Here is a 72,089-nt window from a genome sequence, read left to right on the forward strand (position 1 = left end):
TTCCCACCAGTCTGTGTGCCAGCCTAACCAGTCTGTTCCTGTATTCCCCTGTGTGGGTCAACAGCCGTGTCCGGGGTCTGTCCTGGAGTAGCACCTGGTCCCTCTGCTCGGTTCCTCCTGGGTGCACTGGCGTCGTATGCCGTCGTGCGACCCTGGTCGGATCGGGTGAATACCTAGTTACGCCCCTCCAGGCATTCACTCTCCGGCACGGTCCAGTGGAATCACACGCACACGCCGCTCAGCCCGGGCGTGTGCATTACACTGTCTAGTGTTGGTTTCCTGTTTTGACCTCGACTTGTTTTACTGACAACTTTTGCATGTTCTGACTTTGCACCTCCTCTGCCCTCTGACCACTCCTGCCAGCCTGCACCACCGGACAGCAGCTGACTCCTGGCCCCAGCCCAGGTGCCCCTGTGTAAGGCCAGATCCCTGTATAGGGATTAAAAGGTGAAGGCCAGGGCAACATATGGGATCTGGTAAACGGAGTGGCTTACCCTAAGCTCACATATGGGATCTGGTAAACGGAGTGGCTTACCCTAAGCTCGTCTATGGAAGCCATTTTTAGAGCTTCAGGCAACCACTGACAGAACATCATTAGAATGCCAAATTGCACAAAAATTATGCATATTAATTAAAATGTTTATTTTTATAGAAAAAAAAAAGATCTTAAATCTAAGAAGTTGAAGATATATTTTTACAGAAATTCAAAGTGTGAGAGAGAGGAAATCATTTATACACTGACATTTTTTGTGGTAAACCTCTTAGACAATTACCTAGTTACAGTACATAGCTACCTCATTACACAGCTAAAAAGGTTAAAAAAAGACAAAAGTTCAAGATGTCTTGACCAATTATACATTATAAATTGTAAGATTATTTCTATTCCATTTGATATGAACAAAGCATCTAGAGATTTTTTTTAAAGCTGTGACTGCTGCTAAAATACAATTTTTCCTAAATTTTAAGACAATTTGTTGTACAAGCCTCCTTAAATCATTTTTTTTTACTGTCTAAGGTCAAGGAGATTGCACAAAGGGGAAAGTAAAGTATAGAGTTGCTATGACGAATAGCGGGAAAGTAGTCAAGTTGCTTGACATGGGGCCACTAAATGAATGTATGATGGTCCGTTGGACAACTATCATGAGAACTTCAAGACCAAGAGTAAATCGGGAAACTGATGGGGGACCTGGATAGTTCCACAGAGGAGCTATTGGGGATTGTAAAATAGTTAGATTTTTTTTGTTGTTTTAGACTAAAGTAGTCCAACTCTTTAAATCCATGTTGAGAAGCTCAGAAGGTGACTTGCAGAACCTATTACTTCTGCTATTCAAGGTCCAGGATTGGCCATTTTAAAACCTTCATCCATTGTCTCCTGAGGGTGCCACCACCTCTGTTTTTATGTGATGGCCAAGAATCAAGCCGATAATTATCAATATGCAACCAGCCAGGTTAATCCTTATTATGTTCACGATGGTGTAGTCTCCTGATTTCTGTTGTCTGCCTGAAATGAATGAAAAAGAAAACAAAAATTGCTGTAACTTAAAATGGTTGCTACTTTAGGTACCAGTCTCCACAAGGAGAAACAGTCTTGGTATTCCTCTCATGCACTACACCACACTGTTGGCAAAAAAAACCAAAACAGTTGTCTGTGGGTAGAGAATTTCTTATTTTGAAATAGACTTTGCTCTAAATATTCAAAGTCATGAGGTAAGACCTGTAAAAGGGTCAGACATTAATTTATAGCAGGGGAGGGGAACCTCAGGCCCGAGGGCCATTAAAGGGGTATTCCCATCCCCAAGATCCTATCCCAGTATGTAGTAGGTGTAATAATAATATTAGCAAATACCTCCTATTAGAAATGTAGTATAGTTTTTCTGACTCACTAGGTCTCTTTCCTCATGTGCAGACATTGCAGGATCTTAGTTATCCATGGTTACGACCATTGATATAGTGACAGTTAGTTAGCTAGTTACTAGTGGTAGCAACCATGCATACCTAAGGTCCTGCAATGCCCTGCAAGTGAGGAAAGAGACATAGTGAATCAGAAAACTATACTATATTTCTAATTGAAGGTATTTGCTAATATTATTATTACACCTACTACATATTGGGATAGGATCTTGCAGATGGGAATAACCCTTTAATGACCCTCGATGATCTTTTATCCAGGCCCCCGGCAGATTCCTGGGGACCACCTTGCTTGGGCAGGCAGCTGTGTTTTGACGGCCATTGGCCTCTTAATTTCTTCTTGCTCTGTGAGCATACGCAGTGTTCAATACCAAAAGGAGAAATAGTAACCCCTGGATCATAGTGCCACATGTTTGATGGTACATATTTTTTTATTTTAGTAGGTTTCTACTAGAGTTTTGGTGCAAGACAGGGAAAATAGTCATAATTCCTGCAGCTCGAAAAAACTCACACAACTGAGCATGCTCCCTTGTGGCCTTTAAGTGAAGCTGTTACTGATGTTATCATGCTGGGTTTTAGCCATCACTTGTCTGCATCTCTATCCAGTGTGACCTGCATCTTTAGGGTATGTGCAAACGGAGTATACTTGCAAAGTTTTAAGAGCAGAAACTTTCCAAATCCTCCTCTAAATCTCAAAACTCTTTGAAAACTTTGAGTTTCTGCTCCAAAATGACAGGGTGTGTGTGGCGCCCCTGAGGGTTCGACCGCCACAGGGATGCTGCACTTCTCTAATGGAGTGTAGTGTTCCTCCTCTGAGGTAAGAACAGTGCGATGGTCAGGACCCCACCTCCACATCCAACACCACACTTCTCCACCAGAGGGGGCTAGAAGGCACTAGGTGCTGCCCCTACTGGCACTCGGGAGACTGGGGAACCAATAGATAGGGGAACCAATTAGTGGGTGAGGGTGGAGGATTCACAATTTAGTGACACAGTAAATTTCATATTTAATTCACAGCCATCTTGGTTCTGGGTTCTTTGATCGTGATCTCTCTCCATGAGCGTGGATCCTGTGTGGACCTGCAGAGGATGGAGGCACGGCCCTCGTACCCTGGCCTTGGGTCGAGGGGCAGGTTGAAGATAATGTATGTCTCAACCCGGTCAAGGACCATGACCAAGAAGGCCCGGAGCTTAGGAGTGTAGCTCCACCACAAATGGATCCCAGGGAGGATGCAGACGGAGTGATTTACGCCACCTGTCCTCGCCAACCTGATCTATTCAGAGGGATTCCGGCTGCAAGAGGGGTACCGGCCCCTGATACCTGACCTTGCTACTCCACGTCCTGGTCAGGGAAGCCCGGTAGGCCCAGAGGATCCCACCGGGTAACGGAAAGAGCGGAGCTGCCACCCGTACCCTTTTTCTGAGTGAAGTTTAGAGGGAGACCCGGCCTATCTACACACACAGACAGGAAAGGACACGGTCTGAAGTCTAGGAACACTCTGGTGCGGGGTCCTGATTTAACACTGGACTTACTCGGAAGTTGTCGGACCCTCGTCTTTGGTGACTGCAGATCTCCGTGAGGAGCAGGGAGACGCCTTCCTACTGCCATCTCCATCGTGAGTAAAAACCCTGGAAGTTAACCCCTATGGCCTCCGGACTCTTTATAATGCATTACACCGCACTACGCAGCACCAGAGCTCCTATACTACAACCCCCTCCATCCTATCCCTCTGCCCTGAGGCCCTGCTCCGCCTGTGGGGAGTAGTAACAACGACAGCTGCGATAACACCATGCCTCAGCGGACTGCAGCAGGGCTGGTGGCCTTCACCAGGTACCACAGATGGCGTAGTCGAGATCAGCCACTCAACCCGTATAAGCCCATACCATCTCTTTTTTTAGTGTGACGGCCCTGGGCACGGAGCGGGTCCGGGCCACGGCTGCACCCCATCTACATCACAGGACCCGGCTCCGAGTCCCCCATCTCCAGGGTAGGGCTTACAGAAGGCGAACATCGTCTGAGTCACACATGTGTAGATAGTCTTAGTCCCTCCTAAGGCTATGGAGTTTTTGAGGAGTTAAAAAACTATGAGTTATTCAGATTTATGTTTTTCTAGGTTTAGAGGCTCCAAAGATATTATGTGCAGTTTTCTCAAGCAGTGACACTTCGCTCTATAGCTTACAAGCTTCAATTTAAGCAAATTCATCTCCGCCATCTAGTGGTTGGAGTGTTTTATAATCTTTTACGCCTAGATCCGATATGAGTGTATAATAATGGTAGAGTACTGTATATGAATAATAATTCTTAGGAACAATCTGTAAAGTATAGCTTTACCTTTCTTGCAGTATTCCCAGGGGGTGACGGATTTGGAGGTGCTCGTCATGGGGTTCCATGCTGTACAAGTGTAGATGACTTCTGGGTCGGGGTTTTGCACATGTACAACGTTACTGGTCACATTTACATAACTTCCATCTGAGCTCCCCCATGTAATGGTCACATCTGATCCCCTCACCACGCAGCGGAAGGTCACGATACAAGTCTCATTCTTGGAAACCTTGTGCTCAATCTCAATATTATCATCTAATAGCATTCCTGGGGGAAAATATTAAAAGGAAATTTATTTTTCGGATATATAAGCCTCTCTTCTCATTTGATCATTTCAAAGAATTATAATTTTTAATTTAATTTAACTCTTTTAATATTTCTTCATAACTACGATCCTCTATGCCCCTCGTCAGCTTTGTTGCCCTTCTTTGTACTTTATTTTTAACTCCAGGCATCCTTTCAATGATCTGGTTCCCAGAACTGAACTTAGAAGCAGCAGATAGACATTGCATGAACACCAAGATCCTTCTATACCAGTGACTCTCCTAGTTTTACTCCCACAAGAACCATATGATGCCCATAGATTATTAGTGCTCAGATGCATACCTTTACAGCCATCCATACTGAACCTCATCTATAAAGTGGATGCCCAGACGCTCAGTTTGCTGGATGTTAATGCAGCACCCTCTAGTGATATAATAGGAAAGTATTCTATTTCTTTAAAACAGCTCAATGCCAGTAAGCTGCAGTAAAAGAAATTGTGGCCTCATCATAAAGAACTAATAAGATACCAGAAAACAGTCCAATAGTTTAATGCTACGTAAGATATAGAAAGTAATGTAGTGCTGTACCACAAAGCCGGTATTGGTTATCAAATACAATAACAATTGTGATCTGTTGTTTCCAAGTATATACAATGCCTTGAAAAAGTATTCATATCCTGAACGTTTCCCCATTTTTTCACGTTACACCCACAAACTTAAATGTATTTTATTGGGATTTTATGTGATACCAACACAAAGTAGCAAGTATTTGTGAAGTGTAAAATAAATTATACAGGGTTTTCTAATGATCTTAAAAATATACCGTAACTCTCAAATTTGTGATGTACAATTGTATTCAGCCCCCTGAGTCAATACTTTTTAGGACCACCTTTCGCTTTAATTACTGCTGCAGTATTTTTGGGGTCTGTCTCTCCAGCTTTGCACATCTAGAGGTGACATTCTTTGCACACTCTCTCTCGCTCCGAGAGATTGGATGGAGAAGTCTGTGAACAGCAAATATCAAGTCTTGCCACAGATTTTTATTGAAATTTGGGTTTGGGCTGTGACTGAGCCATTCACATACATGGATATGCTTTGATCTAAACCATCCATTGTAGCTCTGGCAAGATGTTTAGGATTGTTGTTGGAAGGTGAACCTACGCTCAAGTCTCAAATCTTTTGCAGCCTCTAACAGGTTTTCCTCCAGGATTGCCTTGTATTTAGCTCCATCCATTTTCCCATCAACTCTGACCAGATTCCCTGTCCCCACTGAAGAAAAGTCTCCCACAGTATGATGCTACTACCACCATGTTTGACGGTGGGGATGTTGTTTTCAGGGTGAGGTGCAGTGTCTGTTTTCCAGACACACACAGCGTTTTGCATTTATTCCCAAAAGTTCTAGTTTGGCCTCATCTGGCCAGAGCACCCTGTTCCACATGCTCGCTGTATCCCCTACATGACATGTGGAAGAAGGTGCTTTGGTCAGATGAGACTAAAGTAGAACTTTTGGGAATAAATGCAAAACGCTATATGTGACAAAAAACTAACACTGCACATCACCCTGAAAACGCAATCCCCACCGTCACACAGGATGGTGGCAGCATCATGCTGTGGGGAGGCTTTTCTTCAGCAGGGACAAGGAAGCTGGTCAGAGTTGATAGAAGATGGATGGAGCTAAATACAGAGCAATACTGGAAGAAAACCTCTCAGGGGCTGCAAGAGACTTGAGATTGGGGCATATGTTCACCTTCCAGCAGAACAACAACCCTAAACATACTTGAGGGTACAATTGAGGGTTTAGATCAAAGCATATTCATGTGTGTGAACGGCCCAGTCACAGTCCAGACCCAAATCCCATTGAGAATCTGTGGAAAGACTTGATAATTGCTGTTCACAGACGTCTCCATCCAAGCTCACTGAGTGATAGCGAGTGTGCAAAGAAGACGGGGCAAAAATGTCACCTCTAGATCTTCAAATCTGGTAGAGACATCCCCAAAAAGACTGCAGCAGTAACTGCAGCGAAAGGTGGTCCTACAAAGTAGTGTCTCGGGGGGGCCTGAATACAAATGCACATCAGAATTTCCAGATTTATATTTTAAAAATATTTAGTAAACCATATATCATTTCCTTTACACTTTACAAATACCTGCAACTTTTTGTTGGTATCACATAAAATTCAGATAAAATACATTTAATTTTGTAGGTGTAAGGTATCAAAATGTGGAAAAGTTCACGGGGTATAAATACTTTTTCAAGGCGGTGTTCTTATTGTACACTGTCCTTATGCAGACCTTTCATTTACCGTATATTCTGAGATCATAGATCAGTGCACAAAGTTTTTCTTTTCCGGAGGTGCCTTTCAGGGTGCTCGCTATATAGGTTCCTTGGTCTTCACTGGCCAAATTTTTCAATAGTAGTGATCCATTCTCCAAGCTGTACACTTTCCACTTGTATCGATTGTCTCGAATTTCTATATTTTTTCCAGGTTCAGTGGTGGCAAAATGATTTCCAGAAATTAACCAAGTGATATCTCCCACGACTCCAACTGGATCCACCTGAAGTATGATATCACTGCCCAAGGAACCGACAACATAATTCTTCTCTCCACAGGATCCTTCACATAATATACCTGCTAATTTGATAAAACGGGTTAAAAAGTGACTTAAAGAAATGAGCAAAAATATTTGTAGGAGCCTGGTTCAGTGTCAATGTTGGTACTCTGTGGCTAGTGTCCTTTACACATCTTCTGTGGGTACTTGAATCCCAACATCTTGGGCCACCCTGCAACATTATGATGTCGTGTGTGGGTGTCACATGACATCATGAAAGCACGGGGTCCTTATAAACGCCAGAGGTGTCCACGATGCTGGTGGTCTAGTGCCGGCAGAGTAAGTTGAAACGCAGTACCGACATGGATGCAGTACAAGTTTGGAAATGCTAAAAAAATAGTTGAAGCACATTCGACTATGTTTTTGGATTGTGAAACCACAACTACAACCACAAGATTTGCACTAAATGTACTTTGTTTTAAAGGAATGGGGTTCTGTGCTTGAATCCATCCACAGATACATCTACATGGATCTTGGAAGTCCTCCCTGCCTTGCATTGGAGTCCTCTCTGAACATGTGATGGTGGTGACCCATTCTTTTTTAGTATGATACTGATTAAGGTTAGTTCTTTAGATATATAATTATTAATTAGTAATGTCAATGACAGCTATGAGGGTCCAGTAATAGTTCATTGATGTAAGTCCACACCACCATAAATTCAAAAATTTCAAAAGCTGTGACAGCAAATGTCCAACTTAATGTTAAAGAAAAAAACCTTTAAGAAATAAAGAAATTTGAAATGAAACACAAGGGATAAGAACTCACATTTTAGGTAAATGGCCATTAATATTCCCAAAAGACAGAGCATCTTCTTTGGTCACGCTGTCCTGTTTATTATGACCGCAGTGAGCTGACGAGGAATTTCATACTGCTGCAGAGTAAACATCCATCCAAAGGGGAACTTTCTACTTTCTAGTTCCAAAAGTTTATATACAATGTGACCAGGCTGTGACTTTGGTACAATGTGTGCAGATCCTATACAAAAACCCGGAAGAACCTGGTCAAGATCAAAACATGGTGGCTTTCTGTCCACCAACAACTTAGATGGAATTCCATCTTACGTTCCTTTCCGGCATGCCATGTAGTGGCAATTCTTGTATATCTGTGAGTTGAAACCCAACTGATTTCCAAACAAAAGACCACCTATAAAAGTCAATGTCTCTACTGACAATTTCTGAGTGATAGGGGACCTCTTCTTGAGATAGAGTAGGAACCCTTATCCTATGGATATGCCATGAAAATCTGAGCTATACTTGATCATTCGGCCTAGAACTATTTTTCTAACCTGTGAGAACATGGAATGTCACACTGACATTCAAGATTCTCAACTCTTCTTCTTTTGCCTCACATCTAACCTCAGGGGAGAACCGGACATACCCATATACATGTTACAATACTGGCATAGTACTGCTGGAAACCAGTGGCCAAAGGAGCACGAGCTGGAACAGCAAGTGGTTATAGATGTACTTGCTGTGACAAAGTCACTTACAGAGTGCTGAAGGGGAGATATATTTCACTGAGGCTATTAGCTTCAGTGATATGAAACCTGGAAGTCTTCTCCTGCATGGTATATGCTGAGAGGGTTAATCAGCCATATTTAAATGGGCCAGTTTTTTTGTGAACGACTATAGAGCGGGTGGGAGGCCATTCACAATATCTCCACCCCAGTGTGTGGTCTGGGGTTTAAATACTCAGCCTGTTGAGGCATTCAGAGTTCAGTAAGTCTGAGAAGGATAACTCCAGATATGTTTATGTTGAGCTGACCTGAACCATATGGAGTTGCTAAACTCGGATAACACAAGGACTGTGTTTTGCATGACTAATTTGTTTTGTTGGTTTTCCTGTTTTGCCCAAAGGGCTGTGTTTATTTTTATAGACTCAATGTTGGTTTATGCCACATTTTAATAAACCAGCAAGAGATTTAAAGAGACAGCGTACCTGTATCTACCTCTGTGTGCAGCTGAGTGAGTGATTTACCACATTGAATATAACAAAGAAGTTGTAGGGAACAATCCGTAGATGAATGAGAACAGTGTGGGAAAGAATGTTAAGGAGCTGAGATTGCAACTAAGCAAATAGCTAGACACAATACTCAAGCAATGAGTGAGAAATTCATGTGGCTTTAAGAAGGCCCAAACAGGAAACAAGTTGGATTCCAAGGTTCAGAATCTGCCATCTTAGTAAAGGGCAATTGCAGAACACAACAGCAGCCTCCAGTGGTAAGGTGAACAATATCAGCCACTAGTGGTCAAACTGTAGAAAGACAACAGGAATTCTGACAACACAACAGGTGGACAATTGTTTCTGCAGAAATCGTAGGGTTTGGCTGACAGTCATATACTTTGTCTGGCCACCGTATGATAGACAACCATCCTTCTCTGACCCCTGTTCTTGACTCTTAAGACAGTTCCAATAGAAAGTATGTGTTTGACCGACACCACATTTTTTAGTGTAAAAAAAGACTGGGAAGTTATTTTTCAATCTGGAGGCAACCCTATTCATGAGGGTCTATCAGTTGATCCTCAGATATTATGGTGGTCCAGTTGAACCTTGTTGTCAAAATTATAGCAATTTTTTCGACAAAGATATATTTTTTAAATCAATTCAGTTGCCCTCATGGAACATAATTGGCCAGTTATCTAAAAACTAAACTTAAACAGAATATTTCTGCAGAATATTGGATACAATGGCTGTAGGACAGAAGGAAAGTTTTTGAGTACCATGGACCCACACGCTATTGATACAAAATCTTGCTAGTGGACATATTAGTTAGATTTAGTGATGAGCGAGCATACTCGCAAGTACTCAGTACTTGCCCGAGCATCTCAGTACTCGAGATGCTTGGAGATCACCGAGTACATGCGAGATGCTCGAGCGGATGCTCGGGTCCCCTCCCTGCATGTTTGTTGCTCTTTACAGAGCCAATGCACATGCAGGGATTGCCAGGCAGTCACTGTAATGCCGTAGCCATGTTGGTTGTGGCATTACAGTGATTGGCTGGCCGCACAGCGTCATCAGGTCTATATCAGACCTGGCACCGCCATGCTCGTCACAGTCACTCCAGAATCAGACAGTGTAGGGAGAGGTGCTGCTGAGCTAGGGAGAGATTCACTCGTTTATTAGTTAGTGTAGGTGTACCAAACTATATTAGAGACACATATCCATCTCAAGTAACAGTCCTTCTGAGGACTAATCCATCTGCAGAGATATCAGGCAGGCAGTGTATATAGGCAGGCAGGCAGGGTATATAGCAGACTGCAGTGCACATAGCACAAGAGGCTCCATTCCAGTTCTGCCTTCTGCTGCTGTTAGATATTTCTAGAAATAGGCCCAGGTCTCAGGGGCCAGGAATAATTTTTTTTTTATCTTAATCCTCATTATTTGCTTAAAAAGCAATCCAGAGAACACAGTTTTTCTGTGCCATTTGCTTGTTGGCACTGCAGAATACAGCCAGGTCCTTTTCATATTACAGCGCTAGAAATCCAGCTACTTAAAACCGTGTTTTCTCCCTCACACGGATCACATATATACGTTTTCAGAAAGTTCTGCCATTTCTGGCCTCCATTAAAAATTTGTTTCAGTGCATCAGCAAAGTTTTTGACACTGGTTTGCTGTTCAAAATAGTTACCTACAGGCCAGGTATTTAAAACTGTGGATCACATATAAGTTTGCTCCAAATTCAGCCATTTGTAGTGAGCGTGAAAGATATTGTCCTCCATTTAAAATGGGCAAGGCGCGTGGCAAGGGATGGGGAACTGGACGTGATGGTGATGGTGCACACAGAGGCCGAGGCTGAGGCCATGGGCAAGCCGAAATTATGCCACAACAAACACCCACATCTTCTCTCCCGACCTTCCTGTCCCAATTCCTAGGGGACCGCAGCACACCACTATTGAACCCAGAGCAGTGTCAAAAGGTTGTTGGTTGGATAGCGGATAATGCTTCCAGTCACTTAGCCACCACCACCACCCTGTCTTCCACAAGGTCAAGTCTCAGTAGCCGTGAGTCTGGACCGCATATTCCTCACCCTGATCCTCCTTCCTCCCACCATGCCGAGTGCCTAGAGACAACTGATCCCACACTTGGACACTCCGAAGAGCTGTTCACTTTTCCATTTATAGATTCGGTCCTCTCGCCCGGTCCACTTGAAGCAGGGCAAGAGGAGATCGCATGTAGCGATGCCCAAATATTTGAGCAGCCACGGTCACACGAAGGAGACGGTGGGAAAGTGTCACAAGAGGTGGACGATGATGAAACACAATTGCCAGAAAGTCAGGAGGAGGACCAGGGTGTGGAAGTGGAAGACGAGGTGATGGATGATATAGTAACTGATCCAACGTGGCAGGAGGACATGCACAGCGAGGACAGCAGCACACAGGGGGAGGGAGGCAGAGCAACTCAAGAGGCAGGAAGAAGCAGTGTGGTGGCTGCAGACAGAAGGCAGGCAACCATTCCCCGTAACACCAACACGAAGGAAGTTGCCAGTACAACTGTTAGGTCTTCCCTTGCCTGGTTGTTTTTTAAAGACTTTGCTGATAACCCCAAAAAGGCCATTTGCACCACCTGCCAGGTCAGCATCAACAGGGGTGGCAAAATTACCAGCCTGACCACCACCAGCATGATCAGGCACATGGCAGCAAAGCACCTGACTTTGTGGGCCGAATCCCAGGGTCCAGGAACAGTGTCTGCGGCTGGCACTGTGGCGCCCCTGCGGGTCCAGTTGCCACAGAGGTACTGCACCTCACCCAGAGGTGTGGTACCCCACTCCCAGGTAAGGAAGGAACACTACCCGGGACCCACACACCTGCATCCAGCACTACACCACTCCAGACCAGCAGACAGGGCAAGATGCACTTGGTCACGGCTGAGCCCTGTCCTTGGCTGGAGGGGGGGGACCAAAGGAGAGGGAACCATGTAGTGGATGTGGGTGGAGGAAGCAGCAAAGAGGAGCACCCTAGCAGAGGGTATAAGAAGAAGGGGAGCCTTCTAGAAGGGGTTCAGTCAGGGCTGTAAGCCCAGGAGGGAGGGTCTGCTTGTGACAGGTCCAGACAGGAGGGGGTACAGAGTAAGGGGCCCAGAAGAACTAAGAAGAGACGGAGGGGGTCTCAGGGGCACGGGAGCGCGGACGCTCTCCGTGGGATCTGCATCCACCTGACCGTCGTCGAGTGGAGGGACCAGGCAGCAGAAGGGGACCGGCCCCAGACTAGTGGAGAACAATCAGGCTCAGCTAGCCAACCGGAGGTCGCAGCATATTCTGTTGCAGCCGAAATCCACAATTACATCGCCGAAAAGGTGGCCACATAGGGTCCAGAGGACTGAGAGTAAGTCGCCCAACAAGGCCCGAGGCCACAGGCTTGGGATACTGATTGTGAGGCGCAGGGCAGGAGGGCGAGAGCCAGCGCAGGGAGACGGCCAGAGAGGCACATAAGAAGGGGATCCTGACTAAGTGTACCTGAACTGCCTGGGAGTTGGCTGGATCCCTTCCTTGGAGAACACAGGACAACGTGGGAGGTTATAACCGGCTGCAGCGGTAACCTGGAACTGCCTAAGAACTGTGAGTAAAGCCTGAAGACTGCACCCCACTGTGTCCTTGATTTATTGCTGCGTCACCGGCCCTGCACTACACTGTCCCTGCCAACAACATCTACCTCATCAAGTCCTATATACTGCCCTGGGGCTTAGCTCTGCCTGTGGAGAGCTGCACTATCTCTGCTGCGTCACCATCAGCCGCAGTGGATCTGCACCGCAGCGGCGGCCCCATATAGCCGCATACCACGGGTGGCGTCACGAACATTATCCCTAAATCTTTATTTCCCCAACTGACTGTTCTTTATTTGACCGTGACTACCCCAATACAGGACAGACCCGGCTACCGAGTACCCCACGGCCCAGGGAGCGCGTCAGCACCACTGCTTCTTCCGCTGTTGTGCATGCAAGCTAATCCTCTGTCCATGGTGCATGCGAAGATGCCTCCTGCCCTGCACCTGTCGTTGTGTGGCACCCCTGAGGGTTCGGTCGCCACAGGGGTACTGCACCTCAGGTGTGGTATCCCCTCTCCGAGGTAAGGAAGGAGCACCTCTCAGGGCTCAGCCATCCATCCAACACTACACCTCTCCCACCTGAGGGGGGCTTATATGCACCAGGGTGCTGCCCCAGCCGGGACAAGAGGAGATGGAGGGAACCAAAAGATAGGGGGAACCATGTAGTGGGTGAGGGTGGAGGACGCACTTTAGGTTACACCACAAAATTCATATTTAATAAACGGCCATCTTGGGCTTATGGTCTTTGATTGTGATCTTCATCACTGAACGTGGCTTTCTGTGTGAACCTGCAGCTGATTGAGGATACACGGTCCTCGTGCTCTGGCCTTGAGGCGAGGAGCGGGGTAGAGTTAACGGTTGTCTCTACCCGGTCAAGGTCCCTACCTAAGAAGGCCTGGAGGGGAGCAGAGGAGACAAGCTCCACAGGCAAAAGGATCCCAGGGGGATGCAGACGGAGCGGCATATGCCACCTGTCCTCACTATTCTGGCCTAGTCAGAGGGATTCCTGCTGCAAAGGGGGTACCGGCCCCCGATATCTGGCTTTGCTATTCCATGTCCTAGTCAGAAAAGCCCGGAGGCTTGGAGGATCCCACCGGGTAACGGACGGAGCGGAGTCGCCACCCGTACCCTTGTTCTGTGTATAGCCAGAGGGAGATCCAGCCTTGTAACACGCACCACATACGGACAGGAGAGGACCTAGTGGGAAAGTCTAGGAACACTCTGGTGCAAGGGGTCCTGATTGTTGCACCCGAACTACCCGGAGTGTGCTGAACCCCTTCCTGGTGGCCGCAGCGTGCCGCGAGGAGCAAGGAGAAGCCTTGCAGCTGACACCTAACAACGTGTGTAAAGCTTGGAAGACTGCATCCATTGCCTCCGGTCCCTTATTTCAGCGCGACACCACACCGCACCACCCACTACGACTCCCCTGATCCGTCTCCTCTGCCCTGAGGCCCTGCTCCGCCTGTGGGGAGTAGAACCATCTTCTGCTGCCACTACATCCCGCCTCAGAGGACTGCCGCAGCGCTGGTGGCGAATCACCAGGCACCACAGGTGGCGTAGTCATTTAATCCACTCAATTACCACTGTTCCTCCTAGCCCTTATTTTTGATTATGACAGCCCTGGACACGGGCCGGGCCTAGGCCACGACTGCATCCACCTTCCACCTCGAGGCCCGGTTCCGAGTACCCCCATCTCTCAGGGTGGGCTAGCGAGTACCGAAGTAGGCGTAACAGTTGCACACTCTCAAGTAGAAGCATCAGGAAGCACGTCCACGTCCTTGTCCCAGCACAGCGTTCAGTTGCCCATACCCCAGTCCCATGAACGCAAGCGCAAATACGCAGCCAACGCCCCATAGGCCAGACTACTAAATTCCCACATTTCGCGACTGCTTGCGCTAGAAATGTTGCCTTTTAGGCTCATGGAAACTAAAGCATTCCGCAACCTGATGGCGGCGACCGTCCCTCGGTACTCGGTCCCCAGCCGACACTATTTCTCCCGATGTGCCGTCCTCGCATTACACAAGCATGTGTTCCAAAACATTAGCCGTGCCCTCAACAACGCAGTTACCGGGAAAGTCCACCTAACCACGGACACGTGGGGACAAGTGCTTGTGGGCAGGGATGGTACATCTCTCTGACGGCACACTGGGTTAACATAGTGGAAGCTGGGACCCAGTCGGACCTTGGGACGGAACACGTCCTTCCAAGGTTTGTGGGCCCTAGGTCAATCAGGGTTGCCCCCCCAGTCTACAGCTTCTGCACCTCATCTTCCTCAGCCTCCTCCTCCTCTTCAGCCTCCATGTCCGAAATGACCACATCAGTCACAAGCTGGAAGCACTGCAGCACTGCCTCGGCCAAGCGGCAACAGGCTGTGCTGAAGATAATATGCTTAGGTGACAAATCGCACAATGCTGAAGAGTTGTGCACAGCTCTGAAAGAGCTCACACCACTGAACCTACAGCCAGGCATGGTCGTGTGTGACAATGGCCGGAACCTGGTGGCGACTCTGAGGCGAGGCGAGCTCACACACATACCATGCCTGGCTCATGTGCTTAACCTCGTGGTTCAGCGGTTTCTCAAATCCTACCCGGAGCTGCCGGATCTGCTTGTTAAAGTCCGCTGCCTGTGTGCCCATTTTAGAAAAAGTCACCTACAGCTTTCACCGCTCTTGCCGTGTTTCAGCAGCGTTTGCAGCTTCCGGCTTCCAGACTGGTGTGTGATGTCCCCACGCATTGGAACTCTACACTGCAGATGTTGGGAAAGATTTGTGAGCAGAAGAGGGCGGTTGTTGAGTACCAGCATCAACAAGGCCGTCGGTATTCAGTTCAGACTCCACACATAAGACCTCAGGAGTGGACATGGATGTCAGACATATGTACCATCCTCCAAAACTTTGAGGACTCCACCAAGATGGTGAGCGGCGATGACGCCATAATTAGCATCACCATCCCACTTCTTTGTCTCCTGAAACGCTCTCTGCTCACAATCAAAGAGGATTCATTGCAGGCGGAGCACAATGGGATGGAGCAAGGAACCATACAGGGTGATTACTCACAGTCCAGCCTCATCTCATCCCAACGTGGAATGGGTGACAATGAGGAAGAGGAGGAGGAAGAACAAGAGCTAGTTTCATACGCTATAGACGGTACTACCTGCACAACTGTCATGCCGTCTATTCAGCGTGGATGGCCTGAAGACAGAGAGGAGGAGGAGAGCATGGTCAGTCGTCCTGTTGGCATCTTGGCCTTTTATCAGTCTGACACGCATGGCTGAGTTTATGGTACGCTGCCTTTCCTGTGACCCTCGCGTTCTCAAAATTTTGGGTGACAGTCATTACTGATTGGTGACACTTCTAGACCCATGCTACAAGGAGAATATTATATCTCTTATTCCTGAGGTGGACAGGTCTACAAAAATGGGGCAGTACCAGAAGGCCCCTGTTGCGGAACTAGTAAAACAATTCCTATCTGAAAACACTGGCGGCAGAGATATCACAGTTCATTAGACAACCAAGGAGTACAGGTGCTAGAGACACAACTCCAATCCAGCAGAGGCAGGGGAACACTGTCAAAGTTCTGGGAGAATTTTCTCAGCCCCTGACATCGCACAGGCCCTGAGGCGTGGGGTACTCTCACAAGGAGTGCAAAGTTTGGGAAGATGCTGAGGGAGTACCTTGCCGACCGGAACAACGTCTTCCTTGATTTCTCTGTGCCATATAATTATTGGGTATCCAAGCTGGATACGTGGAATGAACTGTCTCTCTACGCCTTGGAGGTCCTGGCCTGCTCTGCCGCTAGCGTTTTATAAGAGCGGGTTTTTAGTACCGCTGGAGGAATTATAACTGATAAGCGCATCCGACTGTCAACTGAAAATGCTGACAGGCTGACTCTTATAAAAATGAACAAGGGCTGGATTGGGCCAGACTTCTCAACACCACCGAATGATAGCAGCGTAACATAAACTCAAATCCAGTATCTTTTTTTGGGAGGTGTATTCCTATGCACCTCTTCACACCCACACATGGGTGTACGCTTCCTGATTTTGGCTATTTGCTCTTGTCCTCCTCCTTCTCCTCATCCTCATCCTCCACCACCATATCACCAGGGTAACCATGGTCCATGATGCAACACCCACAGAATTTTTTTAAAGGGTGTTTATGATGCCCATAAAAAATTTTTTTTATACAGTATGTTCATGTATTCCCCCCAGGGGTAAATGTTTGTCAGCCCATATACTTAGTGTATGGGCATTACAAGTATAGGAGGCCCGCTCTTTTCTAATGGGAACATTTCTTTATGAGGCCCTTCTCAAGCGGCATTGGAGTGCCTCCAAATTTTTGGCAGCCCTTGCATTCACTGAATAGGCCAACACTATGGGAGACCCACTTCCTAATAATGGGAACATTTCTTCATGAGGTCCTCTACGTCTCTTCCAAGGGGCATTGGAGTGTCTCCCAATTTTTGGCAGCCCTTGCATTCTCTGAATAGGCCAACACTATGGGAGACCCACTTTCTAATAATGGGAACATTTTTTTATGAGGCCCTCTACATTTCTTCCAAGGGGCATTGGAGTGCCTCACAATTTTTGGCAGCCCTTGCATTCACTACATAGGCCAACACTATGGGAGACCCACTTCCTAAAAATGGGAACATTTTTTCATGAGGCCCTCTGCGTCTCTTCCAAGGGGCATTGGAGTGCCTCCCAATGTTTGGCAGCCCTTGCATTCCCTGCATAGGCCAACACTATGGGAGACCCACTTCCTAATAATGAGAACATTTCTTCATGAGGCCCTCTGCGTCTCTTCCAAGGGGCATTGGAGTGCCTCCCAATTTCTGGCAGCCCTTGCATTCCCTGCATAGGCCAACACTATGGGAGACCCACTTCCTAATAATGGGAACATTTTTTCATGAGGCCTTCTACGTGTCTTCCAAGGGGCATTGGAGTGCCTCCCAATTTTTGGCAACCCTTGCATTCACTGCATAGGCAAATACAATGGGAGACCCACTTCCTAATAATGGGAACTTTGTTTTCAGGAGGCCCTCTGACCTCCACATCTCTTCCAAGGGGCATTGGAGTGCCTCCAAATTTTTGGCAACCCTTGCATTCACTGCATACGCAAACACAATGGGAGACCCACTTCCTAATAATGGGAACATTGTTTTCAGGAGGCCCTCCTCTAAGTCTCTTCAAAGGGGTATTGAGGTGCGTCCAAATTTTCAAAGGGGTATTGGGGCGTGTCCAAATTTTGGCCAGCCCTGCCACTCACTGCATACGCAATAACAGTATAGGAGACCCACTCTTTAGTAATGGAAACAACAAAGCATAGCCGGCTGATCGCTCTCTAAGAATAGCGAGGGCCGACTGCTTGCACTTTAAGAATAGTAAAGGCCACCTGATGACCCCATAAAAATAGGCTTTGTGACTTTCAGAGTCCCTCCTTCATAAATGAAACAGGATGTGTTTGATGATGTGTCACACACCACATGACCAGATAAGGTTGTAAAATGTTAAAATGACATTTCCCGGTGAATGCATTTGTCACTGTTGAAAGCAATACAAAAGTGCAAAAATGCATCAAAAACGCTACGTGTGAACATAGCCCAAGGTGTGGAGGAGTATTTTTGGTTTTGGTTATTTATTTTGCCTTATATACAAGTCATTATCCTCTAAAAGATGTTCCCTAACATACAGTACAGACCAAAAGTTTGGACACACCTTCTCATTTAAAGATTTTTCTGTATTTTCATGACTATGAAAATTGTAAATTCACACTGAAGGCATCAAAACTATGAATTAACACATGTGGAATTATATACTTAACAAAAAAGTGTGAAGCAACTGAAAATATGTCTTATATTCTAGGTTCTTCAAAGTAGCCACCTTTTGGTTTGATGACTGCTTTGCACACTCTTGGCATTCTCTTGATGAGCTTCAAGAAAAATGGTCTTCCAACAGTCTTGAAGGAGTTCCCAGAGATGCTTAGCACTTGTTGGCCCTTTTGCCTTCACTCTGCGGTCCAGCTCACCCCAAACCATCTCGATTGGGTTCAGGTCTGGTGAGTGTGGAGGCCAGGTCATCTGGCGTAGCACCCCATCACTCTCCTTCTTGGTCAAATAGCCCTTACACAGCCTGGAGGTGTGTTTGGGGTCATTGTCCTGTTGAAAAATAAATGATAGTCCAACTAAACGCAAACCGGATGGAATAGCATGCCGCTGCAAGATGCTGTGGTAGCCATGCTGGTTCAGTATGCCTTCAATTTTGAATAAATCCCCAACAGTGTCACCAGCAAAGCACCCCCACACCATCACACCTCATCCTCCATGCTTCACGGTGGGAACCAGGCATGTAGAGTCCATCCGTTCACCTTTTCTGCGTCGCACAAAGACACGGTGGTTGGAACCAAAGATCTCAATTTTGGACTCATCAGACTAAAGCACAGATTTCCACTGGTCTAATGTCCATTAATTGTGTTCTTTAGCCCAAACAAGTCTCTTCTGCTTGTTGCCTGTCCTTAGCAGTGGTTTCCTAGCAGCTATTTTACCATGAAGGCCTGCTGCACAAAGTCTCCTCTTAACAGTTGTTATAGAGATGTGTCTGCTGCTAGAACTCTGTGTGGCATTGACCTGGTCTCTAATCTGAGCTGCTGTTAACCTGCGATTTCTGAGGCTGGTGACTCGGATAAACTTATCCTCAGAAGCAGAGGTGACTCTTGGTTTTCCTTTCCTGGGGCGGTCCTCATGTGAGCCAGTTTCTTTGTAGCTCTTGATGTTTTTGCAACTGCACTTGGGGACACTTTCAAAGTTTTCCCAATATTTTGGACTGACTGACCTTCATTTCTTAAAGTAATGATGGCCACTCGTTTTTCTTTACTTAGCTACTTTCTTGTCATAATACAAATTATAGCAGTCTATTCAGTAGGACTATCAGCTGTGTATCCACCAAACTTCTGCACAACACAACTGATGGTCCCAACCCCATTTATAAGGCAAGAAATCCCACTTATTAAACCTGACAGGGCACACCTGTGAAGTGAAAACCATTTCCGGCGACTACCTCTTGGAGCTCATCAAGAGAATGCCAAGAGTGTGCAAAGCAGTCATCAAAGCAAAAGGTGGCTACTTTGAAGAACCTAGAATATAAGATATATTTTCAGTTGTTTCACACTTTTTTGTTAAGTATATAATTCCACATGTGTTAATTCATAGTTTTGATGCCTTCAGTGTGAATGTACAATTTTCATAGTCATGAAAATACAGAAAAATCTTTAAATGAGGTGTGTCCAAACTTTTGGTCTGTACTGTATTTCCCAGGAAAATCCATTTTGGTTTAGTTTTTGTATGTTTTATTGTGATTCCGTAAAAGTGGCGTAATACTCTGACAACATTGTTGACAGCAGTGACCTGTGAGTCAGAAATGCTTCCAGGGGTCTTCCCCATGCTGTTCCCATGTCATTTGAGCACTGTTTCCATCGATTTGGGCAATTTTTAGGCCCTCTGCAGACCGCCGGGGGGAGCAGCCTGAAAATTGCTCGAGTTTCCCATAGACTTACATTGGGCTTGTTGCTCGAGTCGAGCACCCGAGTATTCCAGTGTGCTCGACCCGAGCAACGAGTACCCGAGCATTTTAGTGCTCGCTCATCACTAGTTAGATTCCTTTCCAAGATGTCATAGGGAGATAAACAAGCACATGAACCAGAAAAACAAACTAGGATGACCTCTCCTCCAGAAGGATGGGAGACACAAAGACTGCTGAATAGTGAATGAAGTTCTACAAGAGAAGAGAAAATAATGAATATATCTGGCGCCTGTTGTATGAAACTGGAAGGAAAATGTTATCCATGAACTTTTTTACTCACGTGCTTTAGCAAAAACATGTATCTTCACGTGTGCCATCATTCAGGTTTATACAGTATGTAGTGGTTGTGCTGGTTTAATGCCTCCTGTCCAAGGATATCGAATGAGTAAAGTGATCCAAATTATTATTATTATTATTTTTTATTATTATAGTGCCATTTATTCCATGGCGCTTTACATGTTATTCTAGTGGTCAGTGGTTTAAGATCCCTGGCCAAACAGGGCAATAGTTCAAAAGGATCGTCCCACCTTTAAATATTCCATCCAGTTTATAAATATATTAAAAAAAAAATATTTGTGTCTCTGTTATTTATATGGCAAAATGATCCAAAATGTTCTAGCTTCTTACACATCGTGGCATCACTTGGAGTTCAAACTGTATAGCAATGTGTATGTAACTTAGTGTTACACCCGTGCTGTTTTTTGCCCCCTCTGTGTCTGCTTCAGTTGGTGGATGACGCAGAGCATAGTAGCCGGTTTTACTCCTAAAACTCGTGGTTCTGCCCTGGAAGGTTGGGGGTTAATTTCAAGCTAGTTAGTGTTCCTCTCTGCTGTTAAATCTGGGAGGGCTGCGCTCTATTTAAACTCCTGAAAGTCAGCTTCCAGTGCTGTTATAGTGAATAAAAATTTGTCCGACCCTTCTTGCCATCACCGTACTCCACCAGTCAGCAGCTGACTCCATGGCTCCATCCCATGGGCCTTATTGTACGTCCAGATTCTTGTACAGGGGTTAAAGGGTGATGGTCAGGGCAACCCCTTGGTTCTGGTACATGGAGTCGGTTTCACAAAGCCTGACTGTGGAAGCCCTAATAATAGCTGCCAGGCAGTCACGATCAAGGCCCCTGTAATAGTATAACTTATGCATACCCTCCAAGCAATGTTGGATCAAATGCAAGGTCGGACACAGTTTGTCCAGTATCCTGCAGAGCAGTGTGAGCATCATGAAACTGCTCAAGCCCAGGTCTTGCAGCAACTACCTTGACTTTTTTTTAACCGAAGGTTAAACTTTCTAACCAAATATTTTCAGGTGACTACAAACTTTTTTTCTTTATCCCCTTCACGACCTTTGAAGTATCCATAAATCCAGGACGCCTGGTACTTAATGACCTTGGACATATGGATAAGTCACAGTGGTTTTGCGCGCAGAGGCTGAGCGCGTGCGATCGCCGCCGGATGTCAGCTGATTCTGACAGCTGACACCTGGCACTCAGTGCCAGGAGCAGTGCCCGCACCGCTCCCGGCAGTTTAACCCCCTAAATGCTGCGATCGTATCTTGTGTCTGCAGTGTTGACAATTATAAGGCATAGCAGTGCTCCTGCATTGCCATTCCTTATAACTGCGATCAGACTGCAGAAAGTGAAAGTCCCATAGTGGGACTAAGTAAAAAAACAGAGTTTTGTGCACCTTTGAAAAAAAGGACACAGCTAAACAGAGGCCAAACAGAGTCCAGAGTAACTCTGCTGCCTCATTATAGTGGATGGCTTCCTCTGGGGTTTCATCTGAATCACATCACTCCAAGATTTAGATGGTAACCCGGATGTAAGTGCTCAGCGTAGAGCGCAGGATAAATGTGATCCAAAATGTTATGTAAAATGTTCCCAATAAAAGTTTCGACTCAATCCACAAAAAAGCAAGTCCCTACTCAGGTATGTCATCTGTTAACGGAAATATAGGGGCTTCCACATTACTGGTAGCACAAAGGCTCTGGAAAAGTGAAATGGCCCTTGCCCCCAAAAGAAATTCAGCAAATTCTGTGCTCCTAAATCCAAATGCCCCCTCCCTTCTGAGCCCCAGTCTGCCTAAACCACGTTTAGCATCCACATGTTTGGCATTTCTGTAGCGATGAGAGCCGACCGAATTTACGGGTGCATGTCTCCACAAGCATGAACTAGACATACCGTACTGGTTACTACAACATACTGGTCACTACAATGGCAGTTTGCAATTTTTACTCAGCAACATCTACTGCTGTTTGTTTCTGGAAAACACCCATGCAGTTAAAATCCACACCTGTAGATAAATTCCTAAAAGTATCCAAAATGGGATCACTTGAGGGGGAATTCTGCTGTCCTAGAACTTAGGGGCTCTGTATATGGAGTCCGCAAACTATTCTAGGAAAATCTGCGCTCCAGGAGGCAAATAGCGCTCCGTCCCTCCCGAGTCTTGCAGTATGGCTAAGCACTACTGTACAGCCACATATAGGGTATTTCTACATTCAGCAGAAATTGTGGGACAAATTATAGTGCCATTTTTACCCATTTCCCAGTGTGAAAATGTAAAATCTTGGGCTAAAACAAAACTTTGGTGGTAAAAATGTAATTATTCTTTCTTCACCGCTCAATGGTATAAAACTCTGTGAGGCACACGTGGTGTCAACATGCTCACTGCACGCCTAGATAAATTCATTGAGAGATGTAGTTTGTAAAATGGGGTCTCTTATGGGGTTTTTTGCTGCTCTGGCACCTTAGGGGCTCTGCAAATGTGACTTGGCACCATAAAACCAGTCCAGCAACATATGAACTCCAATATAGCGCTCCTTTTTTTGACCACATATGGAGTATCAGTGTACTCAGGAGAAATTGCACAACACATTTTGGGGTCCATTTTCTGCTATCGTTGTGAAAATGGAAAAAATTGCGGGTTAAAACATTTTTGTGGGAAAAATATATATTTTTTCATTTTTACAGATCAGTGTTGTAAAATTCTGTAAAGCACCTGTGGGTTCAAGGTGCCCACCACACATGTAGACAAATTCCTTGAGGGGTCTGGTGTCCAAAATGAGGTCACTTGTGGGGTTTTTCCACTGTTTAGGCACATCAGGGGCTCTCAAAACGTGACAAGAAGCCACAGACCATTCCATCAAAGTCTGCATTTCAAACTGCCACTCCTTTTTTGAGCTCTGCCATGCACCCAAACAGTAGATTACCCCCACATATGGGGTATATGCATACTCAGGAGAAATTGCACAACAAATTTTGGGTTCCATTTTTCCTGTTACCTTTGTGAAAATAAGAAAATTGGTGGTAAAAGACCATTTTTGTGGGAAAAATTAGATTTTTTTTTATTTTCACAACTCTACGTTATAAACTTCTGTGAAGCACCTGGGGGTTCAAGGAGCTCACCACACATCTATATAAGTTCCCTGAGGGGTCTAGTTTCCAAAATGGTGTCACTTGTGAGTGTTTCCACTATTTAGGCACATCAGGGGCTCTCCAAACGTGACATGGTGTCTGCTAAATATTCCAGCAAATTTTGCATTCAAAAAGTCAAATGGCGCTCTTTCCCTTCCAAGCCCTGCTGTGCACCTAAACAGTAGTTTTCTTCTACATACAGTGGTGGCCAAAAGTATTGGCACCCTTGCAATTCTGTCAGATAATACTCAGTTTCTTCCTGAAAATGATTGCAATCACAAATTTGGTATTATTATCTTCATTTAATTTGTCTTCAATGAAAAAACACAAAAAGAATTGTCCTAAAGCCAAATTGGATATAATTCCACACCAAACCTAAAAAAGGGGGTGGACAAAAGTATTGGCACTGTTTGAAAACTCATGTGATGCTTCTCTAATTCGTGTAATTAACAGCATCTGTAACTTACCTGTGGCACCTAACAGGTGTTGGCAATAACTAAATCACACTTGCAGCCAGTTAACATGGATTAAAGTTGACTCAACCTCTGTCCTGTGTCCTTGTGTGTACCACATTGAGCATGGAGAAAAGAAAGAAGACCAAAGAACTGTCTGAGGACTTGAGAAACCAAATTGCGAGGAAGCATGAGCAATCTCAAGGCTACAAGTCCATCTCCAAAGAACTGAATGTTCCTGTGTCTTCCGTGCGCAGTGTCATCAAGAAGTTTAAAGCCCATGGCACTGTGGCTAACCTCCCTAGATGTGGACGGAAAAGAAAAATTGACGAGAGATTTCAACGCAAGATTGTGCGGATGGTGGATAAAGAACCTCGACTAACATCCAAACAAGTTCAAGCTGCCCTGCAGTCCGAGGGTGCAACAGTGTCAACCCGTACTATCCGTCGGCGTCTGAATGAAAAGGGATGGTATGGTAGGATACCCAGGAAGACCCCACTTCTTACCCCGAGACATAAAAAAGCCAGGCTGGAGTTTGCCAAAACTTACCTGAGAAAGCCTAAAACGTTTTGGAAGAATGTTCTCTGGTCAGATGAGACAAAAGTAGAGCTTTTTGGGAAAAAGCATCAACATAGAGTGTACAGGGAAAAAAAAGAGGCATTCAAAGAAAAGAACACGATCCCTACAGTCAAACATGGTGGAGGTTCCCTGATGTTTTGGGGGTGCTTTGCTGCCTCTGGCACTGGACTGCTTGACCGTGTGCATGGCATTATGAAGTCTGAAGACTACCAACAAATTTTGCAGCATAATGTAGGGCCCAGTGTGAGAAAGCTGGGTCTCCCTCAGAGGTCACGGGTCTTCCAGCAGGACAATTACCCAAAACACACTTCCAAAAGCACTATAAAATGGTTTGAGAGAAAGCACTGGAGACTTCTAAGGTGGCCAGCAATGAGTCCAGACCTGAATCCCATAAAACACCTGTGGAGAGATCTCAAAATGGCAGTTTGGAGAAGGCACCATTCAAATATCAGGGACCTGGAGCAGTTTGCCAAAGAAGTATGGTCTACAATTCCAGTAGAGCATTGTAAGAAACTCATTGATGGTTACCGGAAGCAGTTGTTCGCAGTTGTTTTGGCTAAAGGTTGTGCAACCAAGTATTAGGCTGAGGGTGCCAATACTTTTGTCTGGCCCATTTTTGGAGTTTTGTGTGAAATGATCAATGATTTTATTTTTGCTTCATTCTCTTTTGTGTTTTTTCCTTGCAAGCAAATTAAATGAAGATAATAAGACCAAAGAATTTGTGATTGCAATCATTTTCAGGAAGAAACTGAGTATTATCTGACAGAATTGCAGGGGTGCCAATACTTTTGGCCACCACTGTATTGTGTTTCAGAAACCTAAGGAGAAAATGCACAACAAATTGTACTGTGCAATTTCTCCTGTTACCCTTCTGAAAATGCAAAATTTGGGGCTAAAAAACATTTTTGTGGGAAAAATGTGACATTTTTATTTTCATGACTCGATGTTATAAACTTTTGTGAAGCACCTGGGGGTTCTAGGTGCTCACCACACATCTAGATAAGTTCCCTGAGGGGTCTAGTTTCCAAAATCGTGTCACTTGTGGGGGGTTTCCACAGGGGCTCTTCAAAAATGAAGTGGCATCCACTAATTATTCTAGCAAATTTTACATTCAAAAAGTCAAATGGCACTCCTTCTCTTGCAAGCCCTACTGTGCGCCCAAACAGTGTTTTTCTCCCACATATGGGGTATCTGCTTATTCATGAGAAATTGCACAACAAATTTTGGGTTCCATTTTCTCCTGTTACCTTTGTGAAAATAAAAAAAATGGGGCTAAAAGAACATTTTTATGGGAAAAATGTGATTTCTTTATTTTCACGGCTCAAAGTTATAAACTTCTGTGAAGCAAGTGGGGTATTCAAGGTACTCACCACACATCTAGATAAGTTTCCTGAGGGGTCTAGTTTCCAGAATTGTGTCACTTGTGGGGGGTTTACACTTTTTAAGTACATTAGGGGCTCTGCAAACGCGACATAATGTCCACTAATTATTCCAGCAAATTTTACATTCAAAAAGTCAAATGGCGTTCCTTCCCTTCAGAGCCCTGCCTTGCTCCCAAACAGTGATTTTACCCCACATATGGGATATCTGCGTGCTCAGGAGAAATCACAGAACCAATTTTGGGGACCATTTCTAACTGTTACTGAGATTAATGGCACCTAAGAGATTAAGGAGAATCCCATCGCTGCCACCACATGTGAAGGATCCCCACCGCGCCTCCCACCTGACGTTGCTATTATGTCAGACGGATCACGTGATACGGATTCACACTTTGCACCAACATGATGTTCCACACCCCATCGGAGACACATAAGGTCAAATTGGTACAGTTCTACACAGACACCCCTTGTCCTCATGAGTTCAGGAAGGTACCGGGAGTGAGAAGAGGTGGCCCACTCAGTCACTGATGTGGCACCACACTCGCTTACACCCCTGACAAGCTGAGAGGCCCCTCTCACTGACCCCAATGAAACAGAACCTTATCAGCCAGGTAGAGTTGCCAGCAGTTCCTATAAGTCGTAAGCCGTAACTGGAATTATATCAGGCAGAAACCAGCCCCGGTATCATGTGAGTTAAACCAAACAGCAGACATATGGATTCGTGGATTTAGATAAAAGAGCAGCCCAAGGTTAAATTATATATTTAATTGCTTTAAGGGCACACTAGACAATACACTATATACATAAGCATTATACATACATAATGGTCAGATATGCAAATGTGACACCCCAGGGGTCTGGTTGCCACAGTAATAGAGATATTATGTCTGAGAGCAAGTGGGAGGTTTCTCTGGTCAGGAGCCCTAAGCATGCAACACTGCCCGCCCAGACCTGGGAGGAGAGGAATCTGCCCTTATAAACTGGGTCTGGGGCGGGATTAAGTCAGTCAGAGCCTGGAGTAAAGTTCCAGACACAGGAAAAGATACATCAGGAGCTCTGTAGGAGCAGAGGCAGAAGGCCAGGGGCTGTGAGCAGAGATATAGCTCGCCCTGGCTGAAGTTACTAAAACCGGACACAGGAGTCCGAGGCTGTGGGGACTGATATACAGTACAGACCAAAAGTTTGGACACACCTTCTCATTTAAAGATTTTTCTGTATTTTCATGACTATGAAAATTGTACATTCACACTGAAGGCATCAAAACTATGAATTAACACATGTGGAATTATATACTTAACAAAAAGTGTGAAACAACTGAAAGTATGTCTTATATTCTAGGTTCTTCAAAGTAGCCACCCTTTGCTTTGATGACTGCTTTGCACACTCTTGGTATTCTCTTGATGAGTTCAAGAGGTAGTCACCGGAAATGGTCTTCCAACAATCTTGAAGGAGTTCCCAGAGATGCTTAGCACTTGTTGGCCCTTTTGCCTTCACTCTGCGGTCCAGCTCACCCCAAACCATCTCGATTGGGTTCAGGTCTGGTTACTGTGGAGGCCAGGTCATCTGGCGTAGCACCCCATCACTCTCCTTCTTGGTCAAATAGCCCTTACACAGCCTGGAGGTGTGTTTGGGGTCATTGTCCTGTTGAAAAATAAATGATGGTCCAACTAAACGCAAACAGGATGGAATAGCATGCCGCTGCAAGATGCTGTGGTATCCATGATGGTTCAGTATGCCTTCAATTTTGAATAAATCCCCAACAGTGTCACCAGCAAAGCACCCCCACACCATCACACCTCCTGCTCCATGCTTCATGGTGGGAACAAGGCATGTAGAGTCCATCCTTTCACCTTTTCTGCGTCGCACAAAGACACCGTGGTTGGAACCAAAGATCTCAAATTTGGACTCATCAGACCAAAGCACAGATTTCCACTTGTCTAATGTCCATTCCTTGTGTTCTATAGCCCAAACAAGTCTCTTCTGCTTGTTGCCTGTCCTTAGCAGTGGTTTCCTAGCAGCTATTTTACCATGAAGGCCTGCTGCACAAAGTCTCCTCTTAACAGATGTTGAAGAGATGTATCTACTGCTTGAACTCTATGTGGAATTGACCTGGTCTCTAATCTGAGCTGCTGTTAACCTGCGATTTCTGAGGCTGGTGACTCAGATAAACTTATCCTCAGAAGCAGAGGTGACTCTTGGTCTTCCTTTCCTGGGGCGGTCCTCTTGTGAGCCAGTTTCTTTGTAGCGCTTGATGGTTTTTGCAACTGCACTTGGGGACACTTTCAAAGTCTTCCCATTTTTTCGGACTGACTGACCTTCATTTCTTAAAGTAATGATGGCCACTCGTTTTTCTTAACTTAGCTGCTTTTTTCTTGCCATAATGCAAATTCTAACAGTCTATTCAGTAGGACTATCAGCTGTGTATCCACCTGACTTCTGCACAACACAACTGATGGTCCCAACCCCATTTATAAGGCAAGAAATCCCACTTATTAAACCTGACAGGGCACACCTGTGAAGTGAAAAATATTTCCAGTGACTACCTTTTGAAGCTCATCAAGAGAATGCCAAGAGTGTGCAAAGCAGTCATCAAAGCTAAAGGAGGCTACTTTGAAGAACCTAGAATATAAGACATATTTTCAGTTGTTTCACACTTTTTTGTTAAGTATATAATTCCACATGTGTTAATTCATAGTTTTGATGTCTTCAGTGTGAATGTACAATTTTCATAGTCATGAAAATACAGAAAAATATTTAAATGAGAAGGTGTGTCCAAACTTTTGGTCTGTACTGTATACCCAGCAGCAGAAACCAGCCGGCAGGGGATTCCAGGTCCTCTGGCCATAGAAGCCCGGAGGCTCAGTCACAAAGAAGGGACCAGCGCCGCCATCCAGGAGCGGAGGCTAACAGAAGGCCCCAAGTCACCAGCCATACGGGTGAGCACCACACGGTATATTCAGGGACGTGGGCTACTTGTAACCGCTGACAGCAAGGTAGCCAGGAAGAGTGCAGATAAACGGGGAGGCCTACAACTCCACCTGGCCAGGGGAACTCCTGCTTGCTCGCAGACTGACCAGGCCCCTTATACTAGCCAGTACTCCCGGGAGGGTCTGCCTTGTACCATCAGTAAAGACCCTGAACTGCACCTCACATCTCTGTGATTCCTTGCCGCACCAGCACCATTAGCACTGGGACCCTCACACCATCACTCCCATCATCTCTCACATTAGCTGCCCTGAGGCAATACTTCTCCCGTGGGGAGTTATCCCATACTCGGCTGCGCAAACAACATCAGCCTCAGCGGTCGGCAGCGCAGCGGCGGTCCCCACTGACCGCAATCCACGGGTGGCGTAGTCGGACATTTGCTATACATTAAGACTGCCACTGGTTTGACCACCCTGGGCACGGACCGGGTCACCGCCACACGGAGACTACAACCCCCAGCATTCTACAACAGGCCCGGTTCCGGGTTCCCCTTCACAACACAGGCCCAGGGGGCGCGTCAACTTTGGTGTAGTCGGCAGGATTTCGTGCCCGCAACCACCGGGTACTGCGTGCCTGAAAAAGACTTTTGAACTTACCTGTGGTGAAGTTTCCCACCGTCCGGAGTCGTTTCTCGCCATCCGGAGCCGATTCCCGCCATCAGACGCCATCTTGGACCATTTCCCGCCGTCTTCTGCCTTCTTCCCGCCATCCGCAGCTGCTTCCCGCCTTCGGACGCCATCTTCGGGACGCCGCACGGGAAGAAGAGGGGCGTGGACGCCGAAAGCGCGCGAGATCCGAAGCTCCGCCCCACGCTCCGCCCCACTCTCTGACGCTGCGCAAGGTCCTGGAAGGGAGGAAGAGCGACGCTGACATCATCGGAGTGTGACGCCAGGTCCTCAACCCCAACGATCGACTGCGGAGCCGCGGCCTACGGAAGAAGAGCATCGCAAGGTAGGCCACGGTCCACTAGGGGGGAGGAGGATGCCGGATACCGAGGGGAGCTCCACTGCCACAGCCACCGCCAGCGCAACCGCTGTAGCAGTCATGCCATTCACCATGCCCTATATCCCGGGGCAACCTGGCTACCCCAGTACTCAGGGGAGTCACATACTCTAAATGACTTTAGAGAAAGACTGGATAGCCTCTTCCAGGTGTACCCCCTCACAGAAGAGCAAAAAGTGAGCATCCTGGTGGCCCAATTAATCGGGGCAGCCCAAAGAGAGGTAAAGTCCTGGCCACCTGGGAGGAAGAGGACTGTCAGAGAAATACTAGCCCGGCTGAAAGACACATTTGATACCCGCACCTCAGCCGAAATAAAGCTCAGATTTTACGGGGGTAAACAGCAGGCACATGAGAGTATAAGAGACTATGCTCTAAACCTACAAGAGGCCCTGAGAGCCATTAAGCAGGCAGACCCTGACAGCGTGGGAAATGAAGATAAGCTGTTGACTGAACAATTTATTGAGGGTCTACTGTGCAATGCCCACCAAACCCAGTTGCGGGCAATGGCCTTACAGGACCCTGACCTGGACTTTGCACAGTTCCAGGACAGAGCCATCCGGGTGCTCCGAGAACCGGCACCTGGTGGCGCTGTGACCCACAGGCGCCCTGCTATCACTTACCACCAGGAGACGGCGCCCTTGTCTGCAGGGCCTGTGAGAGCTGATGCGCAGGCTTTAAACAGTGACCCGGCTACAGACCTGCACCATCAGGTCCAAGAGCTGACTAAGAGCGTTGCCGCGCTAACCAGAACTGTGCAGTCTTTACAGGTCTCTTCTCCAGGAAAGATCCAGCTGGCATCCGGACCGGAGGATGTCCCGTGGCGCCGACTGAGGAGGACCCCACCGGCCAGAGGAAGACCCAGCGACAGATACAACGAGGACGGACGACCCATCTGCCGCCGCTGCAATCAACCCGGACATGTGGCAAGGTACTGTCATTTAAACGGACACAACCTGGGGTAGAGGGCCAACCCCCAGGCATAAGACCATCAGGCCCATCAAACTGGCGTGATAAATACGTAGGGGGACGTCCAATCTTGCCTGTGGTACTGGATGGCATTCCTATGAGTGCCCTACTAGACACTGGGTCACAGGTGACCACCATCCCGTACGTGCTCTTTAAACAGTACTGGAATGACTCGGACATAACCCGCTACCCAGATGACGACCTGAGTATCATCGCCAGCAATGGTCAGCCCGTGCCGCAGGTGGGATTCAAAGAGGTGACCATTAAGATCGGTAAAGTCGAACTGGCGGCACAAGGACTGATTATAGTGGACATAGACCGTCATGAGAGTCACCCTAGAATAACCTTGGGAACTAATGTGATTGAAAATTGTCTTGCAGAGGTGATTCTCATTTTACAGCAGGTTGCCAAGAACGCCAGTTCCGGCCAGCAGCGTGTGCTCCAAAAAGAGATCCGGGCACTGATGAAGCGGCAACAGGTGGAACTATCTGGTGGTGAGATAGGTAGCGTGAGAATGTGTGACCCGTTCACTATTGCCATGCCCCCAAAAAGTGAGATGATGATTTGATGCCGGGCAGCTATTGGTCTAAGAGGTAGAGACTACCAAGCAATGGTAGAACCCGTCTACTCAGACAGTAGGCCCACCATTTTGACAGCACGGGGGGTGGTCGATGTACGCCATGGGAGGGTGCCCGTTCGCATCATAAATATCGGGGAGAGAGAAGTGCACCTGCCCCGGTATGCCACGCTAGCCAAATTGTTCACCATCAACCAGAACTCTGTACAGGCCGTGGAACCCTTGCCTCCATCTCAACCAGAGGAAGGTAACGGCTCTAAGAAACCAATGGAGGACTGGTGTCAGCAACTGCATTTGGGTACTGACTCCACTCCCTCACACCAGAAACAGGGAGTCTATCGGGTGGTTCGAGAGTACGAGAGAGTGTTTAGTAAACACCCGCTAGACTTCGGGCGAGTAAAGGGGGTAGAACACCACATCCCCACGGGAGACCATCCTCCCATAAAGGAGAGATACCGACCCGTACCCCCGGCACACTACCAACACGCCAAGGGGATGCTTAGAGACACGAAGGAGGCTGGGGTAATCAGGGACAGCTGTAGCCCCTGGGCAGCTCCACTAGTCTTAGTGAAAAAGAAAGACAACACCATGAGAATGTGTGTAGACTACAGGAAGGTCAACCGTATCACACACAAAGATGCGTACCCGTTACCAAGGATAGAAGAGTCCTTAGCTGCATTAAAATCTGCTAACTTCTTCTCTACTTTGGATCTCACTAGCGGGTACTGGCAGGTTCCTGTAGCAGAGGCGGACCGGGAGAAGACCGCATTCACCACCCCGATGGGTCTCAGCGAATTTTACTGTATTCCGTTCGGGCTCTGCAACGCACCAGGAACCTTCCAACGGTTGATGGAATGCTGTCTGGGACACCGGAACTTCGAGACGGTCCTGTTATACCTGGACGATGTCATCGTCTATTCCAAGACCTACGAGGACCACCTGAAACACCTGGTCGAAGTGTTCGAAGCTCTGGCAAACTACGGCCTAAAGGTGAAACCCTCCAAGTGTCACCTCCTGAAACCAAAGGTGCAATACCTGGGACACGTGGTGAGTGCTGACGGAGTGACTCCTGACCCTGATAAGATCACCGTGATTAAGGACTGGCCAAGACCCTCCAGCATAAAGGAAGTGCGGCAGTTCCTCGGGTTGGTAGGCTACTACCGAAGATTCATTCCCGGTTTCAACAAAATGGCAGCCCCTATGCAGGACCTCCTGATAGGTCAATCTCGGAAAGCCAAAAACCAGAAGCCGCCCTTTAGGTGGGAAAAGCTGGAAGAGGAGTCCTTCTGCCAGCTGAAGATGGCCCTCACGGGGGATGAAATCCTGGTATATCCAGACTACAGCCAGCCCTTTATCCTCCACACGGACGCAAGCAACATCGGGCTAGGAGCCGTACTGTCCCAGATCCAGCAAGGGAAAGAACGGGTAATCGCTTACGCCAGCCGAAAGCTATGGCCCACGGAGAGGAACCCTGAGAATTATAGCTCATTCAAGCTGGAGTTCCTGGCAGTAGTGTGGGCAGTGACCGAACGTTTCAAGCATTACCTTGCCTCCTCCAAATTCACTGTGTACACGGATAACAACCCGTTGACACACCTGGACACTGCAAGGCTCGGTGCCCTGGAACAGAGATGGATGGCCCGCCTGTCCAACTTTGAATTCACCATCAAATACCGGGCAGGACGCTCAAATGCCAACGCGGATGCCCTGTCTAGAATGCCGAACTTACCGGACGTAGGGGAAGATCCAGAAGATCTGGAAGAAGTTGAGCTCCCTGCGTTCCACCGTCATGGGATTACCCTGTATTCCCACCGTGTGAAGGACAGGCGCTCCGTGACGTTCAATCCCTTGCCCCACTACAACTGGGCGGAGACGCAAGACAGTGATCCCGCAGTCCATTTGGTGAAGGAAATGCTGACCCAGGCCGATGCCCGTCTTGACCCAGATGCTCCGGAGGAGACCAAGCAACTGTGGAAGGAGAAATGTAAGCTGTTCCTCTACAGGGAGAAGCTGTGCCGGAGAATGGTTAACTCTCGAACACATGAGTTGACCTGGCAGGTAGTGGTCCCAAGACAAGACGCGGCTATGGTTCTGGAGGCATACCACAACGGAGCAGGGCATTTCGGATGGAAGAAGCTGGAGTTCTTGTTGCGTGAACGGTTCTACTGGGGAGGCATGAGAGGAGCCATCGAGAGGTGGTGCAGAGACTGTGGCCCGTGCCACCTGAGAAGAAAAGACCGAGCCAGCCAGAAGACTCCCCTGCAGCCCATCATCACCAGACAGCCACTGGAACTGGTAGCCCTGGACCATGTGAAACTGGCTCCAAGCAGATCTGGGTATGTCTACGCCCTCACAATCGTAGATCATTACTCCCGGTTCCTGGTGGTGGTCCCGGTCAAGGACTTAACGGCTCAAACAGCAGCTAGAGCCTTCCAGCAGCACTTCTGCCATCCACACGGGTACCTGGACCAAGTGTTGACAGACCAAGGACCAGCCTTCGAAGCGGAGGTCTTCCAGGAGTTCTGCAACCTGTATGGCTGCAAGAAGATAAGAACAACGCCCTATCACCCTCAAACCAATGGACTCTGCGAGAAGATGAACCAGGTGGTGATAGATCTGCTAAAAACATTGCCCCTGGAAGAACGCAGTCTGTGGCCTGAGAAACTGCCCGATCTGGTGGACCTGTATAACCACATCCCTGTAGGTTCCACCAACTGTACCCCGGCTTACCTAATTAGAGCAAGACCTGGTAAGCTGCCTATTGACCTGGATATGGGAGTCCTGACGCCTGAGGACACCTCGCCAGAGGCAGACTGGGATACAGAACGGCAGCAGCAGTATCGGAAAGTACAGGAGAGCGTCGAGCGAAGTCTGTCTCAAGCTAGAGAAAGGCAAGAGAAGGCTTATAACCAGTATGCTCCCGCTGTTCCCCTGGTACCTGGAGAGCAGGTCTTGAAGAGGAAGAGGCGGCTCCACAAGTTGGACGAACAGTGGGAGGAGGACCCGTACACCGTACTGCCATCAAGCCATGAGAACCCAAAAATCTGCGTAATCAGTAAGGATGGAGGAGAAACCACAGCCATTGTCTCCAGAGACCACCTGAAGAAGTGTCCCGAGCAGCTGCAAAGCCCTGAAGAAGATCAAGGAAACCCTCAACCCGCAGAGGAAAGGGAAGAAATGATCAGTACCGTACTCGGAGACTTCCCCCGGTCTTGGACACAAGTAAACGGCGCTGTCGTGGTACCCGTCCTCACCTTTCTCCAGCCAGCCCCGCAAGTGCCTACAGAGGAACCGGAAGAACTGGAAGAGCAGCCGGCCCAAGAGGCAGAAGAGTCCACACCAGCAGTACAGGAGGATCAACCCTCTGCTAGTAGTGAGCCTGCCGTGCCCCTAGTGAGCCAAAGAGTGCGCAGACAGCTGCCCAGCTTACCTACAACACCTCCTACACCCTGTAGTGCAGGACCAGTTAGTGAGCTCCGTAGGTCCACTAGAGTCACTAGAGGTCAGATGCCCGCTCGCTGGAGAATCTAAACTAATGCACTGTGAATTTATCTGTTAACTGTTTATGGTTTATGTTTGTTGCCTGTTATTAATTATGTTTCTCAGTTACCCTGCAGATTTTTATGGACTAACAGGTTATGAACGCTGGATAACCGGAACAGTTTTGTAGATAGTTGCACCTTGGTGCCTCTTGCGAAGACGGCCGCGGAAGAGAAAACCTGTCTGGCGTGGCCTCCTTGCGGCCCAAAGTAGTTAGTCTACCCTTGCAGCCACGCCCAAGGCCAACGCAAGGGGTTTGCTTTGGACAGGTCCCCTACTTCGCTTAAAGCTTCACCTTGGGTGATATGGACACCCGGTTGCGGACACGCCGTGACCTTTAAAGAACTAAAGCTTCTTGTAAATATGTTATCGTATTATTGTTTATACCCTGTTATTATGTTTTAAAAATGTGTTTAGTCCCGGAGTACTAAAATTTACTACGGGGGAATGTGACACCCCAGGGGTCTGGTTGCCACAGTAATAGAGATATTATGTCTGAGAGCAAGTGGGAGGTTTCTCTGGTCAGGAGCCCTAAGCATGCAACACTGCCCGCCCAGACCTGGGAGGAGAGGAATCTGCCCTTATAAACTGGGTCTGGGGCGGGAATAAGTCAGTCAGAGCCTGGAGTAAAGTTCCAGACACAGGAAAAGATACATCAGGAGCTCTGTAGGAGCAGAGGCAGAAGGCCAGGGGCTGTGAGCAGAGATATAGCTCGCCCTGGCTGAAGTTACTAAAACCGGACACAGGAGTCCGAGGCTGGGGGGACTGATATATACCCAGCAGCAGAAACCAGCCGGCAGGGGATTCCAGGTCCTCTGGCCATAGAAGCCCGGAGGCTCAGTCACAAAGAAGGGACCAGCGCCGCCATCCAGGAGCGGAGGCTAACAGAAGGCCCCAAGTCACCAGCCATACGGGTGAGCACCACACGGTATATTCAGGGACGTGGGCTACTTGTAACCGCTGACAGCAAGGTAGCCAGGAAGAGTGCAGATAAATGGGGAGGCCTACAACTCCACCTGGCCAGGGGAACTCCTGCTTGCTCGCAGACTGACCAGGCCCCTTATACTAGCCAGTACTCCTGGGAGGGTCTGCCTTGTACCATCAGTAAAGACCCTGAACTGCACCTCACGTCTCTGTGATTCCTTGCCGCACCAGCACCATTAGCACTGGGACCCTCACACCATCACTCCCATCATCTCTCACATTAGCTGCCCTGAGGCAATACTTCTCCCGTGGGGAGTTATCCCATACTCGGCTGCGCAAACAACATCAGCCTCAGCGGTCGGCAGCGCAGCGGCGGTCCCCACTGACCGCAATCCATGGGTGGCGTAGTCGGACATTTGCTATACATTAAGACTGCCACTGGTTTGACCACCCTGGGCACGGACCGGGTCACCGCCACACGGAGACTACAACCCCTAGCATTCTACAACAGGCCCGGTTCCGGGTTCCCCTGCACAACACAGGCCCAGGGGACGCGTCACAAACACAATAATAGTTGTACAAAAGTATGCAGATATTAAGAGTCAGTTACCAGTGAAATGAAAGGCCTGGCTTGCGGGCAGGGGCTGCCACATGGGAGGCTTGTGGTTCCCTCTGTTGGGTGACTTCTCCCACACGATGTGTCATCATGGCCGCTGCTGAATCACGGCAAGGGCGGCAGAAGCTGTGGTTCGAAAATGGGAACACACGCGGCGTACTTTGACAAGCAGCTGAGGCAGATCCAGGTAGGTTTTGAGAAACTGCTGAACCACTAGGTTGAGCACATGGGTCAGGCATGGTATGTGTGTGAGGTTGCCTAGCTTCAGAGCCGCCACCAGGTTCTGGCCATTGTCACACACGACCATGCCTGGCTGTAGGTTCAGATCTGGCTGCTCTGTTACAGCTGTCAACAATTCTTCAGAGGTGTGCGGTTTGTCCCTTAAGCATATAAGCTTCAGCAGTGCCTGTTGCCACTTGGCTGAGGCAGTGCTGCAGTGCTTCCAGCTTGCGACTGATGTAGTCATTTCAGAGATGGAGGCTGCGGAAGAGGAGGAGGTGCAGGAGCTGTAGAATGTGGGGCTAACCCTGACTGACCCAGGGCTTGCAATCCTCGGCGTCGGGAGGACGTGTTCCATCCCAGGGTCCAACTGGGTCCCGGCTTCCAATATATTTACCCAGTGTGCCGTCAGCGAGATGTACCATCCCTGGCCACAAGCACTTGTCCATGGTTAGGTGGACCTTCCCAGTAATTGCGTTGTTGAGGGCAAGACTAATGTTCTGGGATACGTTCTTGTGTAATGTGGGGACGGCACACCAAAAGAAATAGTGTCTGCTGGGGACCGAGTACTGAGGTATGGCCGCCGCCATCAGGTTGCAGAAACATTCCGTCTCCACGAGCCTAAAAGGCAACATTTCAAGTGAAAGCATTTGAGAAAAGTGGGAGTTTAGTAGTGTGGCATGTGGGGCATTTGGCTGCATATTTGCACTTGCGTTCCAAGGACTGTGGTAGGGACAACTGAACGCTGCGCTTGGACAAGGACGTGGACGGTGATGGTTGCAAGTGTGCAACGACATGTGCAGGGCGGGAGGCATCTTCGCCATGGACAGGGGATTGGCGTGCACGCACAACAGCGGAACAGGCAGTGGCGTCACCCATAGACAATGTTTCTGGACCCTGGTGTTCAGCCCACCTAGTCGGGTGCTTTGCTGTCATGTGCCTGAGCATGCAGGTGGCGGTCAGGCTGGTACTTTTGCTGCCCCTGCTGATGCTGGCATGGCAGATGTTGCAAATGGCCTTTTTGGGGTTATCTGGACAGTCTTTAAAAAAGAGTCAGACTCTGGAAGACCTAACAGTTAGACTGGCAACTTCCGTCGTGTTGCTGTTCCGGGAGACAGTTGCCCGCCTTGTGACTGTGGCCACCCCACTGCTTGTTCCTGCCTGTTGTCATGCTACGCCTCTCTACTCCTGTGTGCTGCTGTCCTTGCTATGCATGTCACCTTGCCAGTTTGGGTCAGTGACTTCATCGTCCACCACCTCGTCTTCCACATACGCACCCTGGGCCTCCTCCTGACTTGCTGTCAATTGTGTCTCATCATCATCATCAACATCCACCTTTTGTGACAGTAATTGCACTTTCCCTCCGTCACCTTCGTGTGACCGTGGCTGCTCAAATATTTGGGCATCACTACATTCGATCTCCTCTTGCCCCGCTTGAAGCTGGCTGGGCAAGAGGCCCGAATCTATAAATGGAAAAGTGAACAGCTCTTCGGAGTGTCCATGTGTGGGATCAGTTGTCTGCGTGCACTCGGCATTGTGGGAGGAAGGAGGATCAGGTTGAGGAATATGTGATCCAGACTCACAGCTACTAAGACTTGACCGTGTGGAAGACAAGGTGGTGGTAAACTGACTGGAAGCATTATCTGCTATCCAACCAACAACCTTTTCACATTGCTCTGGCTTCAAGAGTGGTGTTCCTCGGCCCCCTAGTAATTGGGACAGGAAGGCAGTTCGAAATGATGTGGGTGTTTGTTGTGCTCCCTCAGAAGGCACAGTTTCGTCTTGCCCACGGCCTTGGCCTCGGCCTCTGCATCCACCATCACTTCCACTTCCCCATCCCTTGCCATGCGCCTTTACCATTTTAAGTGGAGTGTAATATTTGGCCCGCTCCACAAAATGTCTGTATTACTATCGCAGTAATATGGGATCACGTGTGATGACCACGGTTTTAGGAAGTGGCCTTATAGATGTGGTATTAGTCAGCAACCAAGTGTGAATAGGTTCAACAAAACACAGCTGATTGACTTTAAATGGAGTATATTTGGCACTCTCCACACAATGTCTGTACTATTACCGCAATAATATGCGATCACGTGTGATGACCATGGTTTTAGGTGGCCTTATGGATGTGGCCTTATGGATGTGCTATTGGTCAGCGACCAAGTGTGAATAGGTTCAACTCGACACAACACAGCTGGCTGACTTTAAATGGAGGGTAATATTTGGCCCACTCCAAAAAATGTCACAATTATTACTACAGTAATATGGTATCACGTCCGATGACCATGGTTTCAGGAAGTGGCCTTATAGATGTGGCATTGGTCAGCGAACAAGTGTGAATAGGTTCAACAAAGCACAGCTGGCTGACTTTAATGGAGTGGAATATTTGGCACGCTCCAAAAAGTGTCACGATTATTACCGCAGTAATATGGGATCATGTGTGATGAAGGACAAGTTTCTCTGCTTACACAATACAGCAATGCAAATAAAATAAAAAAAATCTGCCTGTATTCTGCTAACAAGCAAATTGAGCAGTAAAATGGAGTACTGTATTGCTTTTTAAGCAAATAATCATGATTAAGAGCAAAAGAGCATGGATATCTGTAACAGCAGCAGACAGAACATGCAATGGACCCTATTGTGCTGTATACACTGCCACAAACCCTGCCTGCCTAACTCCTGCTATCACCAGTAATATATGCAGCTGGATTAGTCCTTAGAAGGACCGTTAGTTTAGATGTATATATAGCTGTGGAATACCTGACTAAAACAACTACCAATTTGGCCCTTCACTCAGCAGCACCTCTCTCTACTCTGCCTGTTTCAGGGGTACACTGTGATGAGCATAGGGTCACCACGTCTTATATAGACCCGATGACGCTATGCAGCCAGCCAATCACTGTAATGCCACAACCAACATGGCTACGGCATTACAGGGAGTGGCAGGATATCCATGCATGTTAATTGACTGACTAAAGAGCGACAGACATGCGGGCAGGGGACCCGAGCTCCCACCCGATCATCCCAGAAATACTCGCCAAGCATCTCGAGCAGTGAGATGCTCGGGCGAGTAGTGAGCAGTGACGAGCATGCTTGCTCATCACTAGTGATTACTTGCTTTCACCGTAGAACACCTGTAAGTGCATATTTGCTACTGTGTAATAGTCACAGGAAAGGGAGGGGTTAAGCATTCAAGTATTTAATCTCTATTGGAAATCAAGAATCTTCCCCTTATTGATATCAGAGAGAGCAAGTGACCTCCATACACAACACAGTCCCCTATACCAAGACCAATAATACCACATACAAGGAACAAATACCGCCACACCATGACCAGACTACATATTACTACCACATAGTGACCAAATAATACCACATACAAGGGATAAATACCGTCACACCATGACCAGACCACATATTACCACTAGTGTTGAGTGAGCACTAAAATGCTCGGGTGCTCGAAGCTCGGGCCGAGCTTACCGTGATACTCGGGTGCTCGACCCGAGCAACGAGGCCAATGTTAGTCTATGAGAGACCCGAGCATAGCGGCGGCACCCTCGGCAGTTTGTAGAAAGCCTAAAAAGTGCCCAAAACGATAGTGACAGTGCTCAAATTACATGGGGACAGCATGGGGATCGCCCCAGGAAGCATTTTTGACCCCCAGGTCACTGCTGTCAACAACGTGGTCAGAGGTATTAAGCCACTTTTATGGGCTCACAATAAAACGTTCAAAAACAAAACTGAAACTGCTTTCCTGTGAAATATGTTAAGGAACATCCTTTCCAGGGTAAAGACTTGTATATAAGGTAAAATAAATAACCAAAAACAAAAATACTCCTCCACACCTTGGGCTATGTTCACAAGTAGCATTTTTTATGCGTTTTTGCACTTTTGTGTTGCTTTCAACCGTGACAAATGCATTCACCGGGAAATGTCATTTTAACATTTTACAACCTTATCTGGCCATGTGCTGTGTGACACATGCATACAGTGCTGAAAAGACATGGGAACAGCATGGGGAAGACCCCTGGAAGCATCTCTGACACCCAGGTCACTGCCTAAAAGTGTACCCATCAGAAGTGATCCTTGCCGCATCAGAAGATGCAGACTTGCAACTATCCCCGTGCAAGTCCTTGTCCCAGGGCAGTGTTCAATTGTACCTCCCCCATTCCTTGCAATGCAAGCGAAAGTATGCAGCCTGCCACCCACCCACCCCCAGGCTGCAATACCTTACTGCTTGCTTGCACTTGAAATTGGGCCTTTTAGGCATGTGGAGGCGGAATCTGGTCACCACGTCATGGCTGCGTCGGCGGCCTGGTATCCATACTCAGTCCCCAGCCGCCCGGCGGCCGGGTGTCCACGCTTGGTCCCCAGCCACCAGGGGGCGGCCGGGTGTCCATACTCGGTCCCCAACTGCCCCTATTTGTCCCGGTAACCTTCCCCACACTTTTCTTAGCCTGTCCTGCTTTAGGGCAGCATTGGCCGAGCACACCAGACAACCAGACTCCTCCGGTGGGCCCTGGATTCTCCATCAGGGGAGTTGAGAGTGCCAAGGTGAGGAGCATGATGATGATGATAGAAGTTAGTGTAGCGCCCCGAGGGTTCGGCCGCTACAGGGGTATTGCACCTCTGCCAGAGGTGTGATATTCCACTCCCGGGTAAGGATGGAGTATGGACCAGGGCTCAGTTAGCTGCATGCATCACACACACCCCATTTCCGGGGGACAGCTCAACGGTGCTCCCATTTATACAGTAATGCAGGCACGACAGACCATGTCCCTGGCTGGAGTGGGGAGGGGGGAGGAAAACCCAGTGATGTAGGAACAGAGGGGGACGGTTTCTGAGCATAGGTAGGAGCTCATTGGGTGCTGGTCAGCTGAGCTCACACTCAGAGGGGAGGTATAAAAGGTGGGCACCATCTTAGGACAGGAGTCGAGTCAAGTCAGTTCAGAGTGAGAGGAGAAGACAGGGAGTGGAGGCTCTGTAGGAGCTCTGCTCAAAGGCAGGCCTAGGGTGAAGGCCCGAGCCTGGGAGGAGAAGGAGAAGTAGGCCTAGAGAAGAGGCCAAGGGAAGGAGGAGAAGAAGGAACAGGAAAGGAGAAGGAGTGACAGAGAAACAGAAGGACTCAGAAACAAGAAGGCAGAAGGGACCCTAAGGACCAACGTGAAATCGGGTGACGGGTCAGGCAAGAAAAGGGTACCGGATCCCAAATTGGTGGAGGTAAATTATCCCTCAGCCATGAACCGGAGGTCGTGATCATCACTTGGTGCGACCCCCTGCTAAACCTTGCTAGGAAGGCACCATATAAGATAGCGGCAAACGGGGCCCACGTTTACCCGCATAGATCCGCGGCAGCTGGACAAAAGCTTGGTCACTGGTGGGGCACGAGCCAGAGGAAGGATAGAAGGGAGTCCTGTGCCATACTCCTGAATTGCCTGGGGGTTGACCGAGCCCCTCACCTGGTGGACGCAGCACGGCTTGGGCAGTCACTACCTGTACAGAAGTGGCTTGGAGTATGCGAACTGTGAGTAAAAGACCCTGGACTGCAACTCGTTGTCTTTGTGCTTCTTACTTCGTCAGCACTAACGGTACTGGGACTCCTTGCACCATCACCCCCACCATCTACCCCTCACTGCCCTGAGGCTACACTCCTCCCGTGGGGAGTCGTACTATTCCCTGCTGCACCCACAACACCAGCCTCAGCGGTCTGCACTGCAGCGGCGGTTAGCCCTGACCGCAATCCACGGGTGGCGTAGTTGGACATTGCAAAGCACATAGTAGACTACCACTGGTCTGACCACCCTGAGCCACGGACCGGGTTGCCACTACTACCCCCATCATTACACTGAAGCCCGGTTCCGACTGCCCCAAGGCCCAGGGGGCGAGTCATTAGCATCTGCTTTGTTTTCTTGGAATGCAAGCGTAAGTGTGCTGTTAGAACCTTGATCTTAGGTTTTTTTTCCTTTGCTGGTCACATGACCTTGTTGGCCTATTTAATCCTGCTCCGCCCTTCTGGCTTTGCTGGACTTCATTGTATATCTACTTTCTAGCTAGCCTGTGCTCTGTGTCTTGCTCTGTTAGTTTGCTTGGTCTACTGACCTCTATGTTCTATATATTTTGTTTGTTCGTCTGTCTGATACTATTTCTGTTAGGAGGTGTCCCATATTCCTCCCAGTCCTTAGTACTTGTAGGGATTCCTTCCCCACATCTATAGGTCTCCGTACAGACTAGCTTAGGACTTTAGCAGGTCTGATCGCAGGATCAGGTCCCCTGTTACATCGTAGGGATTAAGCTGAGTTCTATCGTAGGGACAGATCTCCTCTCTTTCCTTAGCTCTGGTAGCAGAACATAACAGTAAGTCCAGCCAGCAAATTCTCTAAGGAAAGATTTTTCTGTTCCATCATGGTGTCGGTTCAGGATTTGGTTCATCGCCTGCAGGGACTCTCTCTGGAGGTGGCCGAGCTCCGTCAGCACGTGAGTAACTGTCCTGGAGCACATTTCTTGGAGCCTAAGGTATGTTTGCCGGATTTATTTTTTGGTGAACACCGAGAATTTTTTTCATTTAAAAATGCTTGCTTATTGTATTTTCGTTTGAGACCTAAGTCCTCTGGGGATGAATCCCAGCGCGTAGGGTTCATAATGTCACTTTTGCGCAAAGAGCCTCAGGAGTGGGCCTTTTCTTTGTAACCTAGTGATTCATGCTTCAGATCAGTGGATAGTTTTTTTTCTGCTTTGGGACTATTATATGATGATCCTGACCGTGTCGCATCAGCTGAGACTGAGTTGAGACGTTTAAAACAAGGATCAGGTAATGTGGAAAAATATTGTACTCATTTCCGTCGTTGGTCTACTCAAACAGGGTGGAACGATTCTGCTCTGAAAAGTCTATTTCTTGCTGGGCTCAGTGAAAGGGTTAAAGACCTGCTAATTGCTTATCCTACACCTGAAGATTTGCAACAGGCTATGCAATTAGCTATACGGGTGGATAGAAGACTGCGTGCAAGGGCTAATGAGAGCAAATCCTCTGCTATGTCAGTTTCTGGTTATGAGAATGTGTGTACTAACAGTGGTGAACCGATGGAGATTGGATCGGTGGCACCTCGCTCTCAAGAAAAAGATCGTCGATTTTCTGAAGGCTTGTGTTTCTATTGCGGAAAATCTGGTCATTTGATTAAAGGCTGTGAGCTTCGTATGAAGAAAGAAAAAAAAAAGGTCAGTCACGCCCGTATTGCCTGTTTAAATTCCAAGGGTATATTTTTAGCTGCTTCCACGATTGCTCAGAAAAAATTAATGGAATTTCGGGTGTTTGTTGATTGCGGGTCTACTCTGAATGTAATTGATGGGGGATTCGTGGAAAGACTCAATTTAAAACCTGAACCTTTATCATCCCCCATTGCTGTGGTTTCTGTGGATGGTTCCCCTTTGAAGAATATTACTCTCAAGGTCTGTGAATTTCCTCTCACTATTAATGGTGTTCACCATGAGAAATTGGATTTGGTAGTGTTGAATAACTTGCCTTCTCCAGTAATATTGGGATTGCCCTGGTTAAAATTTCACAATCCTGTACTGGATTGGTCTACCAGTGAAATTAAATCCTGGAGCCATAAATGTTATGACAAGTGTTGTAATGGGCGTATTGCAGCTTTGGATAGGGGAGAATTGCCTGTTCCTATTCAGGATTTTTGGAGAGTTTTTTTCTGAGAAGGAATCGCAGGTTTTGCCTCCTCATAGAGACTATGATTGTTCTATTGAATTTGTCCCTGGAGCGACTCTTCCTAAAAGTCGTTTATTTAACCTTACTATTCCTGAGAGGAAGGCTTTGGAGGAATACATACAGACAAGTTTGGCCGCCGGTCACATTAGGCCCTCTAAGTCTCCTGTGGCGGTTGGATTTTTTTTTGTAAAAAAAAAGGACGGCGGTTTACGTCCTTGTCTGGATTTTCGTGAGATTAACAAAATTACTGTACGCAATCCTTACCCACTGCCATTGATTCCTGATCTGTTTAACCAGTTAATGGGGGCCAAGTGGTTCTCTAAAATTGACCTTAAGGGGGCATACAAACTGTTGCGCATGAAGGAGGGTGATGAATGGAAGACTGCTTTTAACACTCCTGTGGGTCATTTTGAGAACCTGGTTATGCCTTTTGGTCTTACTAATGCTCCTGCATTTTTTCAGAATCTGATTAATGACATCCTTAGACCTTTGATCGGTAAAAATGTGGTTGTGTATTTGGATGACATTTTGATTTATTCGCCAGATCTGGAGTCTCATTGGCGGAGCGTGCGTGAGGTATTACAGTTATTAATGGACAATTCGCTTTTTGCTAAGCTGGAGAAATGTGAGTTCGCTGTACAGAGAATTAGTTTTTTGGGCTACATTATCTCCAGCAAAGGTTTTGAGATGGATCCGGTTAAGGTTCAGGCTGTGCAGGAATGGCCTAGGCCTATTGGTTTGAAATCGATACAGAGGTTTTTGGGTTTCGCCAATTACTACAGAAAATTCATAAAAAATTTTTCTAGTATTGTCAAACCTCTGACTGATCTCACCAGGAAAGGTGCTGATGCGGTTCAGTGGTCTTCTGAGGCCATTGAAGCTTTTGTGTATCTCAAGGAGAGGTTCACCTCTGCTCCCATCCTTATGCAGCCTGATGTTACTAAGCCGTTTTTGGTTGAGGTTGATGCTTCCTCTGTGGGGGTTGGCGCAGTATTGTCTCAGGATAACGGGGATGGATTACATCCCTGTGCCTTTTTTTCAAAAAAATTTTCAGAGACTGAACTGAATTACGATATTGGTAATCGGGAATTATTGGCTATTAAACTCGCATTTGAACACTGGCGCCACTTCTTGGAAGGTGCGGAATATCCCGTTCAGGTTCTTACGGATCATAAAAATCTGATATATCTTGATGCTGCCAAGCGCCTGAATGCCCGTCAGGCTAGGTGGGCACTGTTTTTCTCGCGGTTTAATTTCTCCGTTACTTACATCCCTGGTACTAAGAATGTTAAGGCGGATGCCTTGTCTCGCAGTTTTTCTCCCATAGTCGGTGCTGAGAAAGAGGAGAACATTTTACAAGAAGGTGTTGTGATAGCTGCTTTGGACTCCGTTTTGGAAAATGAGATTCTTAAAGCACAGGAGAATGCCCCTTCTAACACTCCTCATGGGAGGTTGTTTGTGCCTGGGACCTTTAGGAGAGATTTATTTGTTGAGTGTCACGAATCTCGGTTGGCAGGTCATCCCGGAATCTCTGAGACCAAGAGACTGGTGGGTCGCAGTTTTTGGTGGCCTGGATGGCAGAAGGAAGTCATTAAGTGGGTGCGTCAATGTACTATATGTGCTAGATCTAAGTCCTCACATACTCCTGCTGCGGGGTTGCTTTGTCCTTTGGAGGTTCCCAGTGCTCCTTGGACACATTTGGCTATGGACTTTATAACTGACCTTCCCCCCTCTGAGGGTTTTACTGTCATCTGGGTGGTCGTGGACCGTTTTAGCAAGATGTGTCACTTGGTTCCTTTCGTCAAACTGCCCTGCGCTAAAACTCTCGCTAAGGCCTTTGTTAAGGAAATTGTCAGACTTCATGGCGTTCCTACTGACATTGTTTCTGATAGGGGTCCTCAGTTCGTGGCTCGTTTTTGGCGTGCCTTTTGTGATAGGTTGGGAGTTCATTTGTCGTTCTCGTCCGGATATCATCCTGAATCTAATGGCCAGACAGAAAGGAAAAACCAGGATGTTGAGCAGTTCTTGCGTTGTTTTGTGGCAGACAATCAAGAGGGGTGGTCTGAGTTTCTGCCACTTGCTGAATTTGCTCTGAACAATCATACATCTTCTTCTGCTGGTTGTTCGGCTTTTTTTTGTTGTTCTGGGAGACATCCGTCGTTTGGGTCGTTCTCCAAGTTGGGATCTGCCGTGCCTGAGGAGGAGAATTTTTCCGGTGATTTGGAGAGAGTTTGGACGGATGTGCGTGGTAATCTTCAGGAGGCCAACAGAAAATCTAAAGACTACTTTGATAGGAAACGACAGGAGGTTTTGTTCGCTGTTGGTGACATGGTTTGGTTGTCCTCTAGGAATCTGCGGTTGAGGATTCCTTCAAAGAAATTGGGTCCCAAGTTTGTAGGGCCCTTTAAGGTGCTTCAGGTTGTCAACCAATCTGCTGTTAGGTTGGAGGTTCCTACCTCCTGGAGAATTAATCCGGTATTTCATGTCTCCCTGTTGAAAAAAGCTGTTGTATCGGATTGTGACGCCTCTGCCTCTGTTCCTCCGGTGGTGGAGGACGGGGAATATGAAATTTCTCGCATCCTTAACTCTAGACGGTATAGAGGTAGTTTGCAGTATCTTGTGGCCTGGAAAGGTTTCGGTCCCGAGGATAACTCTTGGGTGAGGTCGGATGATGTTTCCGCGTCCAGACTTATCAGAGCGTTTCACAGGAGATTTCCTGATAAGCCTGGTCCTAGGGGATCCGGAGGATCCTCTTAGAAGGGGGGGTACTGTTAGAACCTTGCTCTTAGGTTTTTTTTCCTTTGCTGGTCACATGACCTTGTTGGCCTATTTAATCCTGCTCCGCCCTTCTGGCTTTGCTGGACTTCATTGTATATCTACTTTCTAGCTAGCCTGTGCTCTGTGTCTTGCTCTGTTAGTTTGCTTGGTCTACTGACCTCTATGTTCTATATATTTTGTTTGTTCGTCTGTCTGCTACTATTTCTGTTAGGAGGTGTCCCATATTCCTCCCAGTCCTTAGTACTTGTAGGGATTCCTTCCCCACATCTATAGGTCTCCGTACAGACTAGCTTAGGACTTTAGCAGGTCTGATCGCAGGATCAGGTCCCCTGTTACATCGTAGGGATTAAGCTGAGTTCTATCGTAGGGACAGATCTCCTCTCTTTCCTTAGCTCTGGTAGCAGAACATAACATGTGCAGCCTGATACCCACCCACCCCCAGACTGCAATACCATACTGCTAGCTTGCTTGCACTTGAAATGAGGCCTTTTAGGCTTGTGGAGGCAGACGCCGGCCACCATGTCATGACTACGTCGGCGGCCTGGTATCCATACTCAGTCCCCAGCCGCCCGGCGGCTGGGTGTCCACACTCGGTCCCCAGCCGCCAGGGGGCGGCCAGGTGTCCATACTCGGTCCCCAGCCGCCCCTATTTGTCCCGGTAACCTTCCCCACACTATTCTTAGCCTGGCCTGCTTTAGGGCAGCATTGGCCGAGCCCAACAGACAACCAGACTCCTCCGGTGGGCCCTGGCTTCTCCATCAGGGGAGTTGAGAGTGCCAAGGTGAGGAGCATGATGATGATGGTAGAAGTTAGCATCTGCTTTGTTTTCTTGGAATGCAAGCGTAAGTGTGCAGCCTGCCACCCACTCACCCCCAGGCTGCAATACCATACTGCTAGCTTGCTTGCACTTGAAATTGGGCCTTTTAGGCATGTGGAGGCGGAATCTGGCCACCACGTCATGGCTGCGTCGGCGGCCTGGTATCCATACTCAGTCCCCAGCCGCCCGGCGGCCAGGTGTCCACGCTTGGTCCCCAGCCGCCAGGGGGCGGCCGAGTGTTCATAAACTATCCCCAGCCGTCCCTATTTGAAGGACAGCCTAACCACAAACACGTGGACAAGTGAATGTGGCCAGGGATGGTCCATCTCACTGACGCCTTCACACTGGGTTAATATTGTGGAAGCCGGGACACAGTTGGACACTGGGATGCAACACGTCCTCCAGACATAGAGGATTGTGGGTCCTGGGTCAATCAGGCTTCAACACAAAGTTCAGAAGGTAGACAGCAGCAGTGGTCGGCCTCCTACACAATGAGTAAATAATTCATGATCATGAGACCATCCATCTCCTTAGCTTTCTGTTCCTTGGAATGCAAGCGCATGTATGTAGTAGTGGCTAGGCCTGAGATGGTCAGCGTTTTGGCGCATATCCTACCTCCTCCGAGGATTGCTGGATGTTTTCCTGCTACTATCCCAGTTCTATGACTCCCGTTAAAACAAAGCTTCAGGTGATAAATGATGGATTAGGTGGTGGCAAAGGAGAAAGAGCAGGAGGAACAGGGACCATTCACATCAATATCAGGCCAGTCAACCACATATGTCTTGTAGGATATGTTTCTGTAACAAAATGAGCGGTTCGGCTACACAGTTATAGGGCATACAGTGAGTGCAATGCCTTCTAAAAATTTTGAGGCACTCCAATGCCCCTTGGAAATGACATGGAGGTCAGAGGGCCTTAACTAAACCGTTTTTTCCATTTATAGCAACTGGGTCTCCTGTACACTGTTGGCCTAAGCAGTGAATGGAAGGCTTTCCAAAATTGTGAGGAAATGCAATGCCCCTTGAAACAGACGTGGATTACAGCGTACTAAAAACCTTCTACCCATTATTGGGGAGTGGGTCTCCCTTAGTTTTCGCCTTTTCATTGAAAAGCAAAAGCTGACTAAAATTAGGAGGAAATGCAATGCCCGTTGGAAGAGTCGTGAAGGTTAGAGGTAATTAAAAAGAACATTTCAATGCCCCTTGGAAGAGCTGTGGAGTTCAGAGTGGCTTAAGAAGACGCTTTTAATGCCCCTTTGAAGAGACGTGGAGGTCATAGTAGCTTAACAAGATGGTTTTAATGCCCCTCGGAAAAGACGTGGAGGTCCCATAAAGGAGAGATACCGACCCGTACCCCCGGCACACTACCAACACGCCAAGGGGATGCTTAGAGACACGAAGGAGGCTGGGGTAATCAGGGACAGCTGTAGCCCCTGGGCAGCTCCACTAGTCTTAGTGAAAAAGAAAGACAACACCATGAGAATGTGTGTAGACTACAGGAAGGTCAACCGTATCACACACAAAGATGCATACCCGTTACCAAGGATAGAAGAGTCCTTAGCTGCATTAAAATCTGCTAACTTCTTCTCTACTTTGGATCTCACTAGCGGGTACTGGCAGGTTCCTGTAGCAGAGGCGGACCGGGAGAAGACCGCATTCACCACCCCGATGGGTCTCAGCGAATTTTACTGTATTCCGTTCGGGCTCTGCAACACACCAGGAACCTTCCAACGGTTGATGGAATGCTGTCTGGGACACCGGAACTTCGAGACGGTCCTGTTATACCTGGACGATGTCATCGTCTATTCCAAGACCTACGAGGACCACCTGAAACACCTGGCCGAAGTGTTCGAAGCTCTGGCAAACTACGGCCTAAAGGTGAAACCCTCCAAGTGTCACCTCCTGAAACCAAAGGTGCAATACCTGGGACACGTGGTGAGTGCTGACGGAGTGGCTCCTGACCCTGATAAGATCACCGTGATTAAGGACTGGCCAAGACCCTCCAGCATAAAGGAAGTGCGGCAGTTCCTCGGGTTGGTAGGCTACTACCGAAGATTCATTCCCGGTTTCACCAAAATGGCAGCCCCTATGCAGGACCTCCTGATAGGTCAATCTCGGAAAGCCAAAAACCAGAAGCCGCCCTTTAGGTGGGAAAAGCTGGAAGAGGAGTCCTTCTGCCAGCTGAAGATGGCCCTCACGGGGGATGAAATCCTGGTATATCCAGACTACAGCCAGCCCTTTATCCTCCACACGGACGCAAGCAACATCGGGCTAGGAGCCGTACTGTCCCAGATCCAGCAAGGGAAAGAACGGGTAATCGCTTACGCCAGCCGAAAGCTATGGCCCACGGAGAGGAACCCTGAGAATTATAGCTCATTCAAGCTGGAGTTCCTGGCAGTAGTGTGGGCAGTGACCGAACGTTTCAAGCATTACCTTGCCTCCTCCAAATTCACTGTGTACACGGATAACAACCCGTTGACACACCTGGACACTGCAAGGCTCGGTGCCCTGGAACAGAGATGGATGGCCCGCCTGTCCAACTTTGAATTCACCATCAAATACCGGGCAGGACGCTCAAATGCCAACGCGGATGCCCTGTCTAGAATGCCGAACTTACCGGACGTAGGGGAAGATCCAGAAGATCTGGAAGAAGTTGAGCTCCCTGCGTTCCACCGTCATGGGATTACCCTGTATTCCCACCGTGTGAAGGACAGGCGCTCCGTGACGTTCAATCCCTTGCCCCACTACAACTGGGCGGAGACGCAAGACAGTGATCCCGCAGTCCATTTGGTGAAGGAAATGCTGACCCAGGCCGATGCCCGTCTTGACCCAGATGCTCCGGAGGAGACCAAGCAACTGTGGAAGGAGAAATTTAAGCTGTTCCTCTACAGGGAGAAGCTGTGCCGGAGAATGGTTAACTCTCGAACACATGAGTTGACCTGGCAGGTAGTGGTCCCAAGACAAGACGTGGCTATGGTTCTGGAGGCATACCACAACGGAGCAGGGCATTTCGGATGGAAGAAGCTGGAGTTCTTGTTGCGTGAACGGTTCTACTGGGTAGGCATGAGAGGAGCCATCGAGAGGTGGTGCAGAGACTGTGGCCCGTGCCACCTGAGAAGAAAAGACCAAGCCAGCCAGAAGACTCCCCTGCAGCCCATCATCACCAGACAGCCACTGGAACTGGTAGCCCTGGACCATGTGAAACTGGCTCCAAGCAGATCTGGGTATGTCTACGCCCTCACAATCGTAGATCATTACTCCCGGTTCCTGGTGGTGGTCCCGGTCAAGGACTTAACGGCTCAAACAGCAGCTAGAGCCTTCCAGCAGCACTTCTGCCATCCACACGGGTACCTGGACCAAGTGTTGACAGACCAAGGACCAGCCTTCGAAGCGGAGGTCTTCCAGGAGTTCTGCAACCTGTATGGCTGCAAGAAGATAAGAACAACGCCCTATCACCCTCAAACCAATGGACTCTGCGAGAAGATGAACCAGGTGGTGATAGATCTGCTAAAAACATTGCCCCTGGAAGAACGCAGTCTGTGGCCTGAGAAACTGCCCGATCTGGTGGACCTGTATAACCACATCCCTGTAGGTTCCACCAACTGTACCCCGGCTTACCTAATTAGAGCAAGACCTGGTAAGCTGCCTATTGACCTGGATATGGGAGTCCTGACGCCTGAGGACACCTCGCCAGAGGCAGACTGGGATACAGAACGGCAGCAGCAGTATCGGAAAGTACAGGAGAGCGTCGAGCGAAGTCTGTCTCAAGCTAGAGAAAGGCAAGAGAAGGCTTATAACCAGTATGCTCCCGCTGTTCCCCTGGTACCTGGAGAGCAGGTCTTGAAGAGGAAGAGGCGGCTCCACAAGTTGGACGAACAGTGGGAGGAGGACCCGTACACCGTACTGCCATCAAGCCATGAGAACCCAAAAATCTGCGTAATCAGTAAGGATGGAGGAGAAACCACAGCCATTGTCTCCAGAGACCACCTGAAGAAGTGTCCCGAGCAGCTGCAAAGCCCTGAAGAAGATCAAGGAAACCCTCAACCCGCAGAGGAAAGGGAAGAAATGATCAGTACCGTACTCGGAGACTTCCCCCGGTCTTGGACACAAGTAAACGGCGCTGTCGTGGTACCCGTCCTCACCTTTCTCCAGCCAGCCCCGCAAATGCCTACAGAGGAACCGGAAGAGCTGGAAGAGCAGCCGGCCCAAGAGGCAGAAGAGTCCACACCAGCAGTACAGGAGGATCAACCCTCTGCTAGTAGTGAGCCTGCCGTGCCCCTAGTGAGCCAAAGAGTGCGCAGACAGCTGCCCAGCTTACCTACAACACCTCCTACACCCTGTAGTGCAGGACCAGTTAGTGAGCTCCGTAGGTCCACTAGAGTCACTAGAGGTCAGATGCCCGCTCGCTGGAGAATCTAAACTAATGCACTGTGAATTTATCTGTTAACTGTTTATGGTTTATGTTTGTTGCCTGTTATTAATTATGTTTCTCAGTTACCCTGCAGATTTTTATGGACTAACAGGTTATGAACGCTGGATAACCGGAACAGTTTTGTAGATAGTTGCACCTTGGTGCCTCTTGCGAAGACGGCCGTGGAAGAGAAAACCTGTCTGGCGTGGCCTCCTTGCGGCCCAAAGTAGTTAGTCTACCCTTGCAGCCACGCCCAAGGCCAACGCAAGGGGTTTGCTTTGGACAGGTCCCCTACTTCGCTTAAAGCTTCACCTTGGGTGATATGGACACCCGGTTGCGGACACGCCGTGACCTTTAAAGAACTAAAGCTTCTTGTAAATATGTTATCGTATTATTGTTTATACCCTGTTATTATGTTTTAAAAATGTGTTTAGTCCCGGAGTACTAAAATTTACTACGGGGGAATGTGACACCCCAGGGGTCTGGTTGCCACAGTAATAGAGATATTATGTCTGAGAGCAAGTGGGAGGTTTCTCTGGTCAGGAGCCCTAAGCATGCAACACTGCCCGCCCAGACCTGGGAGGAGAGGAATCTGCCCTTATAAACTGGGTCTGGGGCGGGATTAAGTCAGTCAGAGCCTGGAGTAAAGTTCCAGACACAGGAAAAGATACATCAGGAGCTCTGTAGGAGCAGAGGCAGAAGGCCAGGGGCTGTGAGCAGAGATATAGCTCGCCCTGGCTGAAGTTACTAAAACCGGACACAGGAGTCCGAGGCTGTGGGGACTGATATATACCCAGCAGCAGAAACCAGCCGGCAGGGGATTCCAGGTCCTCTGGCCATAGAAGCCCGGAGGCTCAGTCACAAAGAAGGGACCAGCGCCGCCATCCAGGAGCGGAGGCTAACAGAAGGCCCCAAGTCACCAGCCATACGGGTGAGCACCACACGGTATATTCAGGGACGTGGGCTACTTGTAACCGCTGACAGCAAGGTAGCCAGGAAGAGTGCAGATAAACGGGGAGGCCTACAACTCCACCTGGCCAGGGGAACTCCTGCTTGCTCGCAGACTGACCAGGCCCCTTATACTAGCCAGTACTCCTGGGAGGGTCTGCCTTGTACCATCAGTAAAGACCCTGAACTGCACCTCACGTCTCTGTGATTCCTTGCCGCACCAGCACCATTAGCACTGGGACCCTCACACCATCACTCCCATCATCTCTCACATTAGCTGCCCTGAGGCAATACTTCTCCCGTGGGGAGTTATCCCATACTCGGCTGCGCAAACAACATCAGCCTCAGCGGTCGGCAGCGCAGCGGCGGTCCCCACTGACCACAATCCATGGGTGGCGTAGTCGGACATTTGCTATACATTAAGACTGCCACTGGTTTGACCACCCTGGGCACGGACCGGGTCACCGCCACACGGAGACTACAACCCCCAGCATTCTACAACAGGCCCGGTTCCGGGTTCCCCTGCACAACACAGGCCCAGGGGACGCGTCACAAACACAATAGTAGTTGTACAAAAGTATGCAGATATTAAGAGTCAGTTACCAGTGAAATGAAAGGCCTGGCTTGCGGGCAGGGGCTGCCACATGGGAGGCTTGTGGTTCCCTCTGTTGGGTGACTTCTCCCACACGATGTGTCATCATGGCCGCTGCTGAATCACGGCAAGGGCGGCAGAAGCTGTGGTTCGAAAATGGGAACACACGCGGCGTACTTTGACAAGCAGCTGAGGCAGATCCAGGTAGGTTTTGAGAAACTGCTGAACCACTAGGTTGAGCACATGGGTCAGGCATGGTATGTGTGTGAGGTTGCCTAGCTTCAGAGCCGCCACCAGGTTCTGGCCATTGTCACACACGACCATGCCTGGCTGTAGGTTCAGATCTGGCTGCTCTGTTACAGCTGTCAACAATTCTTCAGAGGTGTGCGGTTTGTCCCTTAAGCATATAAGCTTCAGCAGTGCCTGTTGCCACTTGGCTGAGGCAGTGCTGCAGTGCTTCCAGCTTGCGACTGATGTAGTCATTTCAGAGATGGAGGCTGCGGAAGAGGAGGAGGTGCAGGAGCTGTAGAATGTGGGGCTAACCCTGACTGACCCAGGGCTTGCAATCCTCGGCGTCGGGAGGACGTGTTCCATCCCAGGGTCCAACTGGGTCCCGGCTTCCAATATATTTACCCAGTGTGCCGTCAGCGAGATGTACCATCCCTGGCCACAAGCACTTGTCCATGGTTAGGTGGACCTTCCCAGTAATTGCGTTGTTGAGGGAAAGACTAATGTTCTGGGATACGTTCTTGTGTAATGCGGGGACGGCACACCAAAAGAAATAGTGTCTGCTGGGGACCGAGTACTGAGGTATGGCCGCCGCCATCAGGTTGCAGAAACATTCCGTCTCCACGAGCCTAAAAGGCAACATTTCAAGTGAAAGCATTTGAGAAAAGTGGGAGTTTAGTAGTGTGGCATGTGGGGCATTTGGCTGCATATTTGCACTTGCGTTCCAAGGACTGTGGTAGGGACAACTGAATGCTGCGCTTGGACAAGGACGTGGACGGTGATGGTTGCAAGTGTGCAACGACATGTGCAGGGCGGGAGGCATCTTCGCCGTGGACAGGGGATTGGCGTGCACGCACAACAGCGGAACAGGCAGTGGCGTCACCCATAGACAATGTTTCTGGACCCTGGTGTTCAGCCCACCTAGTCGGGTGCTTTGCTGTCATGTGCCTGAGCATGCAGGTGGCGGTCAGGCTGGTACTTTTGCTGCCCCTGCTGATGCTGGCATGGCAGATGTTGCAAATGGCCTTTTTGGGGTTATCTGGACAGTCTTTAAAAAAGAGTCAGACTCTGGAAGACCTAACAGTTAGACTGGCAACTTCCGTCGTGTTGCTGTTCCGGGAGACAGTTGCCCGCCTTGTGACTGTGGCCACCCCACTGCTTGTTCCTGCCTGTTGTCATGCTACGCCTCTCTACTCCTGTGTGCTGCTGTCCTTGCTATGCATGTCACCTTGCCAGTTTGGGTCAGTGACTTCATCGTCCACCACCTCGTCTTCCACATACGCACCCTGGGCCTCCTCCTGACTTGCTGTCAATTGTGTCTCATCATCATCATCAACATCCACCTTTTGTGACAGTAATTGCACTTTCCCTCCGTCACCTTCGTGTGACCGTGGCTGCTCAAATATTTGGGCATCACTACATTCGATCTCCTCTTGCCCCGCTTGAAGCTGGCTGGGCAAGAGGCCCGAATCTATAAATGGAAAAGTGAACAGCTCTTCGGAGTGTCCATGTGTGGGATCAGTTGTCTGCGTGCACTCGGCATTGTGGGAGGAAGGAGGATCAGGTTGAGGAATATGTGATCCAGACTCACAGCTACTGAGACTTGACCGTGTGGAAGACAAGGTGGTGGTAAACTGACTGGAAGCATTATCTGCTATCCAACCAACAACCTTTTCACATTGCTCTGGCTTCAAGAGTGGTGTTCCTCGGCCCCTTAGTAATTGGGACAGGAAGGCAGTTCGATATGATGTGGGTGTTTGTTGTGCTCCCTCAGAAGGCACAGTTTCGTCTTGCCCACGGCCTTGGCCTCGGCCTCTGCATCCACCATCACTTCCACTTCCCCGTCCCTTGCCATGCGCCTTTACCATTTTAAGTGGAGTGTAATATTTGGCCCGCTCCACAAAATGTCTGTATTACTATCGCAGTAATATGGGATCACGTGTGATGACCACGGTTTTAGGAAGTGGCCTTATAGATGTGGTATTAGTCAGCAACCAAGTGTGAATAGGTTCAACAAAACACAGCTGATTGACTTTAAATGGAGTATATTTGGCACTCTCCACACAATGTCTGTACTATTACCGCAATAATATGCGATCACGTGTGATGACCATGGTTTTAGGTGGCCTTATGGATGTGGCCTTATGGATGTGCTATTGGTCAGCGACCAAGTGTGAATAGGTTCAACTCGACACAACACAGCTGGCTGACTTTAAATGGAGGGTAATATTTGGCCCGCTCCAAAAAATGTCACAATTATTACTACAGTAATATGGTATCACGTCCGATGACCATGGTTTCAGGAAGTGGCCTTATAGATGTGGCATTGGTCAGCGAACAAGTGTGAATAGGTTCAACAAAGCACAGCTGGCTGACTTTAATGGAGTGGAATATTTGGCACGCTCCAAAAAGTGTCACGATTATTACCGCAGTAATATGGGATCATGTGTGATGAAGGACAAGTTTCTCTGCTTACACAATACAGCAATGCAAATAAAATAAAAAAAATCTGCCTGTATTCTGCTAACAAGCAAATTGAGCAGTAAAATGGAGTACTGTATTGCTTTTTAAGCAAATAATCATGATTAAGAGCAAAAGAGCATGGATATCTGTAACAGCAGCAGACAGAACATGCAATGGACCCTATTGTGCTGTATACACTGCCACAAACCCTGCCTGCCTAACTCCTGCTATCACCAGTAATATATGCAGCTGGATTAGTCCTTAGAAGGACCGTTAGTTTAGATGTATATATAGCTGTGGAATACCTGACTAAAACAACTACCAATTTGGCCCTTCACTCAGCAGCACCTCTCTCTACTCTGCCTGTTTCAGGGGTACACTGTGATGAGCATAGGGTCACTACGTCTTATATAGACCCGATGACGCTATGCAGCCAGCGAATCACTGTAATGCCACAACCAACATGGCTACGGCATTACAGGGAGTGGCAGGATATCCATGCATGTTAATTGACTGACTAAAGAGCGACAGACATGCGGGCAGGGGACCCGAGCTCCCACCCGATCATCCCAGAAATACTCGCCAAGCATCTCGAGCAGTGAGATGCTCGGGCGAGTAGTGAGCAGTGACGAGCATGCTTGCTCATCACTAGTGATTACTTGCTTTCACCGTAGAACACCTGTAAGTGCATATTTGCTACTGTGTAATAGTCACAGGACAGGGAGGGGTTAAGCATTCAAGTATTTAATCTCTATTGGAAATCAAGAATCTTCCCCTTATTGATATCAGAGAGAGCAAGGGACCTCCATACACAACACAGTCCCCTATACCAAGACCAATAATACCACATACAAGGAACAAATACCGCCACACCATGACCAGACTACATATTACTACCACATAGTGACCAAATAATACCACATACAAGGGATAAATACCGTCACACCATGACCAGACCACATATTACCACTAGTGTTGAGTGAGCACTAAAATGCTCGGGTGCTCGAAGCTCGGGCCGAGCTTACCGTGATACTCGGGTGCTCGACCCGAGCAACGAGGCCAATGTTAGTCTATGAGAGACCCGAGCATAGCGGCGGCACCCCCGGCAGTTTGTAGAAAGCCTAAAAAGTGCCCAAAACGATAGTGACAGTGCTCAAATTACATGGGGACAGCATGGGGATCGCCCCAGGAAGCATTTTTGACCCCCAGGTCACTGCTGTCAACAACGTGGTCAGAGGTATTAAGCCACTTTTAAGGGCTCACAATAAAACGTTCAAAAACAAAACTGAAACTGCTTTCCTGTGAAATATGTTAAGGAACATCCTTTCCAGGGTAAAGACTTGTATATAAGGTAAAATAAATAACCAAAAACAAAAATACTCCTCCACACCTTGGGCTATGTTCACAAGTAGCATTTTTTATGCGTTTTTGCACTTTTGTGTTGCTTTCAACCGTGACAAATGCATTCACCGGGAAATGTCATTTTAACATTTTACAACCTTATCTGGCCATGTGCTGTGTGACACATGCATACAGTGCTGAAAAGACATGGGAACAGCATGGGGAAGACCCCTGGAAGCATCTCTGACACCCAGGTCACTGCCTAAAAGTGTACCCATCAGAAGTGATCCTTGCCGCATCAGAAGATGCAGACTTGCAACTATCCCCGTGCAAGTCCTTGTCCCAGGGCAGTGTTCAATTGTACCTCCCCCATTCCTTGCAATGCAAGCGAAAGTATGCAGCCTGCCACCCACCCACCCCCTGGCTGCAATACCATACTGCTTGCTTGCACTTGAAATTGGGCCTTTTAGGCATGTGGAGGCGGAATCTGGTCACCACGTCATGGCTGCGTCGGCGGCCTGGTATCCATACTCAGTCCCCAGCCGCCCGGCGGCCGGGTGTCCACGCTTGGTCCCCAGCCACCAGGGGGCGGCCGGGTGTCCATACTCGGTCCCCAGCTGCCCCTATTTGTTCCGGTAACCTTCCCCACACTTTTCTTAGCCTGTCCTGCTTTAGGGCAGCATTGGCCGAGCCCACCAGACAACCAGACTCCTCTGGTGGGCCCTGGATTCTCCATCAGGGGAGTTGAGAGTGCCAAGGTGAGGAGCATGATGATGATGATAGAAATTAGTGTAGCGCCCCGAGGGTTCGGCCCTACAGGGGTATTGCACCTCTGCCAGAGGTGTGATATTCCACTCCCGGGTAAGGATGGAGTATGGACCAGGGCTCAGTTACCTGCATGCATCACACACACCCCATTTCCGGGGGACAGCTCAACGGTGCTCCCATTTATACAGTAATGCAGGCACGACAGACCATGTTACTGGCTGGAGTGGGGAGGGGGGAGGAAAACCCAGTGATGTAGGAACAGAGGGGGACGGTTTCTGAGCATAGGTAGGAGCTCATTGGGTGCTGGTCACCTGAGCTCACACTCAGAGGGGAGGTATAAAAGGTGGGCACCATCTTAGGACAGGAGTCGAGTCAAGTCAGTTCAGAGTGAGAGGTGAAGGCCCAAGCCTGGGAGGAGAAGGAGAAGTAGGCCTAGAGAAGAGGCCAAGGGAAGGAGGAGAAGAAGGAACAGGAAAGGAGAAGGAGTGACAGAGAAACAGAAGGACTCAGAAACAAGAAGGCAGAAGGGACCCTAAGGACCAACGTGAAATCGGGTGACGGGTCAGGCAAGAAAAGGGTACCGGATCCCAAATTGATGGAGGTAAATTATCCCTCAGCCATGAACCGGAGGTCGTGATCATCACTCATCACTTGGTGCGACCCCCTGCTAAACCTTGCTAGGAAGGCACCATATAAGATAGCGGGAAACGGGGCCCACGTTTACCCGCATAGATCCGCGGCAGCTGGACAAAAGCTTGGTCACTGGTGGGGCACGAGCCAGAGGAAGGATAGAAGGGAGTCCTGTGCCATACTCCTGAATTGCCTGGGGGTTGACCGAGCCCCTCACATGGTGGACGCAGCACGGCTTGGGCAGTCACTACCTGTACAGAAGTGGCTTGGAGTATGCGAACTGTGAGTAAAAGACCCTGGACTGCAACTCGTTGTCTTTGTGCTTCTTACTTCGTCAGCACTAACGGTACTGGGACTCCTTGCACCATCACCCCCACCATCTACCCCTCACTGCCCTGAGGCTACACTCCTCCCGTGGGGAGTCGTACTATTCCCTGCTGCACCCACAACACCAGCCTCAGCGGTCTGCACTGCAGCGGCGGTTAGCCCTGACCGCAATCCACGGGTGGCGTAGTTGGACATTGCAAAGCACATAGTAGACTACCACTGGTCTGACCACCCTGAGCCACGGACCGGGTTGCCACTACTACCCCCATCATTACACTGAAGCCCGGTTCCGACTGCCCCAAGGCCCAGGGGGCGAGACATTAGCATCTGCTTTGTTTTCTTGGAATGCAAGCGTAAGTGTGCAGCCTGACACCCACCCACCCCCAGGCTGCAATACCATACTGCTAGCTTGCTTGCACTTGAAATGAGGCCTTTTAGGCTTGTGGAGGCAGACGCCGGCCACCATGTCATGACTGCGTCGGCGGCCTGGTATCCATACTCAGTCCCCAGCCGCCCGGCGGCCGGGTGTCCACACTCGGTCCCCAGCCGCCAGGGGGCGGCCAGGTGTCCATACTCGGTCCCCAGCCGCCCCTATTTGTCCCGGTAACCTTCCCCACACTATTCTTAGCCTGGCCTGCTTTAGGGCAGCATTGGCCGAGCCCAACAGACAACCAGACTCCTCCGGTGGTCCCTGGCTTCTCCATCAGGGGAGTTGAGAGTGCCAAGGTGAGGAGCATGATGATGATGGTAGAAGTTAGCATCTGCTTTGTTTTCTTGGAATGCAAGCGTAAGTGTGCAGCCTGCCACCCACTCACCCCCAGGCTGCAATACCATACTGCTAGCTTGCTTGCACTTGAAATTGGGCCTTTTAGGCATGTGGAGGCGGAATCTGGCCACCACGTCATGGCTGCGTCGGCGGCCTGGTATCCATACTCAGTCCCCAGCCGCCCGGCGGCCGGGTGTCCACGCTTGGTCCCCAGCCGCCAGGGGGCGGCCGAGTGTTCATAAACTATCCCCAGCCGTCCCTATTTGAAGACAGCCTAACCACGAACACGTGGACAAGTGAATGTGGCCAGGGATGGTCCATCTCACTGACGCCTTCACACTGGGTTAATATTGTGGAAGCCGGGACACAGTTGGACACTGGGATGCAACACGTCCTCCAGACATAGAGGATTGTGGGTCCTGGGTCAATCAGGCTTCAACACAAAGTTCAGAAGGTAGACAGCAGCAGTGGTCGGCCTCCTACACAACGAGTAAATAATTCATGATCATGAGACCATCCATCTACTTAGCTTTCTGTTCCTTGGAATGCAAGCGCATGTATGTAGTAGTGGCTAGGCCTGAGATGGTCAGCGTTTTGGCGCATATCCTACCTCCTCCGAGGATTGCTGGATGTTTTCCTGCTACTATCCCAGTTCTATGACTCCCGTTAAAACAAAGCTTCAGGTGATAAATGATGGATTAGGTGGTGGCAAAGGAGAAAGAGCAGGAGGAACAGGGACCATTCACATCAATATCAGGCCAGTCAACCACATATGTCTTGTAGGATATGTTTCTGTAACAAAATGAGCGGTTCGGCTACACAGTTATAGGGCATACAGTGAGTGCAATGCCTTCTAAAAATTTTGAGGCACTCCAATGCCCCTTGCAAATGACATGGAGGTCAGAGGGCCTTAACTAAACAGTTTTTTCCATTTATAGCAACTGGGTCTCCTGTACACTGTTGGCCTAAGCAGTGAATGGAAGGCTTTCCAAAAATTGTGAGGAAATGCAATGCCCCTTGAAACAGACGTGGATTACAGCGTACTAAAAACCTTCTACCCATTATTGGGGAGTGGGTCTCCCTTAGTTTTCGCCTTTTCATTGAAAAGCAAAAGCTGACTAAAATTAGGAGGAAATGCAATGCCCGTTGGAAGAGTCGTGAAGGTTAGAGGTAATTAAAAAGAACATTTCAATGCCCCTTGGAAGAGCTGTGGAGTTCAGAGTGGCTTAAGAAGACGCTTTTAATGCCCCTTTGAAGAGACGTGGAGGTCACAGTAGCTTAACAAGACTGTTTTAATGCCCCTCGGAAAAGACGTGGAGGTCCCAGTAGCTTAACAAGATGATTTGAATGCCCCTTGGAAGAGACGTGGAGGTCATAGAAGCTTAACAAGACGGTTTTAATGCCCCTTGGAAGAGACGTGGAGGTCACAGTAGCTTAACAAGACGGTTTTAATGCCCCTTGGAAGAGTCGTGAAGGTCGCAGTAGCTTAACAAGATGGTTTTAATGCCCCTTGGAAGAGTGGTGGAGGTAGCAGTAGCTTAACAAGACGGTTTTAATGCCCCTTGGAAGAGTGGTGGAGGTCGCAGTGGAATAAAAAGACAATATCAATGCCCCTTGGAAGAGTGGTGGAGGTCGCAGTAGCTTAACGAGATGGTTTTAATGCCCCTTGGAAGAGACGTGGAGGTCACAGTGGAATAAAAAGACAATATCAATGTCAATGCCTCTTGGAAGAGTGGTGGAGGTCGCAGTAGCTTAACAAGACGGTTTTAATGCCCCTTGGAAGTGTGGTGGAGGTCGCAGTAGCTTAACAAGACGGTTTTAATGCCCCTTCGAAGAGACGTGGAGGTCACAGTGGAATAAAAAGACAATATCAATGCCCATTGGAAGAGGGATGGAGGTCGCAGTAGCTTAACAAAATGGTTTTAATGCCCCTTGGAAGAGATGTGACGGTCACAGTAGCTTAAGAAGACGGTTTTAATGCCCCTTGGAAGAGACGTGGAGGTCACAGTGGAATAAAAAGACAATATCAATGCTCCTTAAAAGAGTGGTGGAGGTCGCAGTAGCTTAACAAGATGATTTTAATGCCCCTTGGAAGAGTGGTGGAGGTCGCAGTAGATTAACAGATGGTTTTAATGCCCTTTGGAAGAGACGTGGAGGTCACAGTAGCTTAACAAGACGGTTTTAATGCCCCTTGGAAGAGTGGTGGAGGTCGCAGTGGAATAAAAAGACAATATCAATGCCCCTTGGAAGAGTGGTGGAGGTCGCAGTAGCTTAACAAGATGGTTTTAATGCCCCTTGGAAGAGACGTGGAGGTCACAGTGGAATAAAAAGACAATATCAATGTCAATGCCCCTTGGAAGAGTGGTGGAGGTCGCAGTAGCTTAACAAGACGGTTTTAATGCCCCTTAGAAGTGTGGTGGAGGTCGCAGTAGCTTAACAAGACGGTTTTAATGCCCCTTCGAAGAGACGTGGAGGTCACAGTGGAATAAAAAGACAATATCAATGCCCATTGGAAGAGGGGTGGAGGTCGCAGTAGCTTAACAAAATGGTTTTAATGCCCCTTGGAAGAGATGTGGCGGTCACAGTAGCTTAAGAAGACGGTTTTAATGCCCCTTGGAAGAGACGTGGAGGTCACAGTGGAATAAAAAGACAATATCAATGCTCCTTAAAAGAGTGGTGGAGGTCGCAGTAGCTTAACAAGATGATTTTAATGCCCCTTGGAAGAGTGGTGGAGGTCGCAGTAGATTAACAGACGGTTTTAATGCCCTTTGGAAGAGACGTGGAGGACACAGTAGCTTAACAAGACGATTTTAATGCCCCTTGGAAGAGACGTGGAGGACACAGTAGCTTAACAAGACGGTTTTAATGCCCCTTGGAAGAGTGGTGGAGGTCGCAGTAGCTTAACAAGACGGTTTTAATGCCCCTTGGAAGAGTAGTGGAGGTCGCAGTGGAATAAAAAGACAATATTAATGCCCCTTGAAAGAGTGGTGGAGGTCGCAGTGGCTTAACAAGACGGTTTTAATGCCCCTTGGAAGAGACGAGGAGGTCACAGTGGAATAAAATGACAATATCAATGCCCCTTGGAAGAGTGGTGGAGGTCGCAGTAGCTTAACAAGACGGTTTTAATGCTCCTCGGAAGAGACATGGAGGTCACAGTAGCTTAACAAGACGGTTTTAATGCACCTTGGAAGAGACTTGGAGGTCACAGTGGAATAAAAAGACAATATCAATGCCCCTTGGAAGAGTGGTGGAGGTCCCAGTAGTTTAACAAGTTGGTTTTAATGCCTCTTGGAAGAGACGTGGAGGTCACAGTAGCTTAACAAGACGGTTTTAATGCCCCTTGGAAGAGACGTGAAGGTTACAGTGGAATAAAAAGACAATATCAATGCCCTTTGGAAGAGTGGTGGAGGTCGCAGTAGCTTAACAAGACGGTTCTAATGCCCCTTGGAAAAGTGGTGGAGGTCGCAGTAGCTTTACAAGACGGTTTTAATACCCCTTGGAAGAATGGTGGAGGTCGCAGTGGAATAAAAAGACAATATCAATGCCCCTTGGAAGAGTGGTGGAGGTCGCAGTAGCTTAACAAGATGGTTTTAATGCCCCTTGGAAGAGTGGTGAAGTCGCAGTAGCTTAACAAGACGATTTTAATGTCCCTTGGAAGAGTGGTGGAGGTCACAGTGGAATAAAAAAGACAATATCAATGCCCCTTGGAAGAGTGGTGGTGGTCGCAGTAGCTTAACAAGTGAGTTTTAATGCCCCTTGGAAGTGTGGTGGAGGTCGCAGTAGCTTAACAAGACGGTTTTAATGCCCCTTCGAAGAGACGTGGAGGTCACAGTGGAATAAAAAGACAATATCAATGCCCATTGGAAGAGGGGTGGAGGTCGCAGTAGCTTAACAAAATGGTTTTAATGCCCCTTGGAAGAGATGTGGCGGTCACAGTAGCTTAAGAAGACGGTTTTAATGCCCCTTGGAAGAGACGTGGAGGTCACAGTGGAATAAAAAGACAATATCAATGCTCCTTAAAAGAGTGGTGGAGGTCGCAGTAGCTTAACAAGATGATTTTAATGCCCCTTAGAAGAGTGGTGGAGGTCGCAGTAGATTAACAGACGGTTTTAATGCCCTTTGGAAGAGACGTGGAGGTCACAGTAGCTTAACAAGACGGTTTTAATGCCCCTTGGAAGAGACGTGGAGGACACAGTAGCTTAACAAGACGGTTTTAATGCCCCTTGGAAGAGTGGTGGAGGTCGCAGTAGCTTAACAAGACGGTTTTAATGCCCCTTGGAAGAGTGGTGGAGGTCCCAGTAGCTTAACAAGACGGTTTTAATGCCCCTTGGAAGAGTAGTGGAGGTCGCAGTGGAATAAAAAGACAATATTAATGCCCCTTGAAAGAGTGGTGGAGGTCGCAGTGGCTTAACAAGACGGTTTTAATGCCCCTTGGAAGAGACGAGGAGGTCACAGTGGAATAAAATGACAATATCAATGCCCCTTGGAAGAGTGGTGGAAGTCGCAGTAGCTTAACAAGACGGTTTTAATGCCCCTCGGAAGAGACATGGAGGTCACAGTAGCTTAAGAAGACGGTTTTAATGCACCTTGGAAGAGACTTGGAGGTCACAGTGGAATAAAAAGACAATATCAATGCCCCTTGCAAGAGTGGTGGAGGTCGCAGTAGTTTAACAAGTCGGTTTTAATGCCTCTTGGAAGAGACGTGGAGGTCACAGTAGCTTAACAAGACGGTTTTAATGCCCCTTGGAAGAGACGTGAAGGTTACAGTGGAATAAAAACACAATATCAATGCCCTTTGGAAGAGTGGTGGAGGTCGCAGTAGCTTAACAAGACGGTTCTAATGCCCATTGGAAAAGTGGTGGAGGTCGCAGTAGCTTTACAAGACGGTTTTAATACCCCTTGGAAGAATGGTGGAGGTACCAGTGGAATAAAAAGACAATATCAATGCCCCTTGGAAGAGTGGTGGAGGTCGCAGTAGCTTAACAAGATGGTTTTAATGCCCCTTGTAAGAGTGGTGGAAGTCGCAGTAGCTTAACAAGACGATTTTAATGCCCCTTGGAAGAGTGGTGGAGGTCACAGTGGAATAAAAAGACAATATCAATGCCCCTTGGAAGAGTGGTGGTGGTCGCAGTAGCTTAACAAGTCAGTTTTAATGCCTCTTGGAAGAGACGTGGAGGTCACAGTAGCTTAACAAGATGGTTTTAATGCCTCTTGGAAGAGACGTGAAGGTCACAGTGGAATAAAAAGACAATATCAATGCCCCTTGGAAGAGTGGTGGAGGTCGCAGTAGCTTAACAAGACGGTTTTAATACCCCTTGGAAGAGTGGTGGAGGTCGCAGTGGAATAAAAAGACAATATCAATGCCCCTTGGAAGAGACGTGGAGGTCACAGTAGCTTAACAAGATGGTTTAAATGCCCCTTGGAAGAGACGTGGAGGTCACAGTGGAATAAAAAGACAATATCAATGCCCCTTGGAAGAGTGGTGATGGTCGCAGTAGCTTAACAAGATGGTTTTAATGCCCCTCGGAAGTGTGTTGGAGGTCGCAGTAGCTTAACAAGACGGTTTTAATGTCCCCTGGAAGAGACGTGGAGGTCACAGTAGCTTAACAAGACGGTTTAAATGCCCCTTGGAAGAGACGTGGAGGTCACAGTAACTTAACAAGACGGTTTCAATGCCCCTTGGAAGAGACGTGGAGGTCAGAGTGGTTTAACAAGATGGTTTTAATGCCCCTTGGAAGAGACGTGGAGTTCAGAGTAGCTTAACAAGACGGTTTTCATGCCCCTTACAAGAGCCATGCAGTACAGCATATTAGAAACATTATTCCCATTATTGGGGAGTGGGTCTCCCCTAGTCTTTGCCTATGCCTTCCAAGCAAAAGCTGCCAAAAATTAGGACGGAGGAACTTGCAATGCAGGCAAACAAGAGCCATGCAGTACAGACAGCATATTCAAAACATTATTCCCATTATTGGGCAGTGGGTCTCTCATAGTCTTTGCCTATGCCTTCCAAGCAAAAGCTGCCAAAAATTAGGACGGAGGAACTTGCAATGCTGGCAACACGGACCACGGTCACCCTGGTGGTATAGTGGTGGTGGAGGCTGAGGATAAGGAGAAGAGCAAAATACAGCTGAAATGAGGAAGCGTATACCCATGTGTGGGTGTGAAGCGGTGCATGGGAATACACCTCCCGAAATAACACAGTGGATTTGACTTTATGTTACTCTGCTGTCATTTGGTGGTGATGAGAAATCTGGCCCAATCTAGCCCTTGTTCATTTTGATAAGGGTCAGCTTGTCAGCATTGTCAGTTGACAGGCGAGTGCGCTTATCAGTTAGAATTCCCCCAGCGGCACTAAAAACACGCTCCGATAAGGAGGGCAGGCCAGGAGCTCCAAGGCGTACAGAGCGAGTTCATTCCAAGTCTCCAACTTGGATACCCAATAATTAAAAGGCACAGAGGAATCACGGAGGACGCTGGTACGGTCTGCAAGGTACTCCCTCACCATCTTTTGAAACTTTTCACTCCTTGTGAGAGTTCCCCGTGCGTCAGGGCCTGTAAGCTGGGCAGGTCTCAGAAAATAGTCCCAGAACGTTGGCAGTGTTCCCCTGCCTCTGCTGGATTGGAGTTGCGTCTCTCTCGCCTGTACGCCTTGGTTGGGCAACGAACTGTGACCTCTGCCGCTAGAGTGTTAAGATGGGAATTTTTTTAACAGTTCTGCAGCAAGAGCCTTCTGGTACTGCCCCATTTTTGTAGACCTCTCAACCTCAGGAATAAGAGAGTGAAAGTTCTCCTTGTAGCGGGAGTCTAAAAGTGTCACCAACCAGTAATGACTGTCACCCAACATTTTGATGACGTGAGGGTCACGGTTAAGTCAGCGTAACATAAAGTCAGCCATGCGTGCCAGACTGGTAACAGGCAAGACTTCCGTGTCCTCAACAAGATGACTACTGACCATGCTCTCCTTCTCCTCCTCCTCCCCCCTGTCCTCAGGCCACCCACGCTGAACCAACGGTATGACAGTTGTACAGGTACTACCGTCTACAGCACATGATACCAGCTCCTGTTCTTCCTCATCCTCCTCCTCTCCCTCATTGTCCCCCAATGCACGTTGGGATGAGATGAGGCTGGGCTGTGTGTAATCGCCTGTTACAGCTTCTTGATCCATCTCATCATACTCTGGCTGCAATGCCTCCTCTTTAATTCTCTGCAGAGAGCGTTGCAAAAGACAGACAAGTGGGATGCTGACGCTAATGATGGCGTCATCGCCACTCACCATCTTGGTGGACTCCTCAAAGTTTCTCAGGATGGTACATATGTCAAATATCTAGGTCCACTCCTGAGGTCTAATGTGTGAAGTCTGACCGGAATATCGACGGCCTTGTTGCAGCTGGTACTCCACAACTGCTCTCTTCTACTCACAAATCCTTTGCAACATGTAGAGGGTAGAGTTCCAACGTGTGGGGACATCACACACCAGTCGGTGTGCCGGAAGCTGCAAACGCTGCTGCAACACAGCAAGAGCAGCAGAAGCTGTAGCCGACTTCCGAAAATGAGCTGACAGGCGGCGTACTTTGACGAGTAGATCTGACAACTCGGGGTACGATTTAAGAAACCGCTGAACCACGAGGTTAAGCACATGAGCCAGGCATGGTATGTGTGTGATCTCGCCTCGCCTCAGAGCCGCCACCAGGTTATGGCCATTGTCACACACGACCATGCCTGGATGTAGGTTCAGCGGTCTCAGCCACATATCTGCCTGCTCTTTCACAGCTGTCCACAACTCACAAGCAGTGTGAGGTTTATCACCTAAGCTTATGAGTTTCAGCACAGCCTGTTGCCGCTTTGCTGAGGCAGTACTGCAGTGCTTCCAGCTTGTAACTGATGTGGTGATATCTGAGATGGAGGCTGAACATGAGGAGGAGGAGGATGATGCGCAGGAGCTGTACACTGTGGGGGCAACTTTGACTGACATAGGGCCCGCAATCCTCGGTGTGGGGAGGATGTGTTCCGTCCCAAGGTCCGACTGGGTCCCGGCTTCCACTATGTTTACCCAGTGTGCCGTCAGGGAGATGTACCATCCCTGGTCACAAGCACTTGTCCACGTGTCCGTTGTCAGGTGGAGTCTCCCAGTAACTGCGTTGTTGAGGGCACGGCAGATGTTTTGGGCCATGTGCTTGTGTAGTGCGGGGATGGCACACCGGGCAAAATAGTGTCGGCTGGGGACCGAGTACCGAGGGATGGCCACCGCCATAAGGTTGCGGAAGGATTCCATCTCCGCCAGCCTAAAAGGCAGCATTTCCAACACAAGCAGTTGTGAAATGTGCGAATTTAGGACTGTGGCCTGTGGGGCGTTGGCTGAGAATTTGCGCTTTCGTTCAAAGCTCTGGGATATGGACAATTGAACGCTGCGGTGGGACGTGGACGTTGATGCTGTTTCTTGAGAAACTGCCATAACAAGTGAAGACTGAGAGGATGGGGCATTTTTGCATGCAGTATGGACAGGGTATTGCCTTGCACGCACAACAGGGGGTTCTCTTACACGCACAACAGCGGAAGAAGCAGTGGTGACACCCGCTGACACTGGTCGTGGACCCTGGGCTTCGTCCCACAAAGTCGGGTGCTTGGCTGATATGTGCCTGATCATGCTGGTGGTGGTCAGGCTGGTAGTTTTGTCACCCCTGCTGATGCTGGCATGGCAGGTGGTACAAATGGCCTTTTTGGGGTTATCAGCAGAGTCTTTAAAAAAATTCCAGACTCTGGAAGACCTACCGGTTGTACTGGCAATGTCCCTCGTGTTGGTGTTACGGGGAACTGTTGCCCGCCTTCTGTGTGCGGCTACCACACTGCTTCTTCCTGCCTGTTGGGGTACTCTGCCTCCCCCCCCCTGTGTGCTGCTGGCCTCACTCTGCGTGTTCTCCTGCCTCGTTGGGTCAGTTAGTAAGTCGGTCAAGAAGTAGGAGTGAGAAGATGTGGCTGTTGGTTGTGCCACATTTTCACCTTGGCCACGGGCCCGTCCTCTACACGCACCATCACTAGAACGTCCAGTTCCACATCCCTTGCCACGCGCCTTGCCCATTGTAAATGAAGTAAAATAGCTTACACTCGCACTATCAATGGAAAAAGGGTAATAGTCCTCCATACAGTATTATGAGCACCACATAGTCCTCCATACAGTATAATGAGCACCACATAGTCCTCCATACAGTATAAAGGACACCACATAGTCCTCCATACAATATTATGAGCACCACATAGTCCTCCATACAGTATTATGAGCACCACATAGTCCTCCATGTTATGATCTGCTACAAGCACTAAGGAAAGACAGGAGATCTGTCCCTACAATCGAACTAAACTGGATCCCTACGATGTAACGGGGAACCTGATCCTGCGATCAGATCCGCTAAAGTCCTTGGCTAGTCTGTACGAAGACCTATAGATGCAAGGGAGGAATCCCTACAAGAACTAGGGACTGGGATAAAGTTGGACACCTCCTAGCAGAAATTGTAGCAGTCAAAGACAAACACACAACAAAGAACATAGAGGTCCGAAGACCTAGCAAAACTAACAGAGAACGGTAACAGAGCACCAAGCTAGCTCAAGAGTAGTAAATACAATGAAGTCCAGCAAGGCCAGGAGGGCGGAGCCGGATTAAATAGGCAAAAATGGTCATGTGACCAGCAAACTAGAAAAAACCTAACAGGAGAGTTCTAACAGTACCCCCTCTTCTAAGAGGATCCTCCGGATCCCCTGGGACCTGGCTTATCAGGAAACCTCCTGTGAAATGCTCTGACAAGTCTGGAAGCAGAAACATCATCCGCCCTCACCCATGAGCTATCCTCGGGTCCGAAACCCTTCCAAGCGACGAGATACTGCAAACTCCCTCTATACCGTCTAGAATTTAGGATGCGGGAAATTTCATATTCCCCGTCCTCCACCACCGGAGGAACAGTGGCAGAGGCGTCACCAACCGACACATCAGCTTTTTTCAACAGAAAAACATGAAACACCGGATTAATCTTCCAGGAGGTAGGAACCTCCAACCTAACAGCAGATTGGTTAACTATCTGAAGCACCTTAAAGGGCCCTACAAACTTGGGACCCAATTTTTTAGAAGGAATCCTCAGTCGCAGATTCTTAGAGGACAAACAAACCATGTCACCAATAGCAAACGAAACCTCTTGCCGTTTCCTATCAAAGTACCTCTTAGATTTTTTGTTAGCCTCCTGAAGATTATCACGCACATCCGTCCAAACTCTCTCCAAATCACCGGAAAAACTCTCCTCCTCCGGCACAGCCGATACCAATTTGGAGAATGACCCAAAAGACGGATGTCTCCCAGTACAACAAAAAAAAAGGCGAACACCCAGCAGAAGAGGATGTATGGTTGTTAAGAGCAAATTCAGCAAGTGGCAGAAACTCAGACCACCCCTCTTGATTGTCTGCCACAAAGCAACGCAAGAACTGCTCAACATCCTGGTTTTTTCTTTCTGTCTGGCCATTAGACTCAGGATGATATCCGGATGAAAACGACAAATGAACTCCCAACCTGTCACAAAAGGCACGCCAAAAACGAGCCACGAACTGAGGTCCCCTATCAGAAACAATGTCAGTAGGAACGCCATGTAGTCTGACAATTTCCTTGACAAAGGCCTTAGCGAGTGTCTTAGCGCAAGGCAGTTTGATGAAGGGAACCAAGTGACACATCTTGCTAAAACGGTCCACGTCCACCCAGATGACCGTGAAACCTTCAGAGGGGGGAAGGTCAGTAATAAAGTCCATAGCCAGATGTGTCTGTAATGCACACGCCCGGGCTGAGCGGCGTGTGCGTGTGATTCCACTGGACCGTGCCGGAGAGTGAATGCCTGGAGGGGCGTAACTAGGTATTCACCCGATCCGACCAGGGTCGCACGACGGCATACGACGCCAGTGCACCAAGGAGGAACCGAGCAGAGGGACCAGGTGCTACTCCAGGACAGACCCCGGACACGGCTGTTGACCCACACAGGGGAATACAGGAACAGACTGGTTAGGCTGGCACACAGACTGGTGGGAATAGGCAGGCACGACTGGTATGCAGGCAGGCGGGTATGCAGGCAGGGGGGTACAGGCAAGCACGGCTAGAGTGCAGACAGGAAGGCACTAGCAGGTAGGAACACAGGCGGGATAGGACCCAGTATACACTGGGACTCTGGAACAGAACCACAGACGTGGCGGACAAACACAGCAGAGTGAGGCCGCCCAGAGAGGTGAGCGAGAGCAGGGCAGGACGAGACCGCCCGGAGTGGTGAGCAAGAGCAGGGCAGGACGAGACCGCCTGGAGAGGTGAGCAGGAGCAGGGCAGGACGAGACCGCCTGGAGCGGTGAGCAAGAGCAGGGCAGGACGAGACCGCCTGGAGCGGTCAGCAAGAGCAGGGCAGAACGAGACCGCCTGGAGCAGTG

General features: G+C 48.6%; 1 protein-coding gene across 2 annotated transcripts; it reads right to left on the bottom strand.

Annotated features, from left to right (window-relative positions):
• Positions 1–628: 628 nt before the first annotated feature.
• On the bottom strand, positions 629–8,044 carry LOC141154039 (CD48 antigen-like). 2 transcript variants are annotated; one of them, XM_073639433.1, is made up of 4 exons: positions 7,868–8,044; positions 6,796–7,122; positions 4,240–4,497; positions 629–1,501 (listed from the first exon to the last, which is right to left on the bottom strand). In XM_073639433.1, exons 1-4 carry the CDS (start codon positions 7,908–7,910, stop codon positions 1,359–1,361), a joined length of 771 nt encoding a protein of 256 aa, XP_073495534.1. In that variant the 5' UTR covers positions 7,911–8,044; the 3' UTR covers positions 629–1,358. The 2 variants fall into 2 exon arrangements, with proteins under 2 accessions (XP_073495534.1, XP_073495533.1); XM_073639432.1 differs by having other exon boundaries at positions 6,796–7,125.
• Positions 8,045–72,089: the final 64,045 nt, after the last annotated feature.

The sequence above is a fragment of the Phyllobates terribilis genome, unplaced genomic scaffold, assembly GCF_046119375.1.
Source record: "Phyllobates terribilis strain yellow unplaced genomic scaffold, ASM4611937v1 Scaffold_7__3_contigs__length_470593459, whole genome shotgun sequence".
NCBI lineage: Eukaryota > Metazoa > Chordata > Amphibia > Anura > Dendrobatidae > Phyllobates > Phyllobates terribilis.

Bases quoted from the DNA above. Each gene is read 5' to 3' on its own strand.
- LOC141154039 (XM_073639432.1), bottom strand. From the start codon at position 7,910: ATGCTCTGTCTTTTGGGAATATTAATGGCCATTTACCTAAAAT. The intron at 7,126-7,867 runs GTGAGTTCTTAT...TTATCAAATTAG, and splicing joins AATGGCCATTTACCTAAAAT to CAGGTATATTATGTGAAGGA. The intron at 1,502-4,239 runs GTAAAGCTATAC...CATTCATTTCAG, and splicing joins CTGGGAATACTGCAAGAAAG to GCAGACAACAGAAATCAGGA.